The 72,089-nt window shown below is 43.1% G+C and overlaps 1 protein-coding gene and 1 long non-coding RNA gene across 4 annotated transcripts; one reads left to right on the forward strand and one right to left on the reverse strand.

Moving 5' to 3' along the window:
• Positions 1–1,911: 1,911 nt before the first annotated feature.
• Positions 1,912–38,272, reverse strand: PDYN (prodynorphin). Of its 3 annotated transcripts, XM_072110832.1 has the most exons (5): positions 38,130–38,272; positions 36,338–36,555; positions 34,697–34,812; positions 5,316–5,456; positions 1,912–2,938 (listed from the first exon to the last, which is right to left on the reverse strand). In XM_072110832.1, exons 4-5 carry the CDS (start codon positions 5,442–5,444, stop codon positions 2,231–2,233), a joined length of 837 nt encoding a protein of 278 aa, XP_071966933.1. In that variant the 5' UTR covers positions 5,445–5,456; positions 34,697–34,812; positions 36,338–36,555; positions 38,130–38,272; the 3' UTR covers positions 1,912–2,230. The 3 variants fall into 3 exon arrangements, with proteins under 3 accessions (XP_071966933.1, XP_071966931.1, XP_071966932.1); XM_072110830.1 differs by lacking the exon at positions 34,697–34,812; XM_072110831.1 differs by lacking the exon at positions 34,697–34,812 and having other exon boundaries at positions 38,108–38,272.
• A 3,327-nt stretch (positions 38,273–41,599) lies between these two features.
• On the forward strand, positions 41,600–47,959 carry LOC140064188 (uncharacterized). The gene is made up of 3 exons (XR_011847721.1): positions 41,600–41,737; positions 45,707–45,791; positions 47,486–47,959. It is a non-coding gene; the product is annotated as an uncharacterized lncRNA (long non-coding RNA).
• Positions 47,960–72,089: the final 24,130 nt, after the last annotated feature.

Raw genomic sequence — 72,089 nt, forward strand, 5'->3', positions numbered from 1 at the left:
AGGTTGCAGACCACTGCTCCAGACCCTAAGCCAACTAACTTTTCTCCACGGTAACCATGTTTTTGTAAACCCCATGAATAAATTTTGGCATGTCAAAGGACTTCATAATGAATCATTAGACACAAAATGAATTTATTAACAGCAGAAGTTATTTATTTGTTCACATATTTAACACCAAGTGGTCTAGTGTAAGGGTGAGGGCTGGGTAGGTAAATAGAGGGTGGTGGAAAGTCAAGCTTCTAAGCCAGTGGTTCTCAACCTGTGGGTCGGGACCCCAGTGGGGGTCGAACAACCAAAACCGGGGGTCGCCTAAAGCCATTGGAGCCGCAATTTTATTGTGTTTTTACTGCGAGTTGCATGGTTTGGGGTCGCCACAACATGAGGAACTGTATTGCGGGGTCACAGCATTAGAAAGGTTGAGAACCACTGTTCTAAGCAATAGGCAAGGTTATAAGTTAGAGGCTATCTGCGGGAAATTGTGGAAAAATGTGCGCATGATCCACAGCATGTCATATAAGTACTGTGGATTCTGGTGCTGAATCAAATCTTTGCAATGCAAATGTTGAGCAATGCTCCCTGCAGTGGCATAAACGCGTCAGCAGCAAGTCCACAGCCATTCCACAACATGTTTTATTTGCTTATTGGTTAAATTAATTTCCATCTTACTCATGGTTAGCGCTATATTGTTTACTTCTTAAATCATCAATAAAAATTATAGTAGAAAAAGAAATAAAAAGTCTGGATCTTATAGGGAATCTGTTCCCAGGAGATCTCAAGCTAGCTGCAAGCATGTATTATGCATGTTTTTCATCACATGGATTTCCATGCAGAAATTCCTCAGCATAAGGCTACCTGAACACGAAATGTGTGCAATATCGGGTCTCGAAAGAAATGGAGTGCAGGAAATGGGCTCAGACACTGGGAAGTGGAAAATAGGTTTGTGAGACTTTGAAAAAGTAGATCCTAGTGACCATGCCGCTTTTTTCCAACGCGGAAATTGCTGTGTAATGCAGAAAATGATTTAATGATCATGTCCCTTTTCTGGCACAGCTTTGAAGATTTATGTGTGCATATTTGGCATGGAAGTTTGTGGGCTTAGCAAAATCGGCAAGAAATCTAAAACAAAATTTTATGGATGTAGATTTCTTGTGGATTTTTCACAGAAATGACAATAGATCACAGAGGAAAAAAGGGTAAAGAACGCATTAGGAAAATGCCCATGAAATCTGCATCAAAAATGCACTACACATAACAAAACTGTGACATGACAATCCATATGTGTGTAGCTAGCCTCATAGCATACAGGCAGTCCCCTGACTTGATGACCCCTAATTACAGACAAACATCTCTGCCCACTGTGACCTCCGGTGAAGCTCTCTGGATGCTTTATTTAAGTTCCAGGCTGCAATAATCAGCTGTAAAGGTTCTGTAATGAAACTTTATTGATAATCCTTGGTCCCGGTACTGAAAACAATTTAGAATCTCCAATTGTCACTGGGCAAAAAAATTTAGAAAAAAAATTGGAATTATAAAATATACAGTTTCGACTTACAAACAAATTCAACAAACCTATGTAACCTACCTTGTACGTAACCGCCTATATCTGCATAGTTCTAGTCGGGGACTCAATAACAAATATATATGTATATAATGTTGAGGAATCTGAACCTGTGGCAATCCTTCTGCTCTTTGGGTGCATCTTTGACCTCCATTCACCTCTTTTAATGCCTTATTCTTAAGGGAAACTTCACTAACAGTAATAATTGTTATATTTTAGTTTCACAAATAAAAACAACCATGTGCGGCTCTCTTAAGTATTTGTTTTATTATATTCATCTGCTTTTAGCTGATTGTGTTATTGTGGTGACTTGCTCGTGCTTGTAAGTACTCCACACATTACTACATAAACACTTAGTTGTAAGATTTTAATGTAAAGCGCTATGTACATCTGTGCACAGTACAAACAAGAACATACTATACATTCAGCGTAATTGAATGAGCTGGCAAAGACAATTCATGGGTTGTGTGCAGTATCATCTGTCAGCCTATAGATGTATGTTAAATTCCCACCTCCAAAGATCTAAAGGAAACCCATCTCTATCAATACTCGTCTATGGGATGCTTGGAATAATGTTGAATCAAACAGAATGAAATGTTTTTTTTTCCTTTTTTCTTTTTCAAGAATTTACTATTCCACCACCTTCTCGCTGCATACTGCAGACATTAATTCTTAAAGGGTGGACAACTCCTCAGAAAAGGAGCTGGGATTTTCTTCTGACCTTGTAGTGACCTTGAACTGACGTCGAAGGAATCCCCCATATCTTTTCTGATTGTCCCACTTTAATTTAGGTCGGATTCTACGCATAAATCCCCCATATCGCTTCTGAAGATCTGTCACTCCATGTTCTGTCTCCACCCCCTGTTCTGTCTCAACCTCCTCCACCCCTTCATCTGACCCCAGAACTGGGTCCAATATCATCCTCCTGTCTAATTCTACCCCCTGTAAATCCTCCAAGCTCCTCTTGGGGTATTTGCGTAGGAAACCTCCATAGCGCTTCCTTTCCTCTCTTGGATCCCACGCCTGGTTCTGTTCCTCTGTTTGGTCATTGACTTCCTGTTCCTGCTCAGAGTCGGGTATCTCCAGGAGGTCCCTTTCTCCATATTTGTTTAGGACACCATTATAGGGCTCACTGGCTTCTCCTTTGTTGATTCCACTTTCTCGTTTAGGAGAGTTGAAGAAGAATTTGTTCTTATCCAGTTTTTTCATAAATCCCCCATAACGCTTGACTGGCACTTCCTGCAGGTCAAAGGTTGTGGGCACTCTCTCTTGCTCCCTTTTTGATATTTCAAGTACAGCTCCTAAAGGAGACATCATTTTCTCACATCGCTCCCATTCCGTTATAGAGATCATGGATCCCTCACACTGCAAAGAGCAAACCTGTGAAATGAGAAATCAAGAAGTTGGTGCTTGTGCCATCTAATGTCAGGACTATCATTATATTCCACCCACTGATTATATGCACATTTCAATTGGCATGTTGGCTACTTGCTTAATGGTCAACAACAGATGTGTAGCAGAATTGATGTCAACATTGCCAGTGCATATCTGCAATCGCATATAAGGAGCTCAACACCGCTTAGGTAATATAATTTGAGGAAACAATGGAGTGTGGTATTAACCCTAGGATAAAGAGAGTCTCCAGGGATTATGTCCATAATAATTTTTTGCACTATATTCTTTCCATGATTATGGGGGCTCCTATCTTGTCTGAACTCTTGTAATAACATTTAGTTATATTCTTTACAGCAGCCTCATGGCAATAGTTTGGAGGCGACCAATTGAGGTATATGGAGAGTTTTCTCAGTGTCAGAATTAGTAAGTGTCATTATTAAAGGAAATCTACCATAATAAATAAAAATAATCTTTATATAGCACCATTATATTCCGTTATAGAAATCATGGGGGACATATACAAATAAAATACTACATTACAATGTACAAACAGTCATATGGAACAACAGAAGTGAGGGCCCTGCTCACAAGAGCTTACAGTCTATGAGATCAAAATCAAGCACAAATAAACCAGGGACAATATTCATAGATCAAGGCACTGTGACTGTGGTAATCTTCTTATATTTGTTATCTATGGCCTTCTTCCTTCTAAAATAAACTTTTTTAAAAAAAGGCTATATGGCCAGAAGTGCAATGTGGGGAGTCCCTCCGTGCTGCAGCTTAATGGGCTGTTCACTGCCAGCACACAGTGGGAGGGGGATGTGCTCCTGCACCGTGTAACAGCCTGTGAAGACAGAGCACTGAGGTGTTTACGTGATGCCCCCCATAGCATTTCTGTCTCCTTAGCATTATTTTAAAATTTGTTTTTAGTAGGAAGGAGGCCATGGACAATAAATATAAGAAGATTACCACAATCACAATGCCTGGATCTATGAATAATGTCCCTTTATCATTATGGATTTTGAAGTTATATTTCCTTCAAATATACACTCACCGGCCACTTTATTAGGTACAGCATGCTAGTAACGGGTTTTGCCCCCTTTTGCCTTCAGAACTGCCTCAATTCTTCGTGGCATAGATTCAACAAGGTGCTGGAAGCATTCCTCAGAGATTTTGGTCCATACTGACATGATGGCATCACACAGTTGCCGCAGATTTGTCGGCTGCACATCCATGATGCGAATCTCCCGTTCCACCACATCCCAAAGATGCTCTATTGGATTGAGATCTGGTGACTGTGGATGCCATTTGAGTACAGTGAACTCATTGTCATGTTCAAGAAACCAGTCTGAGATGATTCCAGCTTTATGACATGGCGCATTATCCTGCTGAAAGTAGCCATCAGATGTTGGGTACATTGTGGTCATAAAGGGATGGACATGGTCAGTAACAATACTCAGGTAGGCTGTGGCGTTGCAACGATGCTCAATTGGTACCAAGGGGCCCAAAGAGTGCCAAGAAAATGTTCCCCACACCATGACACCACCACCACCAGCCTGAACCGTTGATACAAGGCAGGATGGATCCATGCTTTCATGTTGTTGACGCCAAATTTTGACCCTACCATCCGAATGTCGCAGCAGAAATCGAGACTCATCAGACCAGGCAACGTTTTTCCAATTTTCTACTGTCCAATTTCGATGAGCTTGTGCAAATTGTAGCCTCAGTTTCCTGTTCTTAGCTGAAAGGAGTGGCACCCGGTGTGGTCTTCTGCTGCTGTAGCCCATCTGCCTCAAAGTTCGACGTACTGTGCGTTCAGAGATGCTCTTCTGCCTACCTTGGTTGTAACGGGTGGCAATTTGAGTCTCTGTTGCCTTTCTATCAGCTCAAACCAGTCTGCCCATTCTCCTCTGACCTCTGGCATCAACAAGGCATTTCCGCCCACAGAACTGCCGCTCACTGGATGTTTTTTCTTTTTCGGACCATTCTCTGTAAACCCTAGAGATGGTTGTGCGTGAAAATCCCAGTAGATCAGCAGTTTCTGAAATACTCAGACCAGCCCTTTTGGCACCAACAACCATGCCACGTTCAAAGGCACTCAAATCACCTTTCTTCCCCGTGCTGATGCTCGGTTTGAACTGCAGGATATTGTCTTGACCATGTCTACATGCCTAAATGCATGCCATGTGATTGGCTGATTAGAAATTAAGTGTTAACGAGCAGTTGGACAGGTGTACCTAATAAAGTGGCCGGTGAGTGTAGATTCCCTTTAAAGTAACTGAATTGGCCCACCTGTCTAGCACCAGAAGTTGTATTTAGAGGAAACTGAACAAAAGTGGCATCTCATCCAGAATACACTTACCAGAGGGTTAAAGTGGCTGTTGGCGGCCTGGATCTGTAGAGCACAGGAGAAGCACCAGGACACACAGTCTGTACATGTTGCTTGTGGAGCAGAGAGACTCAGCAGAATTATGAATACAAGCAAACCCATTGTCAAGATTTTCTGCATGGACACAAAGAAATAAAAACAATTAATTATGGCAGTCTTATAGATGATATATTCTTATGTGGTATTCGAGTCATGCAAGGTATTTGAAAAAAATACCCAGCATTTATTATGTACTGTAATTCACTGGTGCATATGCCTTTCCAGTCATTGTCAAATACCACAAACATCCAGCATCACAGAACCCCATACTGGGAGCAATGTGGGCGACTTCTGAAGTATGAATGATTCTAGGGTTACTCTGGCTTTATCTATCGACGCCCGAATCACCCACCAGATAGCTGGCTTTGCTTTGTTCTTTATAAATACCCCCCTACCCCGTTATATCAGTATTCCCCTCTTATTAGCCACATTTAATTAAATTAAATTTAATTCTCCTGGGGGGGGGGGGGGCTATATATAGATTCCAGCTGGGAAGGCTGTTACTAGGCTGGGGAGGATGTATATGGGATACAGTATATTACTAAGCTGGGGCTGTATATGGGATACAGTATATTACTAAGCTGGGGCTGTATATGGGATACAGTATATTACTAAGCTGGGGGGCTGTATATGGGGTACAGTATATTACTAAGCTGGGGAGCTGTATATGGGATACAGTATATTACTAAGCTGGGAGGGGGCTGTATATGGGGTACAGTGTATTACTAAGCTGGGGGGGTGTATATGGGATACAGTATATTACTAAGCTGGGGAGCTGTATATGGGATACAGTATATTACTAAGCTGGGGCTGTATATGGGATACAGTATATTACTAAGCTGGGGAGCTGTATATGGGATACAGTATATTACTAAGCTGGGGGGCTGTATATGGGATACAGTATATTACTAAGCTGGGGGGCTCTATATGGGATACAGTATATTACTAAGCTGGGGGGCTGTATATGGGATATAGTATATTACTATGCTGGGGGGCTGTATATGGGATACAGTATATTACTAAGCTGGGAGGGGGCTGTATATGGGATACAGTATATTACTAAGCTGGGAGGGGGTTGTATATGGGGTACAGTATATTACTAAGCTGGGGAGCTGTATATGGGATACAGTATATTACTAAGCTGGGAGGGGGCTGTATATGGGGTACAATATATTACTAAGCTGGGAGGGGGCTGTATATGGGGTACAGTATATTACTAAGCTGGGAGGGGGCTGTATATGGGGTACAGTATATTACTAAGCTGGGAGGGGGCTGTATATGGGGTACAGTATATTACTAAGCTGGGAGGGGGTTGTATATGGGGTACAGTATATTACTAAGCTGGGGAGCTGTATATGGGATACAGTATATTACTAAGCTGGGAGGGGGCTGTATATGGGGTACAGTATATTACTAAGCTGGGAGGGGGCTGTATATGGGGTACAGTATATTACTAAGCTGGGAGGGGGCTGTATATGGGGTACAGTATATTACTAAGCTGGGAGGGGGCTGTATATGGGGTACAGTATATTACTAAGCTGGGAGGAGGCTGTATATGGGGTACAGTATATTACTAAGCTGGGAGGGGGCTGTATATGGGGTACAGTATATTACTAAGCTGGGAGGAGGCTGTATATGGGGTACAGTATATTACAAAGCTGGGAGGGGGCTGTATATGGGATACAGTATATTACTAAGCTGGGAGGGGGCTGTATATGGGGTACAGTATATTACTAAGCTGGGAGGGGGCTGTATATGGGATACATTATATTACTAAGCTGGGAGGGGGCTGTATATGGGATACAGTATATTAAGAAGCTGGGGGGCTGTATATGGGATACAGTATATTACTAAGCTGGGGGGCTGTATATGGGATAAAGTATATTACTAAGCTGGGAGGCTGTATATGGGGTACAGTATATTATTAAGCTGGGAGAGGGCTGTATATGGGATACAGTATATTAAGAAGCTGGGAGAGGGCTGTATATGGGATACAGTATATTATTAAGCTGGAGGGCTGTATATGGGGTACAGTATATTACTAAGCTGGAGAGCTGTATATGGGATACAGTATATTACTAAGCTGGAGAGCTGTATATGGGATACAGTATATTACTAAGCAGGAGAGCTGTATATGGGATACAGTATATTAAGAAGCTGGGAGGCTGTATATGGGATATAGTATATTACTAGGCTGGGGAGGCTGTATATGGGGTACAGTATATTACTAGGCTGGGGGTTGTATATGGGATACAGTATATTACTAAGCTGGGGCTGTATATGGGGTACAGTATATTACTAAGCTGGGAGGGCTGTATTTGGGATACAGGATATTACAAAGCTGGGAGGATGTATATGGGATACAGTATATTACTAGGCTGGGGAGGCTTTATATGGGATACAGTATATTACAAAGCTGGGAGGATGTATATGGGATACAGTATATTACTAAGCTGGGAGGGCTGTATATAGGATACAGTATATTACTAAGCTGTGAGGCTCTATATAGGATACAGTATATTGCTAAGCTTGGAGGGCTGTATATGGAAAACAGTATATTACTAAGCTGGGGGGCTGCATATGGGATACAGTATATTACGAAGCTGGGGGGATGCATATGGAATACAGTATATTACTAAACTGGGGAGGGGCTGTATATGGGATACAGTATATTATTAAGTTGGAGGGCTGTATATGGGGTACAGTATATTACTAAGCTGGAGAGCTGTATATGGGACACAGTATATTAAGAAGCTGGAGGGCTGTATATGGGGTACAATATATTACAAAGCTGGGAGGGCTATATATGGGATACAGTATATTATGAAGCTGGGAGGCTGTATATGGGATACAGTATATTACTAAGATGGAGGGCTGTATATGGGGTACAGTATATTACTAGGCTGGGGGTTGTATATGGGATACAGTATATTACTAAGCTGGGGTGGGGGCTGTATATGGGGTACAGTATATTACTAAGCTGAGAGTGCTGTATATTGGATACTGTATATTACTAGGCTGGGGAGGCTGTATATGGGATACAGTATATTACTAAGCTGGGAGGCTGTATATGGGGTACAGTATATTACTAAGCTGGGGGGCTGTATATGGGATACAGTATATTACTAAGCTGGGGGCGTTATATGGGATACAGTATATCACTAAGCTGGGAGGCTGTATATGGGATACAGTAGATTACTAAGCTGGGAGGGCTGTATTTGGGATACCGTATATTACTAAGTTGGAGGGCTGTATATAGGATCCAGTATATTACTAAGCTGTGTCCTGTATATGGGATACAGTGTTACTAAGCTGGGGGGCTGTATATGGGATACAGTATATTACTAAGCTGGGGGGCTGTATATGGGATACAGTATATCACTAAGCTGGGAGGCTGTATATGGGATACAGTAGATTACTAACCTGGGAGGGCTGTATTTGGGATACAGTATATTACTAAGTTGGGGGGCTGTATATAGGATCCAGTATATTACTAAGCTGGGTCCTGTATATGGGATCCAGTATATTACTAAACTGGGGGGCTGTATATAGGATGCAGTATATTACTAAGCTGGGGGGCTGTATATGGGATACAGTAGATTACCAAGATGGGGGGGCCTGTATATGGGATACAGTATATTACTAAGCTGGGGGCTGTATATGGGATACAGTATGTTACTAAGCTGGGGGGGCTCTATATGTGGGGCCAGATTTTATTAAAGCTGGACGGGATCTCTATATGGGTAGCTATATATAAGTTATTTTGGGGTGAATAACGAGGCCTCTAAATATATGAGAGCAGGGCTTCATAAAAAAATAAATACATTATTATATATTTACAGTATATATTCATTAGGGGTGCTATATATTTACATTGGTCAGGAGAGCCCTGTATATAAAATCATATGTAACATATTAACAGGGTGGGATATATTAGTTATAGTATACAATAGATTACTTTGCATGATGTAAACCAAATGTTGGGGTCTGTATTAATAAAATAGGGGTGTTGTTTATTGATTGGGGTGCTGTGCATGCTATAATTCCAGTAGAATATAAATGAAGGGATGTTTTATATGTGGGGGAGCGTGTGGTGTTGTGTTGTGAGGGGTATATATCATTTAGGAGCGCAGTGTTGTTATCCAGTGTTGTAAGTATATTACTAAGCTGGGGGGCAGTATATTTGATACAGTATATTATTAAGCTGGAGGGCTGTATATGGGGTGCAGTATATTACTAAGCTGGAGAGCTGTATATGGGATACAGTATATTAAGAATCTGGGGGGCTGTATATGGGATACAGTATATTATTAAGCTGGAGGGCTGTATATGGGGTACAGTATATTACTAGGCTGCGGTTGTGTATGGGAAACAGTATATTACTAAGCTGGGGGGGCTGTATATGGGGTACAGTATATTACTAAGCTGGGAGGCTGTATATGGGATACAGTATATTACGAAGCTGGGAGGATGTATATGGGGTACAGTATATTACTAGGCTGGGGAGGCTGTACATGGGGTACAGTATATTACTAAGCTGGGGGGCTGTATATGGGATACAGTATATTACTAAGCTGGGGGGATGTATATGGGATACAGTATATTACTAAGCTGGGGGGATGTATATGGGATACAGTATATTACTAAGCTGGGGGGCTGTATATGGGATACAGTATATTACTAAGCTGGGGGGATGTATATGGGATACAGTATATTACTAGGCTGGGGAGGCTGTATATGGGATACAGTATATTACTAATCTGGGAGGCTGTATATGGGATACAGTATATTACTAAGCTGTGAGGCTCTATATAGGATACAGTATATTACTAAGCTTGGAGGGCTGTATATGGAAAACAGTATATTACTAAGCTGGGGGGCTGCATATGGGATCCAGTATATTACTAAGCTGGGGGGCTGTATATAGGATCCAGTATATTACTAAGCTGGGTCCTGTATATGGGATACAGTGTTACTAAGCTGGGAGGCTGTATATAGGATGCAGTATATTACTAAGCTGGGGGGCTGTATATGGGATACAGTAGATTACTAGGCTGGGAGGGCTGTATATGGGATACAGTAGATTACCAAAATGGGGGGGGGGGGCTGTATATGGGATACAGTATATTACTAAGATGTAATCTAATATTATTGCTAATCTCTATATGGGTAGCTATATATAAATTATTTTGGGGTGAATAACGAGGCCTTTAAATATATGAGAGCAGGGCTTCATAAAAAAATAAATACATTATTATATATATACAGTATATATTCATTAGGGGTGCTATATATTTACATTGGTCAGGGGAGCCCTGTATATAAAATCATATGTGACATACTAACAGGGTGGGATATATTAGTTATAGGATACAATAGATTACTTTGCATGATGTAAACCAAATGTTGGGGTCTGTATTAATAAAATAGGGGTGTTGTTTATTAATTGGTGTGCTGTGTATGCTATAATTCCAGTAGAATATAAATGAAGGGATGTTATATATGTGGGGGAGCATGTGGTCAGTTGTGTTGTGAGGGGTATATAACATTTAGGAGCACAGTGTTGTTATCCAGGAGACTTCATACTGTAAGTGACTGTGGTATTTTTAGGGACGACGGGTGGAGATGCTGCACGGAGCTGAAGATATTTGGCCGTGAAGAAGGCAGTGATACGTCATGGATTGGAGAATCCGGAATAAAGTCCTCCTGATGGAAGAGATTGTCATCTATAAGGTACTAGATGCCACTAATGACTCCCAGAACCTGTACAGAACAATGTCAGTGAGCCTGTCTGTGGGGATGTTAATTGGTAGTAAAGGCAATGGAACAGGAGTAGGGGGTGGGCAGCATTTTAATATTCGCCTCAGGCAGAAAATATGCTAGAATCAGCCCTGGGGGAGAGGGCACTATGACTGTCTTTTGGAACATTGTGATTCCCCCCATGAGGGACAGCCCTGTTTTTTCACCACTATGCCATCATCCTGGGGAGTTGGGTGATTGTCCCATTGTTCCACCTCCTAATCCTGTTACACTACAGCTACAGAGTTGCAGTGCAGTCTAGGTATCGGGACTAGGAAATGGTAACTACTTCCTGCTACCTTCACACAGGTAAGTACCAAATGTTTTTTTTAACACACAGCTACAGGAGGAGGAGGGTGGCACAATATAAAGGGAATGAAGGACAGGGGGCACAATATGAGGGGATTGGAGGAAGAGGCCACAATATGAAAGGGATGGAGGACAGGGGGCCACAGTATCAAGGGGATGGCAGACATGGGGCTACAGTATGAAAGGAATGGAAGCTTCAATGGAAAGAAGAGGCCATATTATCAGAGAGAGAGAGGCCACAATGTGAGCATACCTCCCAACCGTCCCGTTTTGGGCGGGACAGTCCCGTTTTTTAACCCTTGTCCCGCCTGCACGGACCGTTAAGTGAAAGTCCCGGTTTTTTTGCGGTTTCACGGATTTTTCCGTTTTGTCCCGCCCCCGAGTCCCGCCCCCCCCCCGAGTCCCGCCCCCGAGTCCCGCCCCCGTCCTGCTCAGGATACAGAGAAGCCAGGGGGCGGGGTACAGCGTCCTCCTCCTCTCCAGCTCCCGGGCTGTCTGCTGCAGAGCCGGCACCTCCCCCATCCCCTCCCCTGGGAGGCAGAGCCCTCCCTGTCCTCAGGCTGCCACTTGCAGGCACATGGATGGATGGAGCAGTGCAGAGTGTCATGTTCTCTGCACTGCCCCTGCACAGCAGCCCCAGGGGATCATCCTCCGTGCAGGCAGGAACTCTCCAGCACTGCTACATCAATGGCTCCCTGCCCCCACCTCCTCCTGCTCCTCACTGAAGTTCGTCTGATGAAGCAGAGCCGAGTGTGTGCAGCTGCTGCAGTGTGATAACAGGTACTCTACAGTGACTGCAGGCAGCAGCTAAAGGGTTAAACACTTTCCTCCATAGACCCCCTGCCCCCATCCCTAACCCCCCCAGTGCCCTTCTATTCTGCTTTTATTGTACCATATACTTAATCCCTTAACCCCTTAAGGACGCAGGGTTTTTCTCTCATTTCTCGCTCTCCAACTTCAAAAATCCATAACTGTTTCATTTTTCCGTGTACAGACCCATGTGAGGGCTTATTTTGTGCGTAACAAATTTTACTTTCCCGTAATGTTATTTATTTTAACATGCCGTGTACTGCGAAGCTGCAAAAAATTCCAAATGTGGAAAAAATTTTTTAAAAAACCGCACATGTCACGTTCTTGTGGGCTCAGTTTTTTCGACTTTGACTGTGCACTCAAAATAACACCTCAGCTTTATTCTTTGGTTCGGTACGATCGCGGTGATACCAAATTTATATAGGTTTTATTGTGTTTTAATACATTTTCAAAAATTAAACGCATGTGTGCAAAAAAAAAAAAAAAAAAATTTTTGCCATCTTCTGACGCTAATAACTTTTTCATACTTTGGCGCACGGAGATGTGTGAGGGGTCATTTTTGGCGAAATGAGCCGACGTTTTCATTGCTACCATTTTGAGGTCTGTGCGACATTTTGATCATTTTTAATTTCATTTTTTATGTGATGTAAAAAGGTGTAAAAGTCGCATTTCGGACATTTGGGCGCCATTTCCCGCCTCGGAGGTCACCGCCACCCGTAACCGTTTTTATATTTTGATAGATCGGGCATTTTGGGACGCGGCGATACCTAATATGTCTGTGATCTTTACTGTTTATTATGTTTTATATCCGTTCTAGGGAAAGGGAGGTGATTAGAATTTTTAATATTTTATAAATTTTTTTTATTTTTAAAACCTGTTTTTTCTTTTTTTTCCACTATTTCTTAGACCATCTACGGTACATTAACCCTAGATGGTCAGATCGCTTCTACCATATACTGCAATACTTCTGGCTCATTGTAACGAACCTGCAGAAGCCATGTAGCCTCGTGTCAAAAGAAGACCCGAGGCTACCACGGCAAACGATCGCCGCCCCCGATGACGTTCGGGGGCACAGCGATCGTAAAAAAGACTTTGCCGGCGACAATGACCGACTGCGGTTATTAGCGGTGGGGGTTTTCTGCAACATGCAAAACCCCCCACCTTGTATGAAGAAGACTCAGCCCGTGAGCCCTCTTCATACACTCCTTATACTCTCTGCGTCGTAGAGCTACGGCGCAGAGCGTTAAGGGGTTAAAGGGGTTTTCCCACAAATACAAGTTAGGCCCTATCCATAGGACAGGGCTTAACCTGCTGATGTGTGGGGGTTTCAGTGATGTGACCCCCATAGATCATGAAAACAAGGGGTCTGTTGGGGTCCACATAAGGTCCATGTCATCGCTCTATGACGGTAATGGAGCAGAATGGTCATACACGGCCGCCTGCTCCATTACTCTGACGGAACAATTTTTGCGTTTCCATATTTCACTCCCCACTTTCAAAAATCAATAACTTTTTTATTTTTCCACGTACAGAGCTGTGTGCGGCCTGTTTCTGCGTAACAAATTATACTTCCTAGTGACAGTATTAAATATTCCAGGCCCTGTACTGGGAAGCGGGAAGGAAAATATCAAATGTGTTTTTTATGGCTTTCACTGCGCGCTCAATAGGACTCCTCCCCTTTACTGCGCTCCATAGGACCCCTCCCCTTTACTGCGCTCCATAGGACCCCTCCCCTTTACTGCGCTCCATAGGACCCCTCCCCTTTACTGCGCTCCATAGGACCCCTCCCCTTTACTGCGCTCCATAGGACCCCTCCCCTTTACTGCGCTCCATAGGACCCCTCCCCTTTACTGCGCTCCATAGGACCCCTCCCCTTTACTGCGACAACGAGCATGTCCCCCCCCTAGACAACGAGGATTTCCCCCCCTAGACAACGAGCATTTCCCCCTGCTAGACAACGAGCATGTCTCCCCCTGACCCCTAGACAACGAGCATGTCCCCCCCCAAGACAACGAGCATGCCCCCCCCCCTAGACAACGAGCATGTCCCCCCCCCCAGACAACGAGCATTCCCCCCCCTAGACAACGAGCATGTCTCCCCCCGACTCCTAGACAACGAGCATGTCCCCCCCCTAGACAACTAGCATTTCCCCCCCCCCTAGACAACGAGCATGTCTACCCCTGACCCCTAGACAACGAGCATGTCCTCCCCTGTGGCTGCGTGCCCTTTTTTGTGTGTTTGTGTTATTTTTGTCTTCCAGGACCGTGCCTGCTGTGGACTGCTTCGGATTCGAAGGATTACGTCTATGACCGACATTTCTAACAAATAAAATGGTCAACGAGGGTGTGTCTGCGTCTTTTGTTCAATAAAATTTTCTGAAAACGGTGTGATTATTTATTTTTTTGCGACACTCTTCATAGTTTGCCATAGTAGTGGTGCCGGCTAGGTGACGGTGCTCATTACTAAGGGCTGGCCTTAGTGTTTGCCTTAATTTTTTTGGCAAATTTACACTAACGCCCATACCATTACCCCGGTACCCACCGCCACCAGGGGTGCCGGGAAGAGCCGGGTACAAACCAGTACCTGACCGTCTATAGATGGTCAGGTGTTGGGGCGGCTGCAGGCTGTTATTGTTGCGCTGGGATAGCCCCCTAACAGTGACCTATCCCAGCGCAGTAATGGCAGGCTGCTGCTGCTTTTTTGTATCAGGCTGATTTGAACAATAGGGGGCACCCCATGCCGTTTTTCCCCCCCATTTTTTTGTAAAAATGGGGGAAACAGCCTGGGAGCCCCCTTTAAAGGGGGGACCCCACGCATATTTTTGTCAAAAATTTGAAGAAAAAACGGCATGGGGTGCCCCTATTTTTCAAATCAGCCTGATACAAAAAAGCAGCAGCAGCCGCCATTACTGAGCTGGGATAGGCCACTGTTAGGGGGCTATTCCAGCGCAACAATAACAGCCTGCAGCCGCCCCACTACCTGACCATCTATAGACGGTCAGGTACTGGTTTGTACCCGGCTCTTCCCGGCACCCCTGGTGGCGGTGGGTACCGGGGTAATGGTATGGGCGTTAGTGTGAATTTGCCAAAAAAATTAAGGCAAACACTAAGGCCAGCCCTTAGTAATGAGCACCGTCACCTAGCCGGCACCACTACTACGGCAAACTATGAAGAGTGTCGCAAAAAAATAAATAATCACACCGTTTTCAGAAAATTTTATTGAACAAAAAACGCAGACACACCCTCGTTGACCATTTTATTTGTTAGAACTGTCGGTCATCGATGTAATCCTTCGAATCGGAAGCAGTCCACAGCAGGCACGGTCCTGGAAGACAAAAATAACACAAACACACAAAAAAGGGCACGCAGCCACAGGGGGGGACAGGCTCGTTGTCTAGGTGGGGGACATGCTCGTTGTCTAGGGGGGGGGACATGCTTGTTGTCTAGGGGGGGACATGGTCGTTGTCTAGGTGGGGGTACATTCTCGTTGTCTAGGTGGGGGTACATGCTCGTTGTCTAGGGGGGGGTACATGCTCGTTGTCTAGGGGGGGGCATGCTCGTTGTCTAGGGGACATGCTCGTTGTCTAGGGGGGGCATGCTTGTTGTCTAGGGGGGGCATGCTCGTTGTCTGGGGGGGACATGCTCGTTGTCTAGGGGGGGGCATGCTCGTTGTCTGGGGGCGGACATGCCCGTTGTCTGGGGGGGACATGCTCGTTGTCTGGGGGGGACATGCTCGTTGTCTAGGGGGGGGCATGCTCGTTGTCTGGGGGCGGACATGCCCGTTGTCTGGGGGGGACATGCTCGTTGTCTAGGGGGGGACATGCTCGTTGTCTAGGGGAGGACATGCTCGTTGTCTGGGGGGGGCATGCTCGTTGTCTAGGGGAGGACATGCTCGTTGTCTAGGAGGGCATGCTCGTTGTCTAGGGGGAGTGGAATATGCCCCCCAATTATATACATAAATATACATTGGTGCCAGTGGATGCGTTGAAGGTATGAGCAGTGGCGTGGCCAGGGGGTGTGGTTAGGGGGCGTGGCTAGGGTGTGGCTTCTGTGGGTAAAAAAATCGCCGCGGCGCGCTTCGCGCGCCGCCATTTTGTCCCTCTTTCTCCTCCACAAAAGTTGGGAGGTATGTGTGAGGGAATGAAGGAAATGGGACACAATGAAGGGAAGGGGGTTAGTGTCAAAAATGTGGTGGAGGAGAGTGGCCACAAAGCAACTTCAGAAAACTAGTGCATTATAAGTGTATCGGAGGGAGGGCCCACAAAAAGGAGGCATTATATGCTGCTGAGGTGCATTAGGGGGTATTATATGTGAGTCCATAGGGGGGCACAATGTGAGGAGAAGTGGAGAGGGGACATAATGAGAGGAAGGGGGAGAGTCTTCAATGGGAGGAAGGAGAGAGGGCCACAATGTCAGGGAGAGAAGAAAGGGGGCACAAAGTGAAGAGGAAAGGGGGCAGGAGTTCAGAAAACTAGGGGGTAAGTAAAAGGGCTCACTAAGCGGAACATTATATATTGCTGAGCTACACTAAGGGGTATTATATTTGTGTTCATAGGGGGGCTGGCCACAGGAAGCTGGCATTATACTACAGTATGTGGGGGCCATGAAGGTGGATATTATACTATGCTTGGGGTAAGAAAAGGTGCAGGGAAAAGTGCATGGCTTAGGGCAGTGATGGTGAACCTTTTAGAGACCGAGTGCCCAAACTACAACCATAATCCACTAATTTACCATAAAGTGTCAACATGGGATTTTTAGCAGTAACTTATTGCCACCTGTTCTTCCACATCTTTCAATCGTATCGGGCCTCCTGATGCAACCAATACAGTTGAACGAAGGAGGCGAAATTCAGACTCTCATTGTAGCTTCTCTCCAGGTTCTCTCTTTACAGGAAATGTGGTGGGTCCAGCAGGAGGACCTCCAAAGATATTGCAGTTTAGTCCACACCTTCTAATTTTACCTGCAGTTCCAAACAGCCAATGAAGTGTTGCTTTAAAATAGCGCGGAGAGCAGCATCTCTAAAGTTGCCTTGGACAGCAGGAAAATTTGGTCCTGTTTGGTGAACTCTGTCCTGGGGCGATGACCACCTCTGGCACTCGTGCCATAGGTTTGCCACCACTGGCTTAGGGCATACACGCAGGGCTATCACGAGTACGAGCGCCAGCATATGATAAATATCCCCCACTGTGGCCAACTGAGGACACTGTGGTTGATTATGTGGGCAACATGGCTGATATTGTACTTGTGCTTGAAACTTCTCATAGGGGCTTATTTACTAAAGGTCCACGTATCGCACTTTCGTCGGATTTTTGAAATTTTCGGGATTTCCGCTGCTGTGACTGGTATTTAACTGGGGATTGTGTCGCACGCGATTGGATTGTGGTGCAATTGCGGTAGCTTTTATGCAAAAAAAATCGGGGGGGCTGGCCATCGGACGATCCGACTAGCATGGACTGAGCACAGGATTTAATAATCAAATTGTGTCGCAGCCAATTCACTTACATGCACTGGGAAGAAGAAGATAAACTCCGGCGGACCAGAGCGGGGAAGCGACAGATGCGGGTTATCGGTCGCATGATCCTTCTGAATTGCGGCACAGTGCACTGGAGTTGGACAATGCACATCGGGGAACGCGCCAGGGACGAGTAAGTAAATGTCCCCCATAGTGTTAAAGCGGAGTATAGTGAACAGTTAATACTTTATGTGCACTGAGTTTTTTTTCACTTCATGCTTAGCGTGCCACACTTTTATGTTCTTTAACCTTTCAAATAACTTAGGAGATAGATAGCACTCTAACTGCAGATGTGCGGCGCAAATTAAGGAAACTGAACATAAGGTGCGGGGGATGGGCAGGCCACATCTTCCTGGTGTGATGACTGGCCAGGAGTGGCAAGGTTGTCATGCCAATATTAAGCATCAGTGTAATTTGTATAAGAAATATAGATGATGATAAATCTCCATGGATACAGTGAGTCATTGACAACAGTGTCATTGGGGATCACACACAACACAGTTCAATGGTTATCACTTTTCTTTTACATGATATAAAACATGTTTGTTGAAAATTGTCTTTGCGATCTTATATGGCTCCTGTTACTGGAACAGCATCTTGGAGACTTCCATAATGTCTACATTAATATCTGAACTAGAGACCTCTATTGAAGGGCAGTTCATAGTTATATGATCCGTATTTTTCATCAATTAGGCTCCTTTCATACGAATGACGGATGGACCGGACCTGAGCATAGTGTACTTTCGGCAGGTGAAGGGGAGGAGTGAGTAGCGCTCATTCTCCATAGGGAGGCTTGCGGCCAGGCCATATGGACGGCTAAAGATACAGCACCCTCTGTTTTTTTTTCTAGTGACGGCATGGTACAGTGACACACATGTGTGCTCACCATACCATGCAATGTACTTCTATGGCTGCCGTACGCTAGCTACCATTCGTATAGCTAGCATGCGTCCACTATAAATATGCAAGGGGCCTTATTGTGAGCCAAAATTGACAGTAGAGACTATATAGAAATAGGGTATAATGGAAAGACTTCCACATGGTTCACAAAAACTGATGAAATACCTGAGGTGTGCGCCTGTTTTTGTTACACAGCTATGATATACCAAAGGAAGGAAACAGAGATGATGGTATAAGCATAGACCCGACATTAAAGGGCCACTCTATAGTGCTTAGAAATAAGTGATATAGTACTTTTACTGTGTTTTATACCTAGCTTCATGTCGTGCTCACTACATACACTCACCGGCCACTTTATTAGGTACACCTGTCCAACTGCTCCTTAACATTTAATTTCTAATCAGCCAATCACATGGCAGCAACTCAGTGCATTTAGGCATGTAGACATAGTCAAGACAATCTCCTGCAGTTCAAACCGAGCATCAGTATGGGGAAGAAAGGTGATTTGAGTGCCTTTGAACGTGGCATGGTTGTTGGTGCCAGAAGGGCTGGTCTGAGTATTTCAGAAACTGCTGATCTACTGGGATTTTCACGCACAACCATCTCTAGGGTTTACAGAGAATGGTCCGAAAAAGAAAAAACATCTAGTGAGCGGCAGTTCTGTGGGCGGAAATGCCTTGTTGATGCCAGAGGTCAGAGGAGAATGGGCAGACTGGTTCGAGCTGATAGAAAGGCAACAGTGACTCAAATCGCCACCCGTTACAACCAAGGTAGGCAGAAGAGCATCTCTGAACGCACAGTACGTCGAACTTTGAGGCAGATGGGCTACAGCAGCAGAAGCCCACACCGGGTGCCACTACATTCAGCTAAGAACAGGAAACTGAGGCTACAATTTGCACAAGCTCATCGAAATTGGACAGTAGAAGATTGGAAAAACGTTGCCTGGTCTGATGAGTCTTGATTTCTGCTGCGACATTCGGATGGTAAGGTCAGAATTTGGCGTCAACAACATGAAAGCATGGATCCATCCTGCCTTGTATCAACGGTTCAGGCTGGTGGTGGTGGTGTCATGGTGTGGGGAATATTTTCTTGGTACTCTTTGGGCCCCTTGGTACCAATTGAGCATTGTTGCAATGCCACAGCCTACCTGAGTATTGTTGCTGACGATGTCCATCCCTTTATGACCACAATGTACCCAACATCTGATGGCTACTTTCAGCAGGATAATGCGCCATGTCATAAAGCTGGAATCATCTCAGACTGGTTTCTTGAACATGACAATGAGTTCACTGCACTCAAATGGCCTCCACAGTCACCAGATCTCAATCCAATAGAGCATCTTTGGGATGTGGTGGAACGGGAGATTCGCATCATAGATGTGCAGCTGACAAATCTGTGGCAACTGCGTGATGCCATCATGTCAATATGGACCAAAATCTCTGAGGAATGCTTCCAGCACCTTGTTGAATCTATGCCACGAAGAATTGAGACAGTTCTGAAGGCAAAAGGGGGTCCAACCCGTTACTAGCATGGTGTACCTAATAAAGTTTAAAGTGGCCGGTGAGTGTATGTGAACTACCCTCCTTCTTATCAGTACTGAGTGGTAGGAGTGTTTAGTAGTAGTTGTGATTCTACAACCTCTACTGGGCCTATGGTTATATTTAACTTGCCACCAGTCCTTATTACCAAACCATTGTTACTTGTTTACTTGGCTTTACTGGGAGGAAATGTATCTTTTATTCTGCAAAAGTTCAGCATGGCCCTACCTACCTATATAAGATCACCAATCGAATCACAATGAAGCCATCCACATCAAATAATGCTGACCACATTAATATTAATTAATGGCACCCCACACCCTGGTGCTGCTGAGCCAAAAATATCATAATCTTTATTAGTAGCGAATTAAAAACATATACAACAGATGAACACACCATCAAAATAATGCCGGAAACATATAAATAAAGCATTAAGTTACATGAATCCTATATTATAATAGCAATAATGCTTTCAAAAAAATATATGTCAGACTAATAAAACAATAAAATATGAGACAAAAATTGGTAAATGTCAAGATAGAGAACACTATAATTGATAAAAGAATACAAATCAATATAAAATGGAAAGATATATAAAAAAAAGCCTCAAGATTAGAGATGAGCGAACATACTCGTCCGAGCTTGATGCTCGTTCGAGCATTAGCGTACTCGTAACTGCTCGTTGCTCGGACGAGTATTTCGCCCGCTCGAGAAAATGGCAGCTCCCGCCGTTTTGCTTTTTGGAGGCCAGAAACAGAGCCAATCACAAGCCAGGAGACTCTGCACTCCACCCAGCATGACGTGGTACCCTTACACGTCGATAGCAGTGGTTGGCTGGCCAGATCAGGTGACCCTGGGATAGACTAGCCGCTGCCCGCGCTGCTCGGATCATTCTCTGTCTGGATGCCGCTAGGGAGAGAGCTGCTGCTGGTCAGGGAAAGCGTTAGGGTGTTCTATTAGCTTACTGTTAGGCAGGAGTGATTCTACAACAACCCAACAGCCCTTCTTAGGGTTACAATAACGTTATACTTTTTTTTTTAATTTGCTTGTGGCTGGGCTTGCTGGCACTAGTAGTGCAGCTAGTACCATATTGTGAGGAATTAGCAGGGGGACTTGCTACCGTTGTGTTTAGCTCTTAGTGACACACATATCCACCTCAAACACCAAAGTGGGAAAATTTATTAGGGGTTTGATTTCAATTAGGCACAGTCTGCCAGTTTCTTTTTATTTTACGTTTATTTTTTTAATAACTCAGTGTCATCTCATCTTGCATAGTAGTGTGCTTTAATACTTGGCTAGAAAATAGCCATAGGAGAATCCAAACGGCTTACTTACGCCTACAGTAGCGTTATATATATATTTGATTTCTGGTTGATCTGCTGGTGGCTGTAGTTGCTGCAGTGCATCTACTAGCAAATTGTGAGCAATTTGGAGTGAGACTTGCGACCACTGTGTTTTGCGCTTAGTGACGCACATATCCATCGCAAAGACCGAAGTGGGAAAATTTATTAGGGCCCGGGGTTGTATTTCAATTAGGCACAGTCTGCCATTTCCTTTTTTATTTTACGTTTATTTTTTTCATAACTCAGCGTCATCTCATCTGGCATAGTAGTGTGCTTTAATACTTGGCTAGAAAATAGCCATAGGAGAATCCAAACGGCTTACTTACGCCTACAGTAGCGTTATATATATTTGATTTCTGGTTGATCTGCTGGTGGCTGTAGTTGCTGCAGTGCATCTACTAGCAAATTGTGAGCAATTTGGAGTGAGACTTGCGACCACTGTGTTTTGCGCTTAGTGACGCACATATCCATCACAAAGACCGAAGTGGGAAAATTTATTAGGGCCCGGGGTTGTATTTCAATTAGGCACAGTCTGCCATTTCCTTTTTTATGTTACGTTTATTTTTTTCATAACTCAGCGTCATCTCATCTGGCATAGTAGTGTGCTTTAATACTTGGCTAGAAAATAGCCATAGGAGAATCCAAACGGCTTACTTACGCCTACAGTAGCGTTATATATATTTGATTTCTGGTTGATCTGCTGGTGGCTGTAGTTGCTGCAGTGCATCTACTAGCAAATTGTGAGCAATTTGGAGTGAGACTTGCAACCACTGTGTTTTGCGCTTAGTGACGCACATATCCATCGCAAAGACCGAAGTGGGAAAATTTATTAGGGCCCGGGGTTGTATTTCAATTAGGCACAGTCTGCCATTTCCTTTTTTATTTTACGTTTATTTTTTTAATAACTCAGTGTCATCTCATCTGGCATAGCAGTGTGCTTTCATACTTGGCTAGAAAATAGCCATAGCAATAGGATAGCATCGTTTGGTTTTAAAAACTAAAAAACACACAAAAAAAAAAAAAACACAAAAAAAAGTTAAAAAAAAAATTAAAGTTATAACTCTCATTTTCAAAATGTTTAACCCGAGGGCTAGGGGTAGAGGACGAGGGCGGGGACGTGGGCGTCCAACTACTGCAGGGGTCAGAGGCCGTGGTCCTGGGCGGGGTGAGACACCACCTGCTTATGAGGGAGCAGGGGAACGCCGCAGAGCTACACTCCCTAGGTTCATGTCTGAAGTTACTGGGACTCGTGGTAGAGCACTGTTGAGGCCAGAACAGTGCGAACAGGTGATGTCGTGGATTGCCGACAATGCTTCGAGCAATTTGTCCACCAGTCAGTCTTCCACGCAGTCCACCCATGTCACCGAAATCGGCACTCCTCCAGCTCCTGCACCTCAGCCTCCTCCCCCCCAGTCTGCCCCCTTCCAGCAAAATTTGCCATTTGAACCGGCATACTCTGAGGAACTGTTTTCTGGACCCTTCCCACAGTCACAAACCACTTGTCCGGTTGCTGATGAGCAATTTTCCGATGCCCAGGTTTTCCACCAGTCGCAGTCTGTGGGTGATGATGACCTTGTTGACGTACTGGAAGAAGTGTGTAAAGAGGTGTCCGACGATGAGGAGACACGGTTGTCAGACAGTGGGGAAGTTGTTGTCAGGTCAGGAAGTCCGAGGGGGGAGCAGACTGAGGGATCGGAGGATGATGAGGTGACAGACCCAAGCTGGGTTGAGAGGCCGGGTGAACACAGTGCTTCTGAGACGGAGGAGAGTCCTCGACCAGAACAGGTTGGAAGAGGCAGTGGTGGGGCCAGACGGAGAGGCAGGGCCAGAGCTGGTGCATCAGCGCCAAATGTGTCAACTAGTGAAGCTCCCGTGGCGAGGGCTCCTGCGGCGAGGGCTAGATTTTCAGAAGTCTGGAGGTTCTTTAAGGAAACACCGGATGACCGACGGACTGTGGTGTGCCACATTTGCCAAACCAGGATCAGCAGGGGTTCCACCACTAATAGCTTAACTACCACCAGTATGCGCAGGCATATGAATGCTAAACACCCCACTCAGTGGCAACAAGCGCGTTCACCTCCGGCCGTGCACACCACTGCTCCTTCCCCTGTGTCAGCTGATAGTCAGCCCCCTGCCCAGGACCCTGCCACAAAAACCCCATCGTCGCCTCCACGATCCTCCACAGCATCCACCAGCGTTCAGCTCTCCATACCCCAGACGCTGGAGCGGAAACGCAAATATAGTGCAACCCACCCGCACGCCCAAGCCCTTAATGTGCACATCTCCAGATTGCTAAGCCTGGAGATGCTGCCCTATAGGCTAGTAGAGACCGAGGCCTTTCGCAGCCTCATGGCGGCGGCCGCCCCTCGGTATTCGGTCCCCAGCCGCCACTACTTTTCCCGATGTGCCGTCCCAGCCCTGCACCAGCACGTGTCAGACAACATAATCCGTGCCCTGACCAACGCCGTTTCTGACAAGGTCCACCTGACCACGGACACGTGGACGAGTGCTGCCGGGCAGGGCCACTATATATCGCTGACGGCACATTGGGTTAACTTGGTGGAGGCTGGGACCGAGTCTGACCCTGGGGCTGGTCATATACTGCCGACGCAGAGGATTGCGGGGCCTACCTCGGTCCAGGTGTTTCAGGCCTACTATGCCTCCTCCTCCTCCCACCCCTCCTCCACCTCCTCCTCCTCCGAATTACCATCCGTGGGCATGGTGCCATCAGTCGGTAGCTCTAGGCACAGCAGCAGTGCCGTCGTGTAAGCCACAAAATATACTGGAAAACTTTTTTCATTTACGGATATTATTTCAGCGCTTCTTGCGCAGATGTTTACATTCCCCTCACCCGCCATATCCCAAACTTATAAGAACGCTACTACACTTGATCTTATACAAAAGGTTCTTAGAAGTGCTGTTTGGGGAGTAGCCTAGAGACAGGGGCTTGGATTGGCGAAAGCTCGCCTGGCAGCGGAGCGCCAGCTCCATGCCAAGATCCAACTAACATAGTTTTAACTGCAGCACCTTTAATCTACTACTAGTTCACTGCCTCCATACATGGTCCCCTTATCAAACAAGCTGTGTCAGGCAGAATTTTGGATTGTTTTCATGGCTTCCATGTTAACTTTGTCGCCACCCTGCTGTGTAATCCACAAAATATACTGGCAAACTTTTATCATGTACCGATATTATTTGAGCGCTTCTTGCTCACCTCCTTTGGTTCCTCTCTGCCACCCATTGGTTTGAAGCCTGAGTCCATTTAGGGTATGTTGCCATGACACTCTCTAGCCTGCCGCTGCTGCCGCTGCCGCTGCCTCTGCATGCCGTCCCCTATAGTGTCAGGGTCAATTATTGGATGTTTTAGATGCTATCTAGCCTCATTCGGTCACTCTGTCACGGCCATGCTGTTGCCCATAATTTTGGCATAATGGTGCGATTAAGCAGCCTCAGAGGCATCCATGCATGCTGCCCCTGCTGTTTCCTGTCCATTTCCGTGGTGTTTCCATCCTTTTCTGAGGTTCCCAGGTGTTTGGCCAAGCTTCCCTGTGCAGAGCCTTGGTCCCCTTGAAAAATGCTCGAGTCTCCCATTGACTTCAATGGGGCTCGTTACTCGAAGCACTCGAGCATCGGGAAAAGTTCGTCTCGAATAACGAGTACCCGAGCATTTTAGTGCTCGCTCATCTCTACTCAAGATTTAAAGGGGTATTCTCGTCTGGGCATTCACATTTAATTTAATTAATCTACCATATACATACATTTCTTCAAGTAGATGTTATTGAAAAAAAATTACCTATGTGAAGATAATTTCTCATAAATGTAGTCACATTGGGGCTCATTTACTAAGGGTCCGCGGACCGCACTATAGTCGGATATTCCGACGATTTCTGATTTGCGCCGCATTTATACCAGAGAAATACTATGGAACGTAAGGTAAGATGCCAGGTATACAAATGATATTACTGGGTGAGAGACGATTAGCTGAGGGTGAGTAGGATCCCCACGAGTATCACCCACTAGACAGGCTCCTCAGGGGTGTGCTTAGAGTTGTCTCACACACTAGATTGTGAGTCAGTGACAGTAGTGATCAGACCCTGGCAGAAGTGGCAACTAGTAACTCTTAGTTGACAAATCTTCATTGAACACAGACCTTCATAACAACATCTCCTTGACATCTCTAGAATATGCCCTTAAAATACCACATAAACAGTGTAGTGTCACTTTGATAAAAAAAATACCGTGCTAATGAATAAAAAATACCCCATACACCACAATTGACCACCATGGGATCCTTGAATATATCCTGAGCACCACTCTCCTAAACAATTGCATCTAAGGTGGCACTTGATTATTTTATTTCCACAGTATTAGTAGCCTATTATGATTGCATCAAGAACTATGCTTCAAGAACCATCCTTCCACACTTGCGTTGCAGATCACGTCAGAGTTTGATCAGGGAGCGATCAGGGTTTGGTCAGTGAAAAACACACATTTTGCATCAGAGTGCAATCAGTTTTCAGTCAGAGTTTGTTCAGTGTCTCAGTTTTTCACGCACGTTTTCAATGCAATCTCAATGCGTTTTTCACGCGCAGGTAATGCGCGTGAAAGGACTCAGGACTGAACTCTATATTTTCTATGGCAATTGATGCGTGAAAAACGCATTGCACTTGCGTTGGACTTGCAAGTGTCTCAGAGTGCAATGCGTTTTTGATGCGTCTCCATAGACTTGGTGCGTTTTTCACGCGTGTGACTTGCAATAGTAGAGCATGCTGAGATTTAAACGCGCGTTAATAAAAAATAAATGCAAGTCTGAACAGACCCATTGATTACAATGGGTCAGAGTGCGATGCAAGTTCTGCGCGTCAAAAGCACGCGCAGAAAATGCACGTGAAAAACGCAAGTGTGAAAGGGGCCTTACTATTTTAGGAAAGTTTATTTTCTTTATATAAGTATTCTGGATTTGTACATATTTTAGAGGAAATTTTGAATTGCCAAATGCATCGACTGGTTGTCTGCTTTTAAAATTCTATAGGTTTTACGGCGCCTTTATTTTTTATTCTGTTTTATTGCTATATTTTGCAGGTTGTGATTGTCTTTGTAGCTGAAAAGCGCATGTCTAGTTATTACAGTAGTGATTATGTGGATTTATTTATGTGAACATATCAATATGGGACATTTGTGAACTGTACACATGTCCATCTATTACATTTAGGAGATGTGAAGGTAAATATTTTCTGTTTGGAGCACATTTTTTGCCACCAAAGTCAAATTTTAAGTATTTTTTAATCAAAATTGCATGAAGGCGCCTATGTCTATAAACTCTTTAATGCAATTTTGAAAATGGGGCAAGTGTCTGCTTTCAGAAAATGTGTGGTTTGTTGGGTTTACTTTAATTCTTTTTGCTGTAATTTTATTTTTAAACGTCAAAATTGTAAAAATTTTTGGAGTGTGGGAGGAAACCGCAGGACCCAGAGGAAACACACACAAACACAGAGAGAACATACAAACTCTTTGCAGATGTTGACCAGCGCTGCAAGGCTGTAGTGCTAACCACTGAGCCACCATGCTGCCTATCAATCTCCCCATCATCTATCTATCTCCTATAAAATTCTCCCATATTACAGTATGTTAAAGGGAGCCTCTTACTGACTGTGACTGGTCATAAAATAGTTTTATATTGGGGCCCCACTTTTAGTTTTGCCCAGGGCCCCACTTTGTCTAGAACCGGCCCTGAATATAATTCAAGGGGATGGTGTGTATAATTTGGTGTGGAGGGCAGGATTTTATAGTGGCCAGACTGTAAATTATATAGTTGTGGGCACACTGTATTTAGGGGAACTTAATTTAATTCAACCAGAAACACAGTGTAAGTGGTGCAGTTGTGGAGAACTAGTATATGGCAAGGAGTCATAGAGATATGGGAGGGCAAATACTGAACCAACAATTCACGGGTGGGATAAGTTATCATGAAGTTGTATACCTAATGGAGAAAAATTTACACCCGCAAAGATTCCGCCAGTATTTAGACCAGGACAGACCAGGCCAGCACAGAGGGTACGCAGCAGCTATGACTGATTTAAACAGCAAAGTGATGTCTCTCTGAGTTTTGTGGGACTTTCTTAGGCCACACACGGTGAGTCTGCTGCAGGCTGTCCATTACCAACATCCCACAGTGCATCCACAGATTGGTTTGGATTAGTTTTGCCTCTAAAATGCACCTACTTAGCCGCCTGTGATTATGAAGCAGCTAACCAGTTGTGTGTGGCTGTGGCCCTGATTTAATTCAACCAGAAACATAATCTTATTTGAGGGCAACTATTGAAACCTCTGTAGCAAATCTGTCCAAAGGTACTGGAAAAATTAGTGCAGCTTGCTGCGTTACTTTAACTCCAAAACTTCTGTCGGTAACATACTAGAGCAGTGGTGGCGAACCTATGGCACGGGTGTCAGAGGTGGCACTCAGAGCCATTTCTGTGGGCACTCAGACCATCACCCCAGGACAGAGTTCACCAAATAGGACCAAATCCACCAAGTCCCAGGCAACTTAAGACATGCTGCTCTCAGCACTATTTTAAAGCAACATTTCATTGGCTGTTAGGAACTGCGGGAAAAGGGAGATGGTGTTGACAGAACTGCATTATCTTTGGTGGTCATCCTGCATTTTTCCTCTACAGAGAGACCCTGGAGAGAAGCTACAACGAGAGTCTGAATTTGCTCTCCTTCTTTCAACTGTATTGGTGGCCTCAGGTGGGGGGGCAATACAATTGAAAGATGTGGAAGAACAGATCGCAATAAGTTACTGCTTAAAATGCCATGTTGGCACTTCACGGGAAAATAAGTGGATTTTGGTTGTACTTTGGGCGCTCTGTCTCCAAAAGGTTCGCCATCACTGTTCTAGAGGGTCCGTCTTGGAGTAAAGAAAATAAGATATTCCCTCAGTGGTATCCAAACTGCATTTGGCTACTACTTTAATGAAGTTGTCTCAGGATTTAACCTCTACAGCAAGATGTGGCAACTGTATTTAACCATGTATTTCACATTGTTATTGATATTAAAAGGGAGTGGAAATCTGCAGTGGGTGGAGAAACTGCATTGAATTTATTATCTCTACAGAGTGGGTCACATATGCTGGTTCGGTATCCCTTTGGTACCCATGGATACAGATCAGAGGCCCTCTATGGTTCTCAGGGTGGTTGTCCAATAGCATTAAATAGATCCTAGTAAGCCCAATGCACACAAACTGTGTGATTTGGATGTGACCTAGCCCCACAAACAGTGGTTAAATGGTGGCCTATTGATTTCTACGGAGGGGGTACAAGTCCTCCTAGTAACTTGTATGCCAGAAGCACCAACTACCATAGTACCAAGAACCAGCAACGAAAGATTGCATTCAGATGATAACTAATACAGACACCAGACCAGACAATACAGTGACCAAACCAGGAAAATATTGATAGAGACTCCAGAGCAGACACATAGTAATGATGGAGAACCCCAAAGACCTGACAATAATAATGGAGACCCACCAGAGCAGACAAATGATAATAATAATGGAGACCCAAAAGCAGACAATAGTAAAAGAGACCCCACAGCAGATAGTAATAACGGAGACCTCAGAGCAGGCAGTAATAATAACGGAGACCCCCCACAGCAGATAATGTTAATGACAAAAAATAGATACCTCTCCTCACTTGTCTTCTGCTCCCTGTGCAACAGTGGACCTTCTTCTATGCTTAATGTCTCACTCTTCCCTGGGTGCCTGATAACGACGCAAACTATCAATATCAGGACTCGGAGCAGGAAAGGACCTGGTAGTGGTAAGTACATCTGACAAGTACTCTCCCAGGTTTCCTCCTGGGCACTGCTCTGCTGCTGACACTGGCACATAATACCAGCATCAGAAGCAACAGCGGACCCGGGAGTGGTACTTGTCAGATTTAGTTCCTTTTGTAGTAAACTAGTGTAGTAGAGTATACTTGGGTCAAGCAACAGTCTGTATAATAAATCCATTTATCTATGACCAAAATCTCATCCAAACCTTTTGTTAACTTGAGTCCTTTTAGAAGCCCACTATATCCATCCTGGAACAATAAATCTGTCGTATATATATATTTAAGGGTTTCTTTTTATAAAGACATTGTATGCATAGATAAGGCAGATGTGCTGACAAACTTAATAGCCTGTATTTATTCTCATGTAACCCTTTGTTTTGCCTGTAAAATGTTGCCTGCTATACTGTATCCACATCCTGTTAAACCTTATCTATATTATGTGTCTTGTATCAATCACTGATCAATTCTTATCTAGGCCACTAGCTAGGTTAGGGGCATGCACTGCGGCTGCGGCAGTCAGCCAAAACTCATGCACACATATGCTAGCCATTGTTTTCAAATAGTTACATAATAGTAATTCTAGGATTTCTTTTTTATTGGGCAGATGACACCTGGTACCTTCATGGATCAGCTGGTTTAGGCACATAATATAGATAAGGTTTGAGAGAGAATGGGTACAACAGTTTTATGGCAGAGGATACAATCTTCAAAAAGAGCAGCTATCATAGCCAAATGAAAGGGGTAAATAGGGATAAATATAAGCTATTACATTTGTTGGATACTTCAAATTGTTTATAGGTATTCTGTGCATGGACGGGGCACATATTGATAAAGATGTAAACTGATAATAATAATTTGTAAGGAATCCAAAAACAATCAGTACACTATTGGAGGTATACTAGTAATACTTGGTATTACCTGATAGTACCTATTGTCTCACAGGGGATACACTATTTTATGTTTGTAATTTTAGTAATTTTTAACCATTGCATTCCTAATAAAGATTTTGTAGATATTTTTGTGGCATAAATTGTGATCAGACAGGTTTTCTCTCAATGTTTCCGGTGGTTTGGTATATAGTAATGCATGGTACTTTTGTAGCAGTCCTATTACAGCTGTATACAAAGCAGAACAATAATATGGCTATGTGCATGAGCCATAGTGGTATAGTCACATATGGAAGACGGTAAAGATACCAGCAACAAATGTGCCATATCTGAGTCTCGATAAACGTATCCTTTCTTCAGTTTTTCATGGCCAATTTGTATCAGTCTGGCATCCGTTTTCCAAGTTATGAAAGAAATATGGTTCCCACTAGGTCACAATCTACTTTTTAATTGATCATTGGTCCATTAGAATGATAGCAGTGAGCACTGTTCACGGAGGGAACCTGTCTTGGTTTCTGATCTAATATCAGTTTAGATCAGTTCATCTGATAGCAAATGCATTTGAAAAATGCCATATTAAAATAAATAGTTGCAGAAACATCTGCCATTTATAAATACCCCCTTATAGTATAACTGAATCCAAAGGAGAAAAGCAGCTCTTTGTCTGCGTTTCAAGGATTTATTCACATGTGGATACAAAGCACCTCTTATAAGGGCCAGACCCTTAAAAGCTTGCACCCACACTGGATTTAATCCAACTTCTCAGAGTGCCGCCCTTTCTCTTTGTTCCCTTATAGTATAAGATGTGACACTTCCAGAAGACTCATTATGGATGGCCCCTCCTGTAATGACTACTTCATTTTCTATATGTCTTTATTACTAGAAATAAATGAATCGGAAAATGGAAAAAGCCTGGCCAAGAGGTCAGGGTCAGTGGAGGGAAATGACCCTGGACACTAGTTTGGTGATGACTATACTGTTCAATAAAGACAATTCAGAAATGGAGTAGTGTAGTGAAAGATAAGGAGGTTAGAGCAGGTAGTGAGACATCTGCCTAAAAGTGATCAGTAGAGAGGGCTGGACCATCTTTTATTATATCAATTGGGTAGTCATGGTATGCTTTTTTTCCTTGAATATCTGTAAGGCTATATGGGGACTTAGGCTGAGACACTTGCTGTGTAGGCAAATAATGAAACACTTAAAGCAGCTTATAAAGTGGATGCAGTCTGGACCTGACAAATGCATATATTCTGTAGGTTTGGCGTCATCACATCAAAGTTACCTCAAATTGTGAGTACCTCTTCACTGCATTTACTTTTATAAAAAGGGGTATTCCCACAAAGACAAGATTCTTAAATATACTCAGGATAACCATTCAAAAGAATTCATAAGAAGGATCTAGATGCCTTTTTACACCTAAATAACATTGATAGTTATGTTATACAGAATTGTTTCCCCTAAATCCCTTCCTAATCCTATCCTTTCCCTTCCTTGGTTAAACTTGATGGACATGTGTCTTTTTTTTTCAACCGTATAAACTATGATACTGTTATTAAACAGTGATTATAATTGCAACCTGTGTTTAGCAGTCCAGATGTTTAAATTTTTGTTGTCCCTGGATGCGACCATAAACTCCTGACTATATTGGGCAGATTTCTCTAGCATGAAAAGCTTCTCTGGTACTGCAGGGAGGGGGAGCATAAGCAGACAGCACCACGGAGAGCCACTTTCTTCCCTGCAGCAGCAGCTTGCAGAGGAGACACCAGCTCTACAAACTCTACAGACAAGATAAGCTCTTGATCCAAGGGGAGGAGGTGACATAACAGTGCTGACTGAGTGTTTTATTGATTAGGTGAGGTAGCAGGTCTGAGTGTGTCATTTTGTCTTATCCAACTCTTGATTCTGATCTGTCTCATCCCTTTTTTTCTGTTGCAACTACTACTAGTAGAATCTTCAGCAGCTAAATGAAAGTATAGCTAGACCCTGTACCCCGATAATCTAAGCACACAGCACTACATAGCACAGAGGAAATGTGAAGTGCCTGCACAGCTAGTGCTCCCCACACGGCTGAATGTTAGTGACCAGTCTAGGCAATGATAGCAAAAAACAGCAATGCAACTGACTAAAATTGCAACATACCGGGTGATGAATTATCTTATTTGTGTAAACATCACTAGGGGATTAAAATTTGAGAACTTTCTTTCATGGACAATCCCCTTTAACTTCTGTAAATGCAAAGATACCCTGCTATCTCTGAATGCTACCTATTTAGGCAGTGCAGTTAAAACACTGTCTACAGTTTTGATTATTGTGAAATCACAGCAAAATGCAGCATTTTTTCATGACTCAGAGAATTTAAAGGGCTCTGTACATGTTCAAAGGTATCAGTCCAAGATTTAATGTTATATCCTACTGACAATTGACAATAGATCTCAACAAACTTTGTTTCTAGATTTTACATCTTAAATGAGCATCAATCATGAATTCTTGCCACAATGTGTGTTAATATCCTCATTGTCCCTTGGGGTGAGTTATGTTTTCAGGATCAGATGAGGCTGTAGAACAGGTAACAATAATCAATTGCTTTCTGTAAATACCGAGTACTGAAAACCTTAATAGTACATATCATGCTGTCCCGTGATGAGGCATGCACTAACATAAACTCCAATATATCAGGATACCAAATCTGTGTTGTATTTCAGCACAGACATTGTTGACAGCTTTGTTACCCTGATTTTACATTTATCCTGGGATATATCTTTTAACACTTGCCTCGTTTTTTTCCCTCACTTTGAAGCGGCATAGAGCATTAACCCTTTACATAGAGTATTGCGCAGTACATTTTGTCAGTGATGCTGCTTCTCAGTGTAGACTGTGTTTTTATCCAACATTTACTAGGCTTTTTTGTTATCATTATTATTGTTATTATTCTCGTTCCTCATTATTCATTTTCTATGTGACTGCATGAAGATTCAGGTCATTAACAGTGTCCCTCCTGGGAATTGTAATGGGGTGAAAAATTGCTTTAACTGAAGTTAATAACTCGCATCTCCATGTCCTCTTAAACTCCATGTCACTCACGTCATTACGGGGGATGGGGGAGAGACGTATTAGCGACCACAGTTAAAACAAGCAGCAGTATGTGCAATTATGACTAGGGGGTTGGTAGTGCCAGGATGTGGTACTATCACAACATAGACTGGGAGATAAATTACTGATGGGGCGTAGGATATATATATTGTATAAGACTGAGTACCCCACATAAAATGCCACAGGTCAACCGCATCTCAGAACAGGTGTTATGGTGGGTGCCAATGTGCTATCTAAGGGCACAATTTAAATTGCACATGGTTTATAGAAGAACAGGGTTGGATACCTAAAGTTCCTGACATGACTGTTGTCAAAATCAGCTTTGAAAAACAGATGTTTTATTCTATTTTCTCACAGCCGTTTTTAACGCATCCTCATGAACTACAGACTATAGACGGTAGCAGACATGTGCATTCTTCCAAAAAAGTGCAAAAAATAGACAGAACTATGGTAGACTTTTACCGTGGTATGATTCTGCCCTAAATCTAATAGTACAGAATTAGGGGAAGTTGCTGATAATATAACACAGTGGTGGCTAACCTATGGCACTGGTGCCAGAGGTGGCACTCAGAGCCCTTTCTGTGGGCACCCAGGCCATCACCAGAGAGGACTCCAGGTATCTTTCTGCAGTCTCAGACAGCCCAGGACTTGTTGTGCACAGAGCTATTTTAAAGTGACAGCTCTACCTGGGACTACTGGAGGAGTGGGAAGGTGTGGACGGATCTGGATTATCATTGTAGCTCCTGCTCCGGCCCTGACAATTCTTCCTGTTTACGGGACCCTGGAGGGAAGGTACAATAATCATCCAAATTTCTTCTATTTACTGCTTTATTGGTGTCCTCAGGTGCTGGTATCTATGAAAACTGTGACGGAGAAGGGAGTATAAATCACTAATTAAATTTCTGTGTTGGCAATTTGCGATAAATAAGTGGTTCTTGGTTGTAGTTTGGGCACTCATATAACACATATGATGTCAGTCTCCCCAGAGCTTCCCAGCCTTGGAGGCATGTGATCTAAGGTAGTGAGTATTTTCACCCCATTGAAAAGCTATTATGAAATGACTGATAAAAGAGAGCAATAGATTCTATTCAACAGTCAAACAGATAGCCTCTCTAGTGCGCAACACATGTGTTCAACACATGGAAGGAAGAAAGGCAGCAGGGTAACTATTCCTTCATAAACAGAAATATTATAATTGTGTGATATTGTGGACACTCGGATTGCCTCCTATTAAGGAACATGTATAGTCCCATGCTAAATATCATATATTACCTTAACCCATACAGAAACAGTTACCGCTGATACAGAAATCCTTTTCTCTTTTGAAGACCTTTATATGTGCTGCAAGTTTTGTGGCATAAAGTCGTCCTCCAGGATGTTGTATGTCCTGGCTTTCTTTTTGGGGTCCAGCCCTTAAATATTAGCAGATGTTTAGAGGACTAATTGAAATGGGGGGTCGGGATTGTGTGATAAGGTCAGCAGTCGGTAGATCATAGTGTAACAATGTATTTGGAATTACAGGGTTTAAGTAGTTCAAGGTAATCTACCACTAGGATGAAGGATTGTTTACTAAGAACACTTACATTTTGGTGTGTGTACCCTCTGGCAGGATCTGATCTTATTTTAACTCCTTATTCCCTTGTTTTTACGAAACAAGGCTTTTAACATTATGCAAATGAGCCTGACTCCAGACTGCATAGATGGTGATTAGATGATTAGATGAGCTCATTTGCATAGTTTTTAAAGTCTTTTTTTGTTAAAAAAAAAAAAAAGCAAGGGCATAAGAAGCTAAAAGAAGAGTGGATGCTAACAGATTTCCTTTAATAGCATGATTTTAGGGGGCTAAAGAGTTAGGTGTAATGGGACATTTTACTGCTCTATACTACAGAATATATAGTAATGGGTCAGAGAGACGATATATGGAGGGGATGTACAATACAGTATTGTTCAATACCTGGTGCATATGATTCCTGAAGAATCCTTACAAATACTATTTTGTTTTTTTACCTATTATTTTGTGATTTTGCCTATTATGTTGTGATATTTATGATATTTTGTACACAAAAAAATGGGAGTTACTACAGTGACATCACGTATAGGTTGAAATGTTAAGGTGCTATAGGATTTTACAGTTTCTAGTGATTGTGTGCCTTCCTCAGTGGGTGCATTGTACTGTGAAATCAAGGACCAGAATGTTTTTTATGGGGTTATTGGGATGTAGTATAGTTAAAGTTATCTGTGGTTTTGTTTATGTATTATTTGTTGTTTTGTGTTTAATTATGAGGTTTTATAGCATTATATATTGTAAGATATTGTGATGATGGGTACACCATTGTTACATATTATATAAAATTATAGTATCTTGTGGCATATATTCTGCCTGCAGGTAGATTTAGGGTGCTATTTTAACAGCTGACAATTACATTGACACATTGACATTGACAATTACAATTTAGGGGTGTATTAAGATTGCATTGTATTGAATATGGTAAGTTTAGGGCACTATGGTGTAAAAAAAATCAACAGAATGTAGTTCCAGGTAGAATGCACTGTACATTTCCATAGGAACGTACATGTGTATGCTGCAGTATTGTTAAGCTGTGTTCTTTGTTATGTTTCTGTGGATCTGAGATAGCTGTAAAATGACACAGAATGCCAGAAATCAAAAGGTACAGTATTATATACTACAAGCTGCAGAATATGTTGGCATACTGCAGTGTACTTTAAAGCACTTCTGATAAACTTGTGAAGCTATGGGATGATTCATGAATTATTGTGCTGCAGTAGAATTGCTAGTTTTGTGTTGTAAATGCGGATTGCACACCATAGTTGAGACACTAGAATGAACAAAATGTGTTGTAGGTTTGGATGTTTGTTCTGCCTGTGTAAGTATATATGAGGAACTACATTTAACATACACATATATCAATGGGTTACCTCTTTGAAAGATGATGCAGCCTAAAAGGAGTCGAGAATCATCCGTCCCTTCTGTGGGTCAAGGCAGGGGATATAACTCCACAAGTAAATTCTAGGCTGTCCTGGTTTTCCTATGAACGCATGAGACACTTCACAACTACTTATGCACAGGGAGGTGTACAGGGAGGGACTACCAGGATGTTCCTCCACCTCTTCTTCCAAGGGGATTCGTTGTAAACCTGCAATCCATGTGCAATGAATGTCAGTTTTATCTTGATGTCATCACCATTATATGTCTGATTAGAAGAAAAAATGTTTTTTAAAAATATTTTATTGTCAGATGTATTTAACTACTAGTAGGGCAAAGAGATGGCTTTCTGTAAAGAAAGAGCATTGTCAGTTTCCTTCTCTTTAACTGCATTAACTCTACAAATCATTCACTATAAAAAGTAAATGCTATGTGCAGCATGTACTATACACAGTCGCTATACAGGATATAATGTATAAACTGTACACACCTTGTACACATAGTATACTCAGAATGTACATATACATTATACAAAACAATTGCTGTACATAGCGTAGAATGTAGACACGTATATATTATATACCGGATGTACTGTACACAATATACTCATGTATATAGAAAGGAATGTATATACATATACAAGGAATGTACAATACAAAATTTATATGCAGAATAGACAGTATAAACCCACCATGTACGACACATGGTATACCATATTCAAAGAATATATATATATATATATATATATATATATATATATATATATATATATATATATCTGTACACATGGAAAGTATAGACTGCAGGTACTGCATGTACCCTAATGTACTTTACACAGCATGGAAGTATACTTTAAACATTGGAGTTACTTTATATTGCATACACTATTCGAATAATCTAAAATACAAAGAAAAGACTATACACAGCACACACTGTAAACACACAGTATGCACTGCAGGTGTTATATACAGCATACACTACATGTAGCATGTACTAAATGCTGCATACACTATACAAAGCACTATACACTACAGACAACATGAACTATACACATTACACTATAGATACTATACACTGGGCACAGTCTCTACAGCACATACAGTACACAGCATACACTACACACAGAAATAACTATATGCATTATGCACTATGAGCAGCATGTATACAAAAGACTATATAGACTATCAAAACTACACACTTTCAGAGCACATCATCCACACCAGGCACTTGTGTTCTTTCCTCCCCACGTCCCTCAGCATCAGTGTGATCCAGTGTCCACAGTTACATGTGTTGTCAAAAACAGCATTGCAACACCCAGAGTCAAAGCAATGTTACTTACAGCCATGCATGTAGCTTTATCAGCATGGCTATATAGTTAGAACTAACAACACTAGTTATAGAATGAATGGGGGCAACTAGTACTAGAAATAGTTAATTTAGTTTAGTAATTACTAATTAATTAGTAAAATCGTAATTATGACAGACCATAGAAGAATTTATCTGTGCTTGTTACTGCAATGTAACTAATAAATCCATAATGATGCATTATACAATGGGGGGAGGGCAGAAAGGTGGAATTATACAATACATGGGTCACAATGGAGGGGCCACAATGGAGGGGCGTTATACAGTGGGGATGCTGCAAGAGGGGGCACTTTTTATGGTTGGGAGCTACAAGAGAAGGATAATATGGTGCAGGCATAATAGGATAAGTACAAATAAGAAAGTGTCAGTGATGTACTCCATAACAAGCTCCTATTCACATTTGGCAATGATGTATCTCACCACCCCTTTTCTTCAGGTTAGGAATAAAGGTCTCCTGGGTTCAGCGTCCTTCTCCCAGTCTCCACTCACTGGACCGAAGTGTGCACCCGTCCCACTCTCGTGTCCGAGGTTCACTGCCATCCCTGTGTTGGAGATTGCGGACAGATACTGTAGAACACCAGGATAAAGGGTACAAACAATTTATTGTATATACTCACAAAGACATATTTAAAAAGCGCACATGTCAAATCCTTATCAGAAACACCAAACACCTTGCCCACATCATAAAATTGTATGCGTGATCCACAAAAGTGGGCATTATTCAGTAATAGGAAGGGGATTTAGCATCAAGGCTACAGTTAGCCATGAGAGTTCATGCCCTGATTCTTTAACCCCCTTGCCAGCTCCTACCTTTTTCCATATTGCGTTTACACTATTAATAACTCCACAACATCAAAAACCCATTTTTTTAATTTTTTTTTTGTACAGGGCTGTATGAAGGCTTGTTTGCTCCCTAAGCTGGAAAAAAATTCCAAATGAAGCGAAATTGCCAGAAAAAACTCCCCCTTTTATTCCTTAACTCGGTACAAGTTCATAGATAAAAAAAATTGTATTGGTTTTATTGTGTTTGAACAGATTTTTAAAGCCTTTTTATATATTGATAGAACATGCTGGGCATGTCTGCACCCCAGGCATAGCTAGGGGTCTCCTGCCAAGTGTTGTCAACTGAAATCCCCCTTTAAGGCTGGGTTCACATCATTTTTTATGTATGCGCTAAGCGCACTCGATGGATACAATGGCATATATTGGCAGACGGAGGCATCGTTGTTACTTTCGTCTGACCACTATACATCAGATCTACTGAAAAAAGCAGGATGGAAAGACGTAGCAAGCTACGTTTTTCCATCCTGCTTCCTCTTGTACACTCCTCCTCCCGCATTCAGGGAAGATGGGGGGTCTCCATGGACAGGTAATGGCCTGTATTCAGACCCATTTAAATTTTTCACTTTTTGTTTCATTGCACCCAATTGATAAGATCAAAATAGTTATTTTATTTTTGATCATTAATGTACACTCTGCACCCCATCTTGACAGCAAAATATAAAAAAGTAGATATTTTGCTAGTTTATTAAACAAGAATAACTGAAATATTACATGGTTATAAGTATTCAGACCCTTTGCTTAGTATTCAGTAGAAGCACCTTTTGAGCCAGTACAGCTATGAGTCTTCCTGGGAATAATGCAACAAGTTTTTCACACCAGGATTTGGGGATCCTCTGCCATTCTTCCTTGCAGATCCTCTCCAGTTCCCTCAGGTTGGATGGTGAATGTTGGTGTACAGCCATTTTCATGTTGTTCCAGAGATGCTCAAATGGTTTTAGGTCAGGGCGCTGGCTGGGCCAGTCATGAATGGTCACAGAGTTGTTCTAAAGCCACTGCTTTGTTATTTTAGCTATGTGCCTAAGGTCATTGTCTTGTCTACAGTGTCTTTTTTTCTCCATACATACAGCTGACAATTAATACCAAAAAGTTCAATCTTTGTCTTATAAGACCAGGTAATCTTATTTCTTATCGTCTGGGAGTCCTTCATGTATTTTTTTTACAAACTGTATGCAGCTTTCATATGTCTTACACTGAGGACAGGCTTCTGTCGGCACACTGTGCCATAAAGCCCAGACTCGTGGAGGACTGCAGTGATAGTTAACTTTGTGGAACTGTCTTTCATCACTCTACTGCATCTCTGGAGCTCGGACACAGTGATCTTGGTTGTTCTTCTTTACCTCTCGTATCAAAGCTCTTCTCCCACGGTTGATTAGTTTGGCTGGATGGCCAGTTTTAGGAAGAGTTATAGTCGTCCCAAACTTCTGTCATTTAAAGATTATGGAGACCATTGTGCTTTTAGGAACCTTGAGTGCTGCAGAAATTCTTTTGTAACCTTGACACAATTCGGTTTCTTAGCTCCTTGGGAAGTTCCTTAGACCTCATGATATTCACAGTAACGTGCACTGTAAGCTGTAAGAATTTATTTAGACAGGTGTGTGCCTTTCCTCATCAAGTCCAGTTTAATTTAACACAACTAAAACACAGACTAAATATGCAGCAAATACCCACCCTGTTTGGAGAGAGCCCTGGCCGCCAGTCAGGCCCGGCTCCAGCACCCGGCATACCTGGGCAAGTGCCGGGGCCCAGAGAGATGCCGGGGGTCCACACACGCTGTGCACATGTTCACTCTTCACTTCCTGTGAGTACGAGCTGTGTCCTGCACCGTTCCTCCCCTCTGGGACAAGGCACAGCACAGGTAAACACTACAGAGCTGCCTGTGTGGTGCAGCACATTATGGGTTAATCCCATAGCTCCCAACCGTCCCGATTTTGACGGGACTTTCCCGTTTTTCGTACCTCTGCCCCGCGTCACGGGCAGCTATGAGATTGTCATGGATTCTCCCCCCAGGTCCCGCTGTGTCCGCATAGTAAATACTTTGAAAGTCTGAACTCACAGTACAGAATGGCTTCTACAGACATCAGGAGGGAATCCTTTTCAGAGAAGTGTCGGGCTTAGCGGAGAGCAGGGACCACGTCATCAGCTTCATATCACCATCTGTCCATATATGGTCACTGCATCTCCTAGGGTTCCCCAGAGCAGACATCGGGAGGGAATCCTTTTCAGAGAAGTGTCGGGCTTAGCAGAGAGAGCAGGGACCACGTCATCAGGTCTGATCAGTATCTGTCCATATATGGTCTCCAGGGCTTCCCCAGACACAAGCACTTTATATAATTAAATTAAATAAAGTTTTGGCCAGGCTGAGATTCGAACCTGGGACCTTGTGCACCATAGACAGGAGCTTAACTAACTGAGCTATAAGCCCAGTGATACTTATCAGAGGATTTCTGGTAACTAAGACATGTTATCAGCCAGTGTTACATTGTGATACAGACTAATGCACTGATATATAGAGAGGGATCTTCTCAGAGAATATTATTGTAATTATTGAGACATTATTGAGATAATTATTATTATTATTATAAATTTTATTATTTTTATAATGATTATTAATAATGGTAAAAATAATAATAATTATCTCAATAATAATAATAATAATAATAATAATAGTCTCAATAATTACAATAATCTGAGAAGATCCCTCCCTATATACCATTGCAGTGTATAGTCATAGTTCTTAGTTGCCAAAATTCTCCACCCTGTTAATCACTAAGGTTATAGCTCAGTTGGTTGAGGCGCTGTGTTATTAATTGTACTTGGACACTGCAGGTTCTGGGTTCAAATCTCAATGAGGATAATTTTTTTTTTTTTTTATTGAGATGATTTTTATTATTTTAATATGGCTAAAATTTGGGGCGTGGCCAGTGAGTGATTGGGGGTGTGGCTTAGGGGATCGCCATTTTGTCCCTCTTTCCTTTTCACAAATGTTGGGAGGTATGGTTAATCCCCCCCCCCCCCACACACACACACATACACACACATACACACACACCTTCCCCCATCTCCTCTTCACATGGACCTGCAGTAAAGCAGCAATCTGTCAGCTCAGAGATCGGGACGAAGAGGAGGAGGAGGAGAAGCCTGAAGACTCCTCTATGTGATACCAGGGCTGCTGCAGATGACACATGGTATGTGACATGTATGGATGTGTATTATTGATCCATACAGTGAGTGTATTGTATGTGTGATGATGTGTTTGCTTGCATGTGTGTCTGTAGCTGTCTGCATGTATATATGTCTTGCTGCATGTGTGGATGTATGAATGATATGGATCATCCAAATATACATGAGAAGCAGAGAGGGTTCTGTGTCAGTGATGTGTATTATGAGGTTACACAGCAGATGAGGTAGGTATTATGAGGTTCTGCAGCAGCAAAGTTTTGCATTATGAGGTTCCGCAGCAGCTCAGGTGTGTATTATGAGGTTCCGCAGCAGCACAGGTGTGTATTATGAGGTTCTGCAGAAGAGGAGGTGTGCAGCATGAGGTTCTGGGGTGTGTATTATGAGGTTCTGCAGCAGCAGTAATGTGTATTATGATTTTCCGCAGCAGCTAAGGTGTGTATTATGAGGTTCTGCAGCAGCAGTGATGTGTATTATGAGGTTCCACAGAAGCTAAGGTGTGTATTATGAGGTTCTGCAGCAGCAGTGATGTGTATTATGAGATTCCGCAGCAGCTGAGGTGTGTTTTATGAGGTTCTGCAGTGTTGAGGTGTGTATTATAAAGGTTTTGCAGCAGTTGGGGTGTGTATTTTGAGGTTCTGCAGCAGCTGAAGTGTGTATTATGAGGTGGAGGGGCACACATTTTTAGGTTCGCCCTGTTGGTTAAATGACCTCAAAACTACCCTGACCGTGACACAGCTGTTTGGGATGATAAACTGGGGAATATTTCAGGGAATAGTAGACCATTTTAGTTTTTGAATTTTTAATGCTGGCACTGCAAAGGGGCCCACTGTCGCCCAGGGGCCTACTGAAACCTGGAGCCGGCCCTGCCGCCAGCTCTCTCCATCCAACCATTCCTGACACGTGCCACAATAATATGCACATGTCCAGTAGGTGTTAACAATTGTTGTAGATGCTTTAGAAATAACCTGTATGAAAAATGCGTAACCTGTATGAAAAAGCCATGGCTTCACAGAAAATTTACAAGTTGTGACAACATGCGCAGAATTTATAGCTCAGTTTTCTGGCACAAACTATGCCAGTTAACAAGAGGTATAAATCTAGACTAGACCGTATAATATTGTGACAGATTTAACATATTTATCCAGAATCAGACACTGTGACAAATCTGGTGCTATATAAGACTGTTAGATATATTAGTTTTAATTATATCTTCCAAAATCTTGCACACTTGGTTGACATTGTCCATACTGAACAATGTATAGGGTATGTACAGGGCTGCATCTTCCATGAGGCGGAATAAAAATCTTGCTTTAGACGGCAGACTGCATAGCCCTTTTAGAGGTGGCACGCAGGCCAATTGCTGCTCACCTCACCGTCATACTGACAAATCTGTTTTTGGGTCCCGGACAGTGCTGCCTGCACCTACGGCACAGAGTAACTTCCTAGTAGTGTAGTATGCTCTATGCGAATACGCTTCCGCAACGTGCTTCTCCACTCACAAGCAATTAAATAACTGTAAATCAAGTGTCAATTTCTAATACTTGGTTGAAAACGCTTTATGGCAATGACTGTCTAAAGCCTTGAACTTATGAACATCACCAAATGCTGTATTTCCTCCTTTTCCATGTTCTGCCAGGTCTTTACTGCAGTGTTTTTAGTATGTGTTTGTGAAGTTTAACTAGAAAAATACATGTTCACTTGCATGTTCAACTTTTTTGCTTTATCCCCTTGCGGCCAACCAAAATAATAGTACATGGGCACACGTCAAGGGGTGTATGGAGAGGGCTCACTTCCTGAGCCCTCTCCATACACACCAAGAGTTTTCTGCATATCGCAGCAAACACCCAGTGTCAACACTCACAGTGGGTTTTAACCCTTCATATGCCTCCAGCATAGCTGCACCTCCATCTTGCCTGTGATCATTGTTCCCTGTGGCATCATAGGGGAGGGAGAATCCGTCACCATGACAGGCTCGGGTATTTATAAGACCGAAGGACTTGTAATTTTCTTTTTCCTAGAACTGATAAAGATATACAGTAAAAACAATAAACATGCTATCTTTGCCGTTTCCTAAAAGTCCCAATCTATCAATATATTAAAAATGTTATTCCCATCAATGAAACTGTAACAAAACTAGCGCCCTAATGTCCAAAACAACACATTTTTGTGATTTTGCAAATCCTTAAAATTTAAATAAATTGTGATAAAAAAATCTTACAATCACACCGGGTGCCACTCCTTTCAGCTAAGAACAGGAAACTGAGGCTAGAATTTGCACAAGCTCATCGAAATTGGACAGTAGAAGATTGGAAAAATGTTGCCTGGTCTGATGAGTCTCGATTTCTGCTGCGACATTCGGATGGTAGGGTCAGAATTTGGCGTCAACAACATGAAAGCATGGATCCATCCTGCCTTGTATCAACGGTTCAGGCTGGTGGTGGTGGTGTCATGGTGTGGGGAATATTTTCTTGGCACTCTTTGGGCCCCTTGGTACCAATTGAGCATCGTTGCAACGCCACAGCCTACCTGAGTATTGTTGCTGACCATGTCCATCCTTTATGACCACAATGTACCCAACATCTGATGGCTACTTTCAGCAGGATAATGCACCATGTCATAAAGCTGGAATCATCTCAGACTGGTTTCTTGAACATGACAATGAGGTCACTGTACTCAAATGGCCTCCACAGTCACCACATCTCAATCCAATAGAGCATCTTTGGGATGTGGTGGAACAGGAGATTCGCATCATGGATGTGCAGCTGACAAATCTGCGGCAACTGTGTGATGCCATCATTAAGATGCACACTGGGGCACATTTACTTACCCGGTCCTGCCGTGATCCCCGATCCAGACAGTCCGACGAAGATGAAGTTCGGCGCGATTCACCAACATCGTTCGCCTGAGATCCTGCATCTGTCGCTTCCTCGCTGAGGTCCGCTGGAGTTCACCTTCATCTTCCTCGTGCTTGTAAGTGCGTGTCTTGCGACACAATTTACGATGTTGAATCCTGCGCGTTGTCCAAATCCGCCCACCGATTTGTGTCATGTGAAAGCCAGTGCCGGTGCGCCAAAATCCGATCAAGTGCACCAAAAACCCCTGTTAAATGCGCCGCTAATCGGAAATCACCGGGAAGCCCGACGAAAATGCGCTCCGCGGACCCTTAGTAAATGAGCCCCACTGTATGAAGTGGCAGTATCGCCGCTAATGATGTCATCAGTGTGCGCAGGCAAGGAGGAGAAATCTTCATCTGCCTGCCTGTGCCGCTACTGTAATCAATTGTATGCATGTCTGACATATAGCATTTATGTGTATTCTCCTATGTAATGCACGGGTTAGGGTGCATCAGCTAGAGTTGAGGTATATGGGGCCCACTGGGCTCCGCGGGCCCACTGGTGTCTTGTTATGACACTGTACATCAGGGATATGTAGGCAGATTTGATTATGATCTACTTGAGGACCGCAGATTGGTGCAGCCAGTTCACAGCCACAATTGGGGATGTCTGAGTGTACCCTAAAGACTGCCATGCGCCCTGGGCTGTATGAAAATTATAGCCTCTAAAAGTCTGGCATTCACTTTCTACATGTACTAGAATCAAGCTTCTTGGGAATGGAGGCTATGTCCCTTCTGCCTGCTATCAATCTGCAGTTTTAGGACCTTTGGAGGACCTTCAAAAGTTCTGAAATGGCTCTTGCGTACATGTGTATTAAGATTAGAATCAGATGTTGGGGATTTCATGGGTGAAGGACTTTCTTAGGACCCCTAGAAAGTTTGGGGCCCCGGGCTACTTCCCAAACCGCCTATCTTATAATCCACTAATGTTCTCAGCACAGGAGGTATGTGACATAAAGTGGTGATCATGGGGACATCAGAATGTCATGGCTATTTACTAGTAGCAATAGAATGTATTTAACTTCCCAACAAGTGCAGAAATGAGTATTTTCATGTCCTCGGAAATGCCTTCCTCCCCCAGATCTGATCCATTCATACATGTTCTCGTTCCATACTGAGACTGCTGCCTTGGAAATGACAAAGAGACAAAGATTCCGGATTACAAGGTAACATTGAAGGGGGGATTCAACCGCAGTAGGCGGAGGAGATCAAAGGGACACATGAACAGGAAGAGTATAAAGGAGCAGCTGAAGAGAAGTGACAAAGACTGATTCCAGGGAAAGAGAAGAACAGCACAGACAGTCCCCGGGTTACTTACAGGAAAGGTTATGTAGGTTTGTTCTTAAGTTGAATTTGTATGTAAGTCGGAACTGTATATTTTATAATTGTAGCTCCAGACAAATTTTTTTGGTCTCTGTGACAATTGGATTTTAAAAATGTGGGATTGTCATAAAAAACAAGATTACCAATAAAGCTTCATTACAGACACCTGTGATAACTGTTATAGCTGTTTATTGTAGCCTGATGCTAAAGTACAGTAAATTACCAACATCCAGAGGTCAGTTTGTAACTAGGGGTCGTCTGTAAGTCGGCTGTTCTTAACTAGGGGACCGCCTGTATATGCAGGATGACATGGGAGTGAAAAAGTATAAATGGCACATTTACTACTATGTGCAGTTTGTCTGTGTAGTGTGCAGAGAGCGTTCAGCAATTTCCGTTGGCTCCATTGAGATGTATGGAGCAGAACGGTCATGCACGGCCTGGGACCCCATCGGACCCCGCGTTTTTTCATGATCTGTGGGGGTCTCATCACTGAGACCCCCACCCATCACCAGGTTAGGCCCTATCCTGTGGACAGGGCCTAACTTGATTTTGTGAAGCATCCCCATTAAAGGAAACCTACCATTTGTTTTTATGCATTGTGAACGAAGCATACCTTGAGAATGCTGTAGCTAAACTGATGCAGAAACATATCTTGTTTAATCTCTGATCCGAGTGGTTTTGCTCAAAAAACAATTATAAAATTCAGGACCTTAGGAAAGCTGGGTGCCCTGACTGCCGTAAATAAACACATTAGGGCTTATTTACTAAGGGTCCGCAGAACGCACTTATGTAGAATTTTCGAAATTCTCAGGAAGATCCGGACTGAGTGCGGGCTTTAACTTTAAAATTGTGTCGCAAGGCATGAACTTACATGCACCAGGAGTTAGAAGGTGAACTCCGGTGGAACTGAGCGGGGAACCAACAGATGCAGGAAATTGGGCGCACAATCTTTGTGAATCGTAGCAAAGTTCATTGTCGTTGGACAACGCACAATGGGGATCGCGCAGGAACGGGTAAGTAAATGTGCCCCAGTATTTCCACATACACAGGAGCTGCCTGAACTGTCCAAACAGGACTAATCAGCCTGAGCTGGATAACTCATACACAACAGTTGAGGGTTGGTGAAGTGATTGATTACTTCTGCCTTTCAGGGACAATACAAGGATGAAGCAGTGCATAATTAGGGTGAGGAGGGCGCCTGGGCAGCCACAGGAGCGTCAGAGCCACATTATCATAATTTTATAATTGTTTTTTCAGCCAAACCAGTCAGTTCAGGGATTAAACAAGATATGTTTCAGCATCAGTGTAGCCACAGCATTCTCAAGGTATGTTTGATTCATAATGCATAAAAGGAAATGGTAGATTTCCTGTAAGGACACGGCCTTAATTGGCCTTCAGGACATTCAGGACACAGACCTTTTTTGTGTTTTTCCTGCTCAAATTCCAAAAGATATAACATTTAGATTTTTTATCTTTGACCTATGATTAAATAGGCCAACTGGACTAAATTTTTATTGCTTATTGTATCCTGAAATAGACCTCTGAAAAGATCTTTGGAAAGGTTTTTGGATATTATCGCTGATTCAAGTCATCTACCTACCGTATCCAGACAACCTGGTACCTGTGGTACGCCGAATAGAGACTAGTGCACATGCGAAGACACTAAGCGGATACTAGTGTGCAGTACAGAGGCACCAACAGCACGACTCCATTAACATAGTGACTGCAACTAGATGGTCCCACCACCATGTGACCCATCCTACTTTTTGGGGGGAAAACCATGTCCATATAACCTTAGTGTTGATATTCTTTTATTTATTTGATTTTTTTTAATCTGACATGGGCATGTGAGGGCTTGTTTTTTTTTGCAATAATATTTGATTTTCCAATGGGTTAATTTTTATTGTAAAAATAGCATGATGATTCAAATGCAACCTTTTATACAGAATAAAACAGCTGTTCACCGTACAGTATAATAAACATAATAAAATTATTGTATAGGTTGATACGGTTAAGGATATACCAAACATGTACTGGTTTTCTTATATTTTACTACTTTAGCAAATTAAAACACCCTTTTAAGGAAACACATTTGCCTATGTGTTGCCATATTCTGAGAGCTGTAAATCAAAAGAGTATTATTAGGGCTTGTTTATTGCAGGAAAAGGTAACGGTTAGATTGGTACTATTATAGGGTACATCCGACTTTTTGATCGCTTTGTATTACATAGTTTGGGTGGTAGGAGGCACTAAAACTTTATTTTTATAACGTTTTTAATACGATTTTTAACAGGTTGCAAGGAAGATACAATCAACATTTAACTCAGTGTCTCATCCAAAACCACACGTAAAAAAAGGATAAAGCTAATAATAGAACATCATCTTGTGTCTATGATTCATACCTTTGGGGAACCTTGTATTAAGTCGAAACATCCAAAAGGCCTCGCGATCACACAAGACCCTGGATCTGTGTCCGCTTATTACTAGAGGTTGTATGTGTTCTATTGCCATGGTATGTAAAGACGCTATCTTTCCTTGGTGTATCTCAATAAAGTGATGTGCTACCCCAGATAATTTTCTTTTTTTGTCATTTCTTTCAGCGGGGTCTGTTTTAGACCAATTCACAATGTGCTCAAGGAATCGCTGTTTAAATTTGCAGATTGTACATCCAATATACAATTTGTGACAAAGCGTACATCCCACCAAGTATATTACATAATCACTGTTACAGTTTAAAAAACTGTTAATTGTAAATTAAAATGAGCAAAATATTTAGATGGTTATACAAGTTGCAGGTTTTACATGGATGCGTGCCACATTTGTAAAAACCCTTCTGCTGTAGCCATGTTTGACTTTTTCTGTCCCTCGATTTGAACATGCTTGATGATACACAATTACCTATAGTTTTGGGTTTTCTTGCTGCTGCCTTGCAACCATTATGCAGTATTTTTGACAAAGTTTCATCCTCAAATAAAATAGGCAAATGTTTTTTGTATTATCTGTTTGATTTTGTGAAACTGGTCTGGAAACTGTAGGGTCAAAACAAGACTATCCTTGTTATTTGTTGTATTTCTATGCGTTTTTTCTTTTTATTTCTAGAATGTTTCTCCGATCCTTGTTTGATACTATGGGGCAGATTTACTTACCCCACCCAGTCCTGTCGCGATCCAGCGGCACGTTCTCAGTTGAGGATTCGGGTCTTCCGGCGATTCACTAAGGTAGTGCGCCCGATGTCCACTAGGTGTCGCTGCTGTGCTGAAGTCCGCTGGAGTTCACCATCCGTTGCTGGGTGCAGGTAAGCCCGTGTCAAGTGACACATTTTTTTTTTAAATTCCGCGTTTTTTCCAAATCTGTCGGGTTTTTCCGATGGCCACACCCCCGAGTTCCGTCGCGTGCAAGCCTGCGCCGATCCGATCATGTGCCCCAAAAACCTGGGACAATTCGGCGCTAATTGGAAAAATTCGGGAAACCTAACAAGAAAAAGCGATTCGGGCACTTAGTAAATGACCCCCTATGTGTTCCGCCCTCTTGAGCATCCACTGGGGGTAATTTTTATTCCTTAGTCTGCATTCGATCTGATTGGCCTCCTGTCATACTTTTCATATAATGTACAAATTCTCTTGGCCCTTTTCAGCTCCCCTACTGGGATGGCTCTGATTGTATGCCTAGGGTGAACTGTTGGCGTGGAGGATCGTGTTTCCTGCCGTTTCGTTCCGAAATGTTTTGGTAATAATCTTATTTGTAGATATAATTTGTAATGTCAAGTCAAGGAACACAATTTCTCGAGAGCCCATATTCATCGTGAACTTCAGATTTAAGCTGTTGTTGTTAATGTAATCCAAGAACGCTGGTACAGCAGATACACCGCCCCCCAATATCATAAACACATCATCGATGTGCCTGCCGTACCAGCGTATAAAGGAAACAAAAGGGTATTTAGGAGTGTAAATTAATTGTTCTTCCCAGAATGCCATGACCGGGTTTGCCAATAAGGGCAAAAACTTTGCCCCCATTGACACCCCTTTAGTCTGGAGGTAAAACAATTGGTCAAATACAAAAAAAATTATGAGTCATTAAATACCAGGTTGTTTCTTTTATGAATAATTTGCTTTCCATACCATAATTACTGTACTTGTCTAAATGAAATGTAAGTGCAAACAAGGCTACCGAATGTGTGATGGATGTGTACAAAGACACTACGTCACAGTTCACCCACATTGTGTCAGCTGTCCATTTAGTGTTTTTCATACTTCTTAAAACATCGGCTGAATCTTGAAGGTAGCCAGGGATGAGTTTTACCAAAGGTTGTAAATGTATATCAAGCCATTGACACAGGCATTCATTTAAAGACCCTATCCCAGAGACAATGGCGGATATTGCTCGTGCGCCAGCGTATGATAGCCCCGCCGCTGCAAATTTGCAGCCCGATGCATCAAGGGACTTCTGCCTCTTGACGTATCGGGCTGCCATCAGCGCAGCGTTTAACCTACGCCAGGCAGGTAGAAAAAAACGCAACCGGCGACTTTTCACGTATGAAAAGTCGCCGGCAGCAGCGAGTGCGCAGGCTCGGGGACAGTAACGCCCCACGCCGGCCCACTCCTGTCTGGCCGCGCCCCCCCTTCACGCGGTGCGCAGAGGTCCTGATAAATATGTCCCAATAGTTCTCATAGGGGGTAGAGTCGTGCTTTTGTGGATCTTGGGCAGTGCGTGTAATATGGGTGTAATGGGGTTTTTATTTTTGCTGAATTCCCCTCGTCTTTCAGTAAGTACACCCAGCGCAATGCCATCATCCACAAGAGAATTAAGTTCTTTGGAAAAAACTGATGTTGGATTGGGGGGGGGATAATCTGTAAGTTAGTTTATTATTTAAAAGTATCTCTATATGTGATTTGTACATCTCTCTACTCATAAATACAACAGTACCCCCTTACCTTCCATCTTAATAATTCTCTCTTTATCTTGATGTAGTTCTTCAATGGCTTTCCTTTCTGACCGATTAAGATTAGATTTGTTATGGGGTAGATTGTTCTGTAATTTGAATAATTCCCTCTCCACTACCTCCTGGAATCTGTCCATCGACTCCACCCTGGCCTGAAAGGGATAGAAACTTGGGTTAGACACATCAAATTTACAAAGATTTTCTCGCTTTGTCTTCCGGAAAACAGTTCATATTAGACAGGGCAAGGATCAGATTTTGGTCTGCAAAATTTAAGTTGCTGCATCTATTCTCATAAGGTACATCTGTATTATTATTCAATGACTCATCCTGTAAATAAAAAAAATGTTTCTTGACTGTTAATCTACATATGAAACTATTAACAGATAATTTATAGATTTTTAGAGAATAAATCAAATTTGTTGTAAATCACAAAATTAAGGGCCAAAGAGACAACTTCACAATGGGGGTCATTTACTAAGGGTCCGATTCACATATTTTCGTCGGGTTTCCTGTATTTTTCTGATTTGCGCAGTTTTTCCCTGAATTGCCCCAGGATTTAGGCGCATGCGTTCGGATTTTCGGCCGATTGCGCCGGGTTGCATGCGAAGGAAATCGGGGGGCGTATTCCGACAGGTGTCGCTTGACACGCGCTTACCTATACCAAGAAATAGAAGGTGAACTCCAGTGAACTCCAGCGGACCTCGGCGCAGCAGTGACACCTAGTGGACATCAGGCGCACGGACCTTAGTGAATCTCCACTGGACCCAATTCAGCGTCGGAGAACCCTCCGACTGGACCGGGTAAGTAAATGTGCCCCATTGTGTTGGGGTGAGTGGTATGTCTGATAAATTCACCTCGACTGACTCTTTTTTTTTCCGGTGATCTCTTGGTGTCCTTTTATTTATGTAAGATGATGGTTGCCAGCCCCCCTCCCCCTCCCTGTTATGTGCTGTCTCGTTGACTGAAATCTCAGCATCCACGTTAGAGATTTCAGCATCCGAAGAACTAAAGTTTACTTTGGGTTTGTAGAATTAGCACATAATGCTTTTCACACACGCAAGGCGCGTGCATTCTTATGATCGTGATCAAGCGCCGAGCAGAGGCACAGGTGCGGCGAATGGGGTCAGTTGATTAGTGTAAAAAATGATTTTTTGGTGAAACTGCGGATTTATCTGCCTTAATAAGACCACCTCCAGCATCAGCTTACATACTCCAAGGTAAAGGTATGTTTAGGTCAAAATGACCATTTTGAAGTGGTAGGTTTCATTTAAGAGAGCTGCAAAAACATCCTTCAAACCTTGTTCAGCCCCTCAGCTCCCTCTTTCAGAATGTTCTTAGATACCCTCACTTTCACAATGTATATGGACTGCATCAAAACTTCCCTAAGTAGGGAATAACGGGTAAAAAACATTTTTATACCTGGGAGAGTTTCATCCCCCCTGATGTCCCCAGAGATGAGGCGGGACATTAAAGAGTGCTTCACAGCAACAGTGTGGTTTCAGGAACGGTAGGTGACCCCAAAATAGAGATCAGCAGAACTTGGTTAAGAATGTTCACTGATCCGTTGTATTAACACCCACATAAATAAGTTTATTGCTTGTGCTTTAACTTCCTGATTCCTTATTGTTATTATGTTAAAAAGCAAAACATATGTTGTTATTTACAAAATACATGTGTTGGAGTCAAAAAGTATATGTAGTTTGCCCAATGTTTTTGATCCTGATACTGTTTCAGCTAAATGCAACTAATGCCACTTAAGTGGCAGACTGTAGGGTCCCCTTGTTTATCACTCTCCTCCAGTGTGATGCTGAAGACTTTTCTCCCCCTGATGTGGCTTGTAAGTCCCCACTTTTAAGAGTCCTGTGTTTGGCCTTTGTTGCAGCTACACCTGAAAGTATGAGCTCAGCCTATGGGTAAAGGATAAAGTGTTCTCCTAATATAAGCTTCATCCCCCGCACACATGACAGTATCAGTTACAAGGTAGCCACCCACAGGCAGTCTCACGATAGATCTGGGTGTCCCATGAGACCTTTTACTGTGTGTCACTTCCACCTGACAGCTTCATTATTCAAGTGACAAATTGGCCCATCACATTCCCACGCAGACAACGGTGACACAATCACAGAACTAATGTCAGACATGTAGTACTCGCATCATAGAATGTAACATGCAACAGGTGCCCATTTGCTGCCAATGATCATAAGCTAAACCATCAGCAGGTAAACTTTTGTTAAAATTGCTGTCATTTCCAAGCATTAATGATGCTTTCTAAGCATCCTGAACGGCAAATTGTATTAGCACTATTTAAAGAATGCTGGGGATGTTTTGCATCTAGATTTTTTCAAGGCATTTAATAAATTGGTTACTGCATAAAAGATTTGTACATAAAATTAGGCTGTGGGAATGCAGGGAAAATCTGTGAATTTAGGTTACAAATTGGCTCAGTTATAGAAAACAGAGGGTTCCAACCAAGAAGAGAAGGACATGCACTACCTATAATCACACTACAAGGTATGATCCCTGCATCCCATAGGGACATAACTCAACAAAGAAAAAAGCGGATTCATGAATGGGATAAGTAATAAGCATCACACAAATGTATTAAACACATGAAAAGTCACAAACAATGAAGCAACAGGATAATAAAAAACACTTAAAAATACACCCGATATGGTGTATAGACCTACCAAAGGCCACAGAGGGCCCTTAACCCCCAACTGCAATCTGCCCCCAGTACTAAACAAGATATAATAATAGAGAACATCAAAAATGACTTGCCAGAAATCTGGTCACACATGTGTCCCATATATCTATGTATACCCCCTTCCCCTTTCCCCCACCTACCCCCCAGGCACTCCTCCACACACCCACTAGAATAATTGTGTGGGTTGGGGGGGGACAAAATAAAGCACTAGGATCAGCGCGACGCGACTCGTCCCGGGAACGCTCCTAATGTACAGATACTCTTCTCCCTGTATTGCATGCCACTTTTAAAGATGTAAAGCATAGAAGAAGATTATGTTTTAAAGAAGTGGCGAGTCCCAACCTTTCTTTTTTTGTCTTTTTGATGATGCCCCATTATATACACACACAATTAGCATATATAAATCATATACTAAAAAATACAGTATATACTCACCATAAATACACAAACATACAGTATAAACACAACATGTACACACATACTGCATATTCTTGAACATACATTACATATATATAGCATATACGCAAATACATACAGTACATACACCCCATATACATACACACATATACAGAATATATACGCATACAACAGATACACTACATAAACACACTTAAAGCACAGTAAAATATATAATAAATAAATATATAAAATAGTGCTCATCCTCCATAGAGTAGTGTGGCAAGTTGGGTGGCCGGGCCTACAAATTAATGGGATTTATGGTGAATTCCATCCCATTATTTATGTGGTTTTGGAGGGTAGGAGGAAATATATGAGCCCACATTTAACCAATACTGGTCAGTACTGAACCAAGTCATACAACTAGTATAAACTAGTCATACAAGACTGCCCTGGTTTTGTGAATCATTTGTCTTCATTGGTAATCATTTCCATTCTCACTTTTACCTTGGATTCATCCCACTAGCTGCAGCTTATGAGTTTCTACAACTTGTTTCTTCATAGATGTACAATAATAACATCTGTCCTCTCATTACTTTATAAAGTCTCTGTGATTCATACCATACAACCCTAACAAAGCTGCTAAATATACATACCATTGAATTGTAGACACACGCTTATTGTCACGCAAAACGTGGCCTCCCAATGACAAGTTAGGTGGGGGCCCTTGGAGGACGTGTTGATGAGGGAGTGAAAGGTGCATGGTTCCCTGGGGGATAGGCTCCCACTGACTACACGGTCACTACGACAAGGTAGCAGTCTCCAAGCGACGCTAATGAGACAAGTTTAGGGCTGAGTAGGAGTCTGACTGTCAAAATTAACCCTTCAGTCAAAGCAATGCAATAACAAATCCCTCTGTCACATTAGGGGTATCTTGTTCCACTCTGCAGCTCTGGTGCACAGATCTGCAATCTGGAAATATATGAACTTCCAGCCACAAGCCTCTTAAAAGCAAGGATATAGCTACTGAAATATTTTCCCTATAAGAATATGATACTGCTAATTATACAATATATAAAAAATACACTATGACTACTATAATGTTGGGTCTATTTACAAAAATCTAAATACGATAATCATGCCCCATGCACAAGAATATAACTGCAAGACTGCCTCCCATGTAAATGAGTGTAACTTCTGTAATACTGCCCCCTATGTACAAGAATATAACTTCTATAATACTGCCCCCTATGTACAAGAATATAACTACTATAATACTTCACCCTATGTACATGAATACACTGCCCCCATGTACAAGATTATAACTACTATTATACTGCCTCCTATGTACAAGACTATAACTACTATAATACTGCCCCCTATGTACAAGAATATAACTACTACTATACTGCCTCCTATGTACTAGAATATAACTACTATAATACTGCCCCCATGTTCAAGATTATAACTACTATTATACTGCCTCCTATGTACAAGAATATAATTACTATAATACTGCCCCCTATGTACAAGAATATAACTACTATAATACTGCCCCCTATGTACAAGATTATAACTACTATTATACTGCCTCCTATGTATAAGAATATAACTACTATAATTCTGCCCCCTATGTAGAAGTATATAATTACTATAATACTTCCCCCTATGTACAAGAATAGAACTACTATAAAACTGCTCCCATGTCCAAAATTATAACTACTATTATATTGCCTCCTATGTACAAGAATATAACTACTATAATACTTCCACCTATGTACAAGAATATAACTTCTATAATACTGCCCCCTATGTACAAGAATATAACTACTATAATACTTCACCCTATGTACATGAATACACTGCCCCCATGTACAAGATTATAACTACTATTATACTGCCTCCTATGTACAAGACTATAACTACTATAATACTGCCCCCTATGTACAAGAATATAACTACTACTATACTGCCTCCTATGTACTAGAATATAACTACTATAATACTGCCCCCATGTTCAAGATTATAACTACTATTATACTGCCTCCTATGTACAAGAATATAATTACTATAATACTGCCCCCTATGTACAAGAATATAACTACTATAATACTGCCCCTTATGTACAAGATTATAACTACTATTATACTGCCTCCTATGTATAAGAATATAACTACTATAATTCTGCCCCCTATGTAGAAGTATATAATTACTATAATACTTCCCCCTATGTACAAGAATAGAACTACTATAAAACTGCTCCCATGTCCAAAATTATAACTACTATTATATTGCCTCCTATGTACAAGAATATAACTACTATAATACTTCCACCTATGTACAAGAATATAGCTACTATAATTATGTCAATAATGCAACCCAAAAATTGGGAAAGGAAAAAAATTGGAAACAGCTCACCCCTTGTAGACCGCACTTCTTTCACAACGATGATGGCCAGGTGCACGGAATAGTCCCACGAACCACTGGTCCAGAAGTCCAATATGGTGTGTAGTAATGGCAAAAAAACTTGGGAGAAAAAAGTGGGGAATCCACCATCCATACAAGTAGATTCACGTGTAGACAATAGTTAAAAAGTCTTCAAAAGTTTAATCTTCATTTTCTAAAAAATCTTCATATGAAGGAGAAACATGGACACAAAGCAAAATAGCAGTGAACACACACAGAAAAGAAAAAGTAGCAGCGGTAACGCGTTTCGGGCTATTTTACATGTTTAGCCCTTAGTCATACCTAACCTGCTTTATCCCGCTTCAGATTTAAATAGTGTTTGCGGGTTTCCGGCGAGTAGATATCACGCCCAATAGGGGGTGTGTCAACGGCTGGCTAACTAATCACAAACAGATGACTACGATATATTACAAAAGTCTTTTATGTCAGTAGAAGTATAATAAATCTTGTTTGTAATTTAACCCCTTTGGAAAACGGGTATCAAGGCTCAAAATCCAGTATGCTTCTTTGGATAAGAGCAATTGTTTCCAGTCTCCTCCTCTGGTGGGACGAGTCACCTGCTCTATAGCCGTAACGGACATACCATTCATATTACCCGAATGAGTTTCTTTGAAGTGCCTGGATATTCCTGACAGATTACGAGTACTCGTGAGTGTTTTGGGATTAGCACCAGTGATATGTTCACTGATGCGGTCTTTTAATATTCTTACTGTACACCCTACATACTGTACGGAACATTTAGCGCAATGTCTAAGGTAAACTACGTGAGAAGATTCACAATTTATATACGTTCTGATGTTATAAGTAATGTTAGTGTTGACAGAAGAGAAGGAAGTTGTTTTGCAGATAAATTTGCATATGTTGCATCGTGTTCCGCCACAACAATAGCTCCCCTTGGTTTGTAACCATGTTTTCTTTGGAGTGTTGGTGGCAAAAGTGTTTGGGGACAGAATGTCACCCAGGGTCTTTGCTCTAGTGGATACAAATGAAACACCATCTGACAAAATTTCCTTCAGTGTTGGCTCGTGCTGTAGAATGGGTAAATGTCTTTTCAGTATTTTGGTAATGTTATAGAATTGGGTGCTGAATTCAGTACTAAAAGTTATTTTTGGTCTTTTGTGTGGATCTATGTCTTTAGGCTGCAGGTAGTCAGTACGGGAATTCTTACTTACTATATTCATCGCCCGTTTACAGGAATGTTTCGTATAGCCTCTAGACTGTAATCTTCGTGTAATATTGTAACATTCTTGTTTATATTTGGCATCAGTGGTACATGCCCTTTTGGCCCTTACATACTCACCAATGGGGAGATTTTTTATAGTGTGAGGAGCATGGCAACTAGATGAGTGTAATAATGTGTTGCCTGATGTTTTTTTACGGTAAAGTGAAGTTTGTACCTTGTTTGAGGTGATTTCTCCCAAAAGAGTGATATCCAAAAATGAAATCATATCTTTGTGGTACTCATGAGTGAAGCGGAGGTTATATGGGTTATTATTGATATATTCCACAAAACGGGCAACTGCCTCCTGGTCTGAATTCCAGACCAGGAGACAGTCGTCTATGTACCTTCCGTACCACATTATATGCTCAGCAAAAGGGTTGAGGGGAATGTACATATAGTGCTCTTCCCATGAAGCCATATACAAATTGGCCAACGAAGGGGAGATACTGGCTCCCATCGGGCACCCAAGCTTCTGTAAATAGTATTTGGAGTTAAACATGAAAAAGTTGTTAGACAGAAGGAAAGTCAAAGCAGAAATCATAAAATCCTGTAAAACAATATCGTAGTTACTGAATTTTCTAAGATGATACTGTAAAGCCTGATTGGCCAATTTATGTGGAATAGAAGTATAAAGTGCAGTAACGTCGCACGTAACCCATCCAGATGTAGGAGTCCAATCGAAGTTATCCATAACCGACAACACTGCTTTGGAATCCTGTATGAATCCAGGCAGACGTGACCAGGGGTTGAAGTAATTTGTCCAGCCATATGCCGAGTCTCTCATTTAATAATCCTACGCTGTCCATAAATTGGCCAGCAGAGGAGTGGCCCGTGCCGGACTTGACACCATTTGGAGAGGTGAGCTGGCAACTGTTTTCGTTTTTTATTCACAAGGTATGCCTATGTACAAGAACTAAAAGAACTATTTTAACACCTGCATATACTGTAAAATAATCTAATAATACTGCCCAATATGTACAATAATACAAGTGCTATATAAATGTCCGCTGTGTTCACTTTCCCCCTATGTGCATGCGATTAATTCATGTGATAATGTCCCCTTTGTACAGGAATATAGCTATTTTAATACTGCCTCCTATACAGGAGAAAATAACTAATATAATGCTAACTGCTATGCACATAAAATACAATTACTACACCGCTGCGGCTAGTGCCCAAACCATAGCTACTAAAAATACCTGAAACTGTCTGATATTTGCTGATCTTCTACCGCTTCTGTGCTAATGCTCGATAATGACACACATCTCTGGTTTTGTCCCTTCAATTTCCACAGACCAACAACTAATATTCAGATCTATTCAGACTCTCTCTTAGCTCCTTCTATAAGATCATGGAGCGGATGCACGGATTGAGTAAATCCGATAAGACACTGCAGTCCGCACGACTCTTCTTATTACATTCTCTTTCGGGTCATTGACCCCTGTTTTGTGTCGCTCATGTCCACTTCCTAATCCATCCATCTGTAAACACAACTCACACCTCAAAACACCCAATTTCTTTTTCAGGCTTCTATGGCAGAATAGGTTTGGATCCCCCCTCCATGGATATTGTCACAATGTAGGGGAGGGGAAAGGTCGGAGGTGGCACAGAACCAGCAGTGAAAAAGTTAACTTCTCTGATTCCTTCTGGGGAGCGATAGAGATAGATGTTGATCCATATTGTCATGTGTTTATTTTCTGCTTGGATTATTGATCATGGCACCTCCATCTTATACACCTTCTCCTTTATGCAGTGTGGCCATATCTCAGATTAATGACCCCTCACTCTGCTGCCGCTGCAGATCACCGTTTTATTAATTTCCCTGGAAGGGTAATGATAAACTGCCAATTAGAAGGCTAATATCTGTACTGCATCGCTTGTCACCTACCGCCATCTATCCTGGCCCAGTAGATATATCACCATGATCTATGCACTGGCACTCCAAAAGCAATGGCCTGGGAAATGTTGTAGATGCTTCCATGCTATAGAAAAAAGGAAGATAAGAGATAACAAGCTAGCAAGTTACTAAAAACACTGCTAAACTCTTTCCAAGGCACCTGAATAACACATTTGCATTGCTACAAAGCATCATTGGAGTAATGGATGCATTGTGATGTGATCTGGAATGACACTTAACGCTTAGTTCACACTATAGTTGATTTCCATTTCTAGTATCCGCCTAGAAAAGTAAAAAACTGAAATAGAAACAGATCAGTTTTAAATTCCATTATTATATTTCAGTTTTTTTCAACGGAAACGTGCAGTACTTTATTTCCATTTTTTTTTTAAACTGATTCAAAATGGATGGTGCCAAACTGACCATAACGGATGACATTAAATTTTTTTTCCATTTAAGTCAATGGAACAGATAGTAAGTGTCCGTTTTTACATTTTTAGATAAAGAAATAGACAGATATAGACAGAAATAGTATGTATATATATATATATATATATATATATATATATATATATATATATATATATATATATAGATATAGATAGATAAAAAAGAGATGATATAGATTATAGATACATGTGAGGTATAGAAAGAAAGATAGGTAGGCAAATAGAATAAGAGATCAATATAGGTAATTAGAAATGAGAGATTGAAAGGTAGATAGATAGATAGGTAGATAGATAGATATCATCCATTTGGGTTTTTTTAAAGGGAGATAAAGAACGGATATGCTGACGGTAGTGTGAACTCAGCCTAATTTGGTTGTCATCCAGCTTTCCCAGACTTATGAATGTCTGATACACTTCACTGAAAAGCCATATAGGGAATCAAGGTCACTCAGCTTTACCAGTTGCCTGAATAGCAAATAAGCCTAGTCACCAAACGGCATAAGAAGAAGGAATGTGTTAGTGTACAATTAGACCAATTTGTCATTCAAAAGACTGAGAAGCTGGCTGTCAACTTATCAGTCTATTGTGCTGTCAGCATCCGCGCAATTTATGACAGCCTTGGCATAGCACAGAGTTCAGAGATTTGTTTTTAGAAAAATACAGTAGTCATGTAGTCTGTAAATGATCTGAAATCTAATTTACTTTCTGTAAAATGTTTGCAATGCTGAAAGCAGAGCTGTAAAAAGAGTGATCATTACTACTATGGAAAACCATAAGTATTATCACACGGTGGTATCACTTCACATTATCAGCTCTGCTACCTATAGTTACACCTAAATAATATAGTAGATGTTCTGCCCAATTTCTTCTACATGAGTTTCTGTAAACATAGCCTTGTTGCACCAACTTTGTCTGGGCACAGACCTGCATTTGTCATATGGATTAATGGCTCCCATTATCCCCTCCCACCCGCATCTCACAGCGTAACGTATCTAACCAGCAGTCTGGACAGATGTAATATTTTTTAAAAGTCCCATCTTCCAAGAAATCATGGGGACTGTTATAGCGGTTTCATGATGTTGACAACTGATCTGCACAACCACTGCCACCCCAATGATTATAAAAAGAATCAGGGCAGAAACCAATCTGCAGGAAGCCACTTTTTTTATCTACCTATATCCATGCCCAGGATCTAAAGATTTGTATTGTTTCCATCCATTATAAATATATGATGCATTTATTTGTGTTTAAAAAGTTTTCTCCGGGATTTAGAAATTAAATGATACTTTTTATGCAATGAAAAGTGATACAATTTTACTGAATATTTTTGTATAAATTCCTCTCAGTTGTCTACATCTCTGCTTGCTTCATTGTTTACTTCATATGTCCCTGGTCATGTAGTGTCACACTATATTACCGATAGTTACCAGAGCTGTGTTATAATCAGCCATGCACCAGTGTCACATCACATGACCATGAATGGGTCTTTAGCCAAGGTTTTATCCACATGAACAATGAAACCTCCTATAGAATGTCAGCACGCAGAATTATAGAAAACTGTGAGGAATTGATACAGAAATTATAAAGGAAAGCATATCACTTTTTATTACACAGAATATATCAATTATTTGCTGAATGTGGACAACCCCTTTAATGGAAAGCTACCATCAAAATCAAGCATGATAAACCAAGAACCCTTACTCATAGATCCAGCCACCTTGACTGTGATAATCCTCTTATATTTGCTAGCAATTACATCTTTCTTTTTTAAATGAACTTTTAAAATTATGCTAATGATGAACAGAGCAGCTACAATGAGCAGAGCAACTCTCCCCTCCCCCTGCACTTCCTGCTGCTGTTAGATTACACAAACAGCGGGAGAGAGCAGGGGTTTGGGTGAGACATGTTCTCCTCAATGTAACAGCCTGTGAAGCGTATAATCCTAACAGAACTTAAGGACCAGGGTAGCGGCAGGGTAATACTTATCTTTCGAAAAGTTGCCAAAGGCAAAAGGTATAACCCCCGTATCCAGGTTCTTACTAAAACATAACTTTTACTTTTTGCAAAACTTTTACTTCAAACTTCGTAAGAAATTCAATTTTCTATTCTGTGTTAATAAAGGCTGTTAAAAAAATGTATGTAAAGAATATTTTTGTTGTTGCGTCAAAACGTCAGAAGGTATTTAATTTAAGCTAGAGCAGAAGCTGCACACAAATTCATAAACAGTTTAGAGAACTATTTAAAGGACATCTATCACCACATTTAAGGGTGGTAGACTGTCGCCAAATGCATGTTCGTTACCTTAGGGGTGACGGGGGAGTCCTCCTGCCATGTTCCGGTACAACTGCTAATCAAAAATATAGATTTATGGGGCATATGCCCCCTCATTTCTTTTCCCCCTAGGAAGGCCGGCCCAAGCGCTGCAGACAGCCGGTGACCTCACACGGCCACCTGCAAATCTCGCACATGAGCATTACATCTGGTGCAGCCTGCCTGAGACCAGTGTGGCTGCGCAAAGTGTAGCACTCATGCAAGATTTGCAGACAGCTGGGTGACGTCACAATGCATTAGCTGACTTTATTAATTCTCCACTAAGCATAGGCTAGCTAAAAAACACACGTTACTAGCCCCCCAAGATGTTTCACCAGTCAAGCTGGCTTCATCAGGGGAAACTGGGCTATTAGTTGATTTTAGAAGTAAGGAGGAAATAACAAATACAGGCAGTCCCCGGGTTACATACAAGATAGGGTCTGTAGGTTTGTTCTTAAGTTTTTGTATGTAAGTCGGAACTGTATATTTTATCATTGTAATCCCAGCCAGAACTTTTTTGGTCTCTGTGACAATTGGCTTTTAAAACTGTTGGGTTGTCATAAGAACCAGGATTAACAATAAAGCTTCATTACAGACACCAGTGATAACTGTTATAGTTGTTTATTGTAGCCTAGGACTAAAGTACAATAAATTACCAATATCCAGTGGTCAGTTTGTAACTAGGGGTCGTATGTAAGTCGAGTGTTCTTAAGTAGGGGACCGCCTGTATAAGAAGATTACCACAGTCCTGGTGCCTGGATCTAAGAGTAAGTGCCCCTGGTTTATCATGTTTGATTTTGAAGGTAGACATTTAAAGGGTTATTTCCGTGAAGACAAGTTTCTTAAATATACTCAGGATAACAAAAAAACACATTCTCTAATTCACTGTTATTAACAAAAATACAGCATTTCACAGATATAAGTTCAACCTTTCTCTATCTGTCCTGGTGTACACAATTTCAGTTGCCCTTGATTTCCAACCCCGGATCTTCTGACTTTAGGATCGGCAGACATTTTTTTGACACTGTAGAGCTGAGCTGTTCTCTCCCGTTAGCCCTCCCCATGCATTCCAGGAGGAGCTCACACTGACACACACTGACTTCCTGCCGGCAAACTACACATCACAGTGTGAGGAGAGCTGCAAGCTACAGGCAGATAAGTTCCGGGGGAAGGCACATCAGATCTGACAGTGTGTGTGTGCCACTGAGATGTTGCAAAGTTAAGAATGTCATAGTGTTTAATATGCATCTCATGGATCTCATCATCTCTCTTTCTATGTGTCAGATACTAGTACTATGTTCAGAAGGTAAAGTGTAGATTAACCTATACCCTGAAAATCTAACCACATTTTCAGCTCACAGAACTAGATAGGTCATAATGTGTCTCCTTAGAGAGTCCTAGCACATACCCTGGAATCTTACACTGACCATCACGGAGTGATAGGAGCTAAAACAGCAATAAAACTGAGTAAAATTGTAGATTAAGGAGTTAAAAATTATCTTTATTGTGTAAACATCACTAGAGGATTGAAATGTGAGAATTTTCTTTAATTGGTAAACCTCTTTAGATGATGGTTTACATGTGGATAACAGGCTCCCTCAGAGATGGGTTTTGCATACTTTGCATACTTTAATAGGCGTCACTCCTCTGATTCCCACTTCCCAATATTGTATTTAGGCTCTCTGTCAGATGGATGGTGCCATGCTTTCTGTTTCACCCCAGAACCAACCACTTGACAGGAGTGAACCTAATCAGCAAATAAAGGAGGGCTAGAAAATAAAATTCAACTGTCTATAAGGGTACATTCACACGCGGTATGCCCGCCGTGCAGGCATACCACCGTGTGCTGGAGTGGAGGAGGAGGTGGCCCCTCCTCCCTCCATAGAGAACAGAGGCGCATGGCCGCACACACGCCGAAAGATAGAGCACGCTCTATCTATTTGCGGCGTGCGGCCCGGATCGGTGCCACACATGTGTGGCACCTATCTGCGCCGTGCCGCTATTGCTGTCTATGGGGACGAACATGCGGCCGCAAATTTTTAGCCGCATGTACGACCCCGCAGACGGCCATGTGAATAAGCCCTTAAGCTGCAGAGCAGGCAAAGTGTTGCAGTTGGTGATGGTGAGAAACAGTTCTCTTTTAATTCTAAAGTCCTGAAAACATGCAAGTAGAAATCTTTGATCAATGACTGAAGGGGGGTTAAAATCAAGATTTTTAGCCCTGACTGAGGTGAAAGGTCATACTGCATAGCACGCGTCATTAATTCCCATCTCTTAACATTAAAGACAGTAATGTTCCGGTGCCTTTCTCTCCAGCACAGCCTGCGTCACTCCTGGCACATTGAGACGCCTACGTGTGTTTCTGGATTCATGTCATAGAACAGAGCGCACTTGTCACAAAGACACTGGCCTTGACAGAAACAGTCCCCTATAGAACCCATCACTACCACATAGTACTCTGTCTCTATTTTTTCACAATGCTTGATTGACTGCTGTGGCTGGGAAAGGGTTAACCCATTATTTTACAACCATGCAAGAAAGGGAATCTCAGCTGTGTTCATCCTTATACCTGTAACATGAACAGCTACCATTGGAAAAAGTTTGCTGAAAAAAATAGGGAAATTGCTTAAAGGTCAAAAAGCTAGAATGGGGATCCACAATGTAAGTAAAATATCAGCCTGACACACAACATGCAACAATAAACGATGAGAAGAAGAAAGACGTGTCAAATAACAGCCAAACTGATAAATACAATACATTTTTATGATTACATTCAATCGGTAAAAAGTTAATGACAAAATCAGACGAACATTTAAAAGCAATTATAAAGTACAAAATCACATGAAAACCAGTCCCAAGGTGCATAAGGTATGAGCACCCCAGTAACACCCTCATAAACACAAGACCTATAAGTAAGGCCTTAATATATGGTTATTATATGTCAGTACAATAAAACATAGAAAAAACAGACTAAGGCTACATTCACACACATGTATGGGGGACGTATATACGGCCGACGTATATACGGCTGATATACGTCCCCCATACACTCCTATGGGCTCACGGCCCTGTACGGGAGCGGTACGGTGCAGCACACATGCGGCACCGTACCGCTCCGTAGCACGGGAAAAGATAGGACATGTCCTATCTTTTCCCGTATTACGGCGTCGTGCGCTGTATCTCCCTATGGAGAGGGGCGGGGGTGAGCAGCGCCGCAGCGCCGATGTATGCCCGCCGTACCGTATGCCCGCCGTACATCGTGTGAATGTAGCCTTAGTGTATGGGTTAGGTAGCCTGCAGCAGTGATAGACTAGTAACAAAGTATCCAAAGCAAAGTATACATTTGATACTACTACTACTGAAGCAGGGCGCCAGTTTTCTGGTGGACTTTGCATGTTGTTTTCAGTGCAAACTGCTTGCACAGGTAAGTAAGAAGTGTCTGCGCCACATTTGTGTCAGATGTGACCATTTTGTGGTGCTGCTGCATTAGTCTTCATGCGAAACACGGCACTGAAAGGGGCGTTCCGGTGCTCAGTCTGACCATGTGCCAGATTTATTATCTATCAAGTCCGACAGAAGAGTGTTGCACGCCAAAATAAAGTGGTACACTCTGTCAGTTTCTGAGCACCGCCATTACAGTGCAAACTCATATGAGATCAGGACAATCCCCTCTGAATCACGATTGATATTGCGTTTCAACCAATGCAAATGTTTAACTATAGCCTAAAGATTAGACATATTAAGAAGATAGGGGGCGTACGTTAAAGTCCCAGCACTGGCGTATGTCCAAGCTCCTTCACGGCCGCACGGCGAATGCATTATGAGACTTAGGCCGTATGCTTTATCTTCCGGCCATGCCGCGCTGACTGCAAAACAGATCGGACCTGGTGTAGTTTTGAGTTCAAACCAGCGAACATTCACAGCAGGATTTTTAAAAAGTGCTCAGACACAAGAAAAGAACTCCCTGTGCCAGCCCATTCGACCGGTGGAATGGCATGAATGTAATGTAGTCGCCAGAATAATCAAATTTTTTTTGCAGTTCACAAAATTGCGATTATTTCATTGCTACTACAGAAGAAAACTGGTGTAGCACTGATAAATATCCCCCATAGTATCTTTAATAAAATTATCTTGCCAATGTGGCATTGTAATCTAGTATTCTGTATATTATCTTTGCATTAATAGCGCATCTCTGCCCCCTTGTGGTTAAGTTTAGTTACTGAAGCAGTGTCTGAAATAAAGTACAATAGATACTTTTAAACCAACTACCTACTCCAGTGAACTGCACTATGGATCTGCTTTAACCCCTTCTTGCATCACAATGTACTATAACATTGTGGTGCTGAGGCGGTGTATGGAGAGAGCTCACAGGCTGTGCTCTCCATACACAGCAGGTGTCAGTTGTATAACACAGCTGACACCTGCCTCTAGCTGCCACGGTAGGTGCTGGCACCGATTGCCGAAGTTAACCTGTTGAGTGTTGCAGCCGGTGAACCTAACAAAGCTGCCAGGAAGCAGCACCATCTTGGATAGCCGACCCAGCAAAAAGTACAAATTTAAATCATCCCCCTTTCCCTAGAACACATATAAAAACCATAAACATATTAGGTAATACCACGTCCAAAAATGCCCGTTCTATCAAAATATAAAAAAATTATAATTCCCGTCCTTGAAGAACGTAACGGAAAATATCACCCAAATGTCTGAATCACCACTTTTTCGCCAGTTTTCCATCCATAAATATTTGAATAAGAAATGATCAAACTGTCATATAGGTCCCTGTTAGGATCAGTGGATCCTCTGGACCACTGCGGGAGATGTAACTAGCCAACACCCGGAACCGGAGCCTAGCGGCACCTGGTATCACCAGAGCCCGCCGCAAAGCGGGTTGGACTTGCTACGGCAGGATACCACTAGGTCGTTCCCAGGTTTGACTAGCCCACGGTGGCAGCCGAGGTCGAGGTACCTTAGCGGATGACAATCTCGTAGACAGGTCCAGGCACAGGGTCAGGGCAGGCGGCAGAGATGCAACGTCAGGTCCAAGTCCGAGGTCAGCAACAGGAGGTCCAGGCAGGTGGGAACGGGAACACAGGCACACGGAACACAGCAACACGGAGGAACTCGGGTAACACAGGACACAGGAGCGGGAACACACAGGAATACACAGGAACGCAGGAATACACAGGAACGCAGGAATACACAGGAACGCAGGAATAATCGCTTGGAAGCTTTCTCTAAGGTTATGAGGCACAAAGATCCGGCAAGGGTAACAGGAAGAGGCAGGCTTATGAGGAATTGGGCAATATGGCCAGCGCCAATTAATGGCGCGCTGGCCCTTTAAATTTGGAGAAGGTGCCGCGCGCGCACCCTAGCAGTCGGGGACGCGCGCGCACAGCGGAGGGGAGTGAGCCAGGAGCCGGGACGGGTGAGATGCGCTGGCGGCGCGCTGGCGGGGGCAGGGCGGCACGGGTGAACCCGCGTTGTGGGTCGCGGGACCACCCGTGACAGTACCCCCCCCCCTTCGGCCTCCCCCTCCTCCTAGGCTGGAGGAACCTCTGCAGAAGACTACGATCCAATATGTTGTCCTCTGGCTCCCACGACCTTTCTTCAGGCCCGAACCCCCTCCAGTCAACCAAGAAGAACCGCTTCCCCCTCACCGTCTTCATGTCCAAGATCTCTTTTACCTCATAGGTGTTGGTAGAGTCCGCCACTGGAGTAGGAGGAGGATCTTGCTGGGAGAAGCGATTCAAGATGACAGGTTTGAGCAGGGAGACATGAAAGGAGTTCGGGATGCGCATGGTGGGAAGAAGGCGCAGCTTATAGGCCACAGGGTTAATACGCTTCAGCACCTCAAATGGACCCAGATAGCGAGGGCCAAGCTTCTAGCTGGGAATCTTCAACCGGACATATTTTGAAGACAGCCACACTTTATCCCCTGGAGAGAAGATGGGAGGAGACCTGCGTTTTTTATCGGCCTGAGTCTTGGTGCGGGCAGAGGCCTGAAGCAGGGACTGACGAGTCTGTTCCCAAATAGCTTTAAGGTCCGTTACCAACTCTTCCACAGCAGGAACATCAGCAGACACGGAGAGAGGTAGGGGTGGACGTGGATGTCTTCCATATAGAACAAAGAAGGGTGATGCACCAGCAGACTCCGAATCCAGGGAGTTATATGAGAACTCTGCCCAAGGTAGCAAAGTGGACCAGTTATCCTGATGGGCAGAGACAAAGCGACGCAGGTAACAGCCCAAAGTCTGGTTAACTCTTTCAACCTGTCCATTAGACTGAGGATGGTACGCAGAAGAGAAGTCCAGTTTTATCTGCAGTTGTTTACACAGGGCTCGCCAGAAGCGGGAGACAAACTGGACCCCTCGGTCCGAGACGATGTGCAACGGAAGTCCATGTAGGCGAAAGATGTGGGTGAAGAACTGGCTGGCAAGGTGTGGAGCAGATGGCAGGCCTGGCAGAGGAACAAAATTAGACATTTTGGAAAAGCGGTCGGTATTGCCAGATGATGGTGGCAGATCTGTAATAAAGTCCATAGCCACGTGAGACCACGGGCAGGTAGGCACGGGTAACGGCAACAGAAGACCAGCTGGTTTTTGTCGTGAGGGCTTATTACGAGCACAAGAGGTACAGGACCGCACAAAATCCCGAACGTCCTTGACCAAATCAGGCCACCAATAGAATCGGGAAATTAGGGCCACAGACCGCTGCACCCCAGGGTGCCCAGCCACACGAGAAGAATGTCCCCAGGTCAGAACCCTCTTTCGAAGTCCAGGTCGCACATAAGTCTTGCCGGGAGGTAATTGCCGGAGGTCCACCGGCGCCGCCAGCACAAGTCTCTCAGGAGGAACGCTGTATCTCGGGGCACAGTCCTCCCCCATAACATCCGAAGCACGGGACAAGGCGTCAGCCTTGATGTTTTTCTCGGCAGGGCGAAAATGGATTTGGAAGTCAAAACGGGAAAAGAAGAGGGACCACCGGGCTTGACGCGGGTTCAACCGCTGAGCCGACTGTAGGTATTGGAGGTTCTTGTGGTCAGTGTAGATGCTGACTGGAAATCTGGCTCCCTCCAACAGATGACGCCACTCCTCCAAGACAAGCTTGATGGCCAGAAGCTCACGATCTCCAATAGAATAATTCCTCTCTGCAGGGGAGAAAATTTTGGAGAAGAAGCCGCAAGATAGAGTTCGGCCCCTAGGCCCCTTCTGAGTAAGGACCGCTCCAGCTCCTACGGAGGAGGCATCAACCTCCACAAAAAATGGCTTCTCGGTATCTGGTCTGGTAAGGACAGATGCAGAAGAAAAAGCAGACTTTAGTCTCGTGAAGGCCTCGTCAGCCGCTGGGGGCCAGGCACGAGAATTGACACCTGGGCTTCGCAAATTATTATAGACAATTCATTCCTCGAGAAGTGAGGAATGAATTGTCTATAATAATTTGCGAAGCCCAGGAATCTTTGAATAGCCCGCAGTCCCACTGGGCGTGGCCACTGAAGAACCGCAGATAACTTGTCAGGATCCATTTGCAAGCCTTTATCGGAAATAATGTAGCCGAGGAATGGAAGGCTTTTTTGATGAAACAGGCACTTCTCCAGTTTGGCGTAGAGATGGTTGGCCCTGAGGCGGCTGAGCACTTGCCGTACATGGGAATGGTGGGACTCGAGGTCAGCAGAATACACAAGGATGTCATCCAGGTAAACCACAACACAGCGGTACAATAAGTCCCTGAAGATATCGTTGACAAACTCTTGGAAAACGGCTGGCGCATTACAGAGTCCGAAAGGCATAACTAAATATTCAAAATGCCCATCACGGGTGTTAAAGGCGGTCTTCCACTCGTCGCCCCTCCTGATGCGGATAAGATTGTAGGCCCCACGAAGATCCAGCTTGGTAAAGACTCTCGCACCCTGTAGGCGATCAAACAGCTCAGTGATCAGCGGCAGAGGATAGCGATTCTTAACGGTGACTTTGTTAAGACCGCGATAGTCAATACAGGGGCGGAGAGAGCCATCTTTCTTGGTGACAAAAAAGAAGCCGGTGCCCGCCGGAGAGGTGGATTTGCGAATGAAGCCTCTTTGCAGATTCTCCTGGACATACTCGGACATGGCGGCTGTTTCAGGTACCGAGAGCGGGTACACCCGACCCCGAGGAGGAGAAGATCCAGGCAGCAGGTCGATGGGGCAATCGTAGGGACGATGTGGAGGAAGGGTCTCTGCTTGTTTCTTGGAGAACACATCCGCGAAGTCCTGGTACGGAACGGGAAGCCCCCCAAAGGCTTAGGAGACAAGGTAGAAGTCCCGACAGGGAGCGGATGTAGAACCTTCATACAGTGTGATGAACAATCCGGACCCCAGCGGAGAATTTCCCCAGAAGACCAGTCCAGAACAGGGGCATGATGTTGCAACCAGGGGAGGCCCAGCAGGAGAGTGGAAGTGCACTGGGGCAGCACAAAAAAGGACAGTCTTTCTCTATGCAATGCTCCAACTTGCAGGAGCAGGGGTTCTGTGCGAAACCGGATGGGCACGGAGAGAATCTGGCCACTGACCGAGGCAATGGACAATGGCTTCCTGAGACGAACCACCGGGAAGTGATGCTGGGAGACCAGGGCATCATCCATAAAGTTTGCTGTAGAGCCCGAATCCAGGAAGGCGGAAACTTGGATTTGGGTGCCAGTGCCAACGCTGAGGAGTACGGGGAGAGTCAAGCGTGGAGAAGCTTTATTCACACCTAGGGACGCTTCTCCTGAGAAGCCTAGGTGCTGGCGTTTCCCAGACGTTGGGGGCGGACAGGACAAGCCCCGACGAAGTGCCCTGGGCTGGCACAATACATGCACAGGTTCTCCTGACGTCGCCTGGTACTCTCTTGTAGAGAAAGCCGGACTCGGTCCACCTGCATAGGTTCATCAGCAGAAGATTCAGCCGGGGGCTGAAGAGGAATACAGGTGCCAGGTGAGGAAGATGGGGGTACTCGGAGCGTAGTTCCTCAGCGCGCTCCTTAAACCGCACATCAATTCGAGTGGCCAGGGTGATTAAACCACTCAGAGTTGACGGCAGGTCCCGTGCTGCCAGCGCGTCCTTGACCTGCGCAGAAAGTCCTTTCTTGAAGGTAGCAATGAGGGCCGCATCGTTCCAGGCAAGTTCAGAAGCCAGGGTGCGGAACTAAACTGCGTACTCTCCCACAGATGAGTTACCCTGGCGCAGGTTCAATAATGCAGACTCCGCAGAGGAAGCTCGGACCGGTTCCTCGAAGACTGACCGGAACTCTGCCAGAAATTCCGAGAGGGTAGCGACAACCGGGTCATCCCTGTCCCAAAGAGGAGTAGCCCAGACCAGGGCCTTCCCGGAAAGGAGGCTGAGGACAAATGCCACCTTGGACCGCTCTGTGGAAAATTGCGACGGCATAAGTTCTATGTGCAGGGAGCACTGGGTGATGAAGCCCCTGCACATCTTGGGATCCCCGTCATACTTGCCGGGCAAAGAGAGACGTAGCCTGGGTTCAGCAGCAGGAAGATAAGCCGGGGTAGCAGGAGTCGCAGCGTCCACCTCAGGAGACTGTTGCTGATGCTGGGTAGCTAGCAGCTGTTGCAGCATGGCGGTGACTTGCTCCAGTTGATTCCGTTGTGCAGCAATCTGCCGGGACTGGTGGATCACGATGGTGGCAAGATCAGGCTGACTGGGAGAAGGAGCCTCGGCGGGATCCATGGCCGGATCTTACTGTTAGGATCAGTGGATCCTCTGGACCACCGCGGGAGATGTAACT

Source organism: Engystomops pustulosus, chromosome 6 (genome assembly GCF_040894005.1).
Source record: "Engystomops pustulosus chromosome 6, aEngPut4.maternal, whole genome shotgun sequence".
NCBI lineage: Eukaryota > Metazoa > Chordata > Amphibia > Anura > Leptodactylidae > Engystomops > Engystomops pustulosus.

Excerpts from the sequence above, each read along its gene's own strand:
- PDYN (XM_072110830.1), bottom strand. The coding sequence starts at position 5,444 with ATGGGTTTGCTTGTATTCATAATTCTGCTGAGTCTCTCTGCTCCACAA. Across the intron at positions 2,939-5,315 it reads ACAGCCACTTTAACCCTCTG|GTTTGCTCTTTGCAGTGTGA; the intron begins GTAAGTGTATTC and ends CTCATTTCACAG.